The sequence below is a fragment of the Benincasa hispida genome, chromosome 5, assembly GCF_027475165.1.
Source record: "Benincasa hispida cultivar pf3 chromosome 5, pf3_genome.v1.1, whole genome shotgun sequence".
Lineage (NCBI taxonomy): Eukaryota > Viridiplantae > Streptophyta > Magnoliopsida > Cucurbitales > Cucurbitaceae > Benincasa > Benincasa hispida.
This window is the reverse complement of record NC_143482.1, coordinates 8,379,300-8,440,247: the sequence shown is the minus strand read 5'-3', so window position 1 is coordinate 8,440,247 and position 60,948 is coordinate 8,379,300. Positions and strand designations below refer to the sequence as shown.

Here is a 60,948-nt window from a genome sequence, read left to right as displayed (position 1 = left end):
AGTAGCATTTAATGCTTTCTGTAATTCTCTTCAATTTAATTTTTCATGTCATGTTTAAATTCCTTTAATTTGTATACATTAATAGCGCTGTTCTTTAATTTCCGTGAATGATTGGATGAAACATTAGACACCGCAAAGTCTTTTCGACTTGCGTTTTGATGACTTAAAAAGAAGAAAATTGGTATATACTGCGATGATGGGTGCATTGTGTGTTAACAAAAGACAACCTTGTGTTCATTACACCCAAAAGCATTGCGTTGAGGGGTGTGTTGCGCGCATATGTATTCTTTGCCTGTCCTTAGTGAAAAGGCACTATGTTGAGGTAGTGATGCGCTGGTAGAGATACCATGCGCCCGATCCTCTAGAAATGTGTTGAATTAAGGGGTGTGTTGCAGGAGTACATGCGGTGTTGCCTACCCTCAGCAAAAATGTCTTTGCGTTAATAGAAGCGCGGTGTTAATTTTTAGCATGCACCCATTTGAATCAAATTCAAAAAGATAATAGCTCTATTCTTTGATTCATTGTATAGGCAACAATTTTGTATTGCGTTAATTTTTAATTATTTGTATACTTTGTTAATATTCAATACAAATGAGTACATATTCACTCCTTTTTGCCTGTGCCTTTTTCTTTATCATCCTTTGACAATATTTGCGATGTTCTGACCTTTTATTTCTTTGCGTTATTTGTTGTGTTGCCATGATATATAATATGTTTATACTTAGAAACATTTCCCATACTTTGTAAATTCTGACTAACACTTAGTTAATTCTTAGTTTAGCAGTACTTTACCTTTTATCTTTAAAAGTTCTGCTCAAATCTTCTTTTTGAAATTTTTATTCTAAGTGTTTGTCTAGTCTATCCAAACAACGCAATGAGGGCCTTGTTCGTCTTTAAATTTGGGGGTGGAGTAGGTCTGAGCAGATAAGATCAAGAATATGCGATCTTCAAGAAAATGCATTCATTTTCATTTAATATATATATATATATATATATATTTAGCTTATACAAAACTCCAATGTCAGCGCAAGGGAAAACCTAAAAAATGTTCCCAACCTGATAAGAGTTTAGTTGTTAAAGGAGCCTACTCATAGTTGGATATTCGTATGACACCTGTAGGAGCAAGCCAAAATGAAGGTGGGTTTCCAAGAACAATGCAGTATGAAAAGAGAAAATTGCAAAAGAAAAATAAAAGAGTGTAAGAGACAACTCCTCTGAATATCATGAGTTAAAGTTGAAATTGGCACACAACCGTGGTTGGATGTTCGCATGACACCCGTGAGAACAAACCAAAATAAAGGGTGTAACCATGACCAACAGTCTCTAATAAATGACGCAAAGTTTGACCACCACATATAGACATATTAAGTTGTTTTGACAAAGAAGAGATAAACATTCTATTTTAAAAAAACTAGAAAAGCATCTTTGAGCAGAATTTTGTTATATAGAAGAATAAAGTAGGGTTTTGTTAAGAATTAGCAAGGATAGAAGGAAATTGTGTTGTAAGAAATGTGCCTAAGTGTAACATTCGAAGCAACCAATCGATGCAAAAATATAGGATAGGAATTGAGCATCATTGCCTTAGTAGAAGATATGCATGAGGACAAGCCTATATCTAAATTTGAGGGTGTCCGATTTAAAATTTTCGCCCGGTGAAAAGTTCAAGCACAAAAATTAGGCCTCAAGGCAGCCCCGTTGGGCCCGGGGGCCGTTTGGGGCACCAAATGAGCTATATTCCCAAAACAATATGGCGCACGACTTTTTCTCATTGTTCTGAACCCCTGGGTCCAATTTCAAATTTTAGCCCGACGGGAAGTTTGCGCATAAAAATTGGGCCTTGAGGCAGCCCCACAAGGCCCGGGAACCGTTTGGGGCACAAAATGAGCCCCGTTACTAAAACCATCTGGCACATGGCTTTTTCTCATCATTTTGAACCCTTAGGTCCGCTTTCAAATTTTAGCACAATAGAAAGTTCGCGCACAAAAATTGGGTCCCAGGACAACCCCACCATTGAGGGAGCCATTTGAGGCACCAAATGAGCTTCGTTCCAAAAACCGTCTGGCACATGACTTTTTCTCATCGTTCTAAATCGTTGGTTCATTTTCAAATTTTTCTCGGCTGAAGTTTGTCCACAAAAATTTGGCATCAAAGTAGCCCCATCGGGCCCATGAGCCGTTTAGGGTACCAAATGAGCTCAGTTCCCAAAACCATCTGGTGCACGACTTTTTCTCATTGTTTTGACCCCTTGGTCTATTTTCAAATACTTCCCGATAGAAAGTTCATGCACAAAAATTGGGCCCTGGGGAAGCCCCACCGGGCCCAAGAGCCGTTTGGGGCACCAAATGGGCTCTGTTCCCAAAACTGTCTAGCGCACGACTTTTTCTCATCGTTCTGAACCCCTGTGGTGAAGAAGGTCGTCAAAAAGGAGATTATCAAGTGGCTGAATGCGGGCATTATCTATCCCATTGCAGATAGCATGTGGGTCAGCCCCGTGCAATGTGTGCCGAAGAAGGGAGGAATGACGGTAGTCTCAAATGAGAACAATGAATTAATACCGCAAAGGACCATCACTGGATGGCTCATCTGCATGGACTACCACAAATTGAATGCGGCCACAAAGAAAGATCACTTCCCTTTGCCATTCATCGATCAAAGCTGGACAGATTAACAGGGAACGATTTTTATTGCTTCTTGGATGGATATGCCGGGTATAATCAGCTCATGATAGCTCCTGAAGACCAAGACAAGACCACATTCACCTGCCCATACGGGACATTTTCTTTTCGCTGCATGTCGTTTGGCCTCTGCAATGCACCAAGCACGTTTCAGAGGTGCATGATGGCGATCTTTTCAGATTATCTCGAGGACTTAGTAGAAATATTTATGGATGACTTCTCCATTTATGCGGACACTTATGAAGTCTGCCTGGCCAATCTAGAGAAAATTCTGAAAAGATGTGAAGAGACAAACCTGGTGCTCAATTGGGAAAAATGTCACTTCATGGTAAAGGAGGGAATAGTGTTGGGACACAAGGTCTCCTGAGAAGGGTTGGAGGTGGACAAAGCAAAGATTGACGCAATTGAAAAGCTTCCACCTCCCACCAACGTGAAGGCTGTGTGAAGCTTCTTGGGGCATGCCAGCAAGACCACTGAGTGTGTTGTTAGAGGCAGACAAGAAGTTTGAATTTGACAACAATTGCCTCAACGCATTCAAAATTTTAAAAGATGCGTTGATTACCGCACCCATCTTGATTGCGCCGGATTGGACACTCCCATTCGAACTCATGTGCGATGCAAGTGGGTATGCGATGGGAGCTGCATTAGCGCAAAAGAAGAAAACTATTTTGCACCCCATCACATATGCGAGTAAAACTCTGAACTCTGCTCAACTTAATTATACTAGTATTGAAAAAGAGCTCCTGGCTGTGATTTTTGCGTTGGAAAAATTCCGGGCATATCTATTGGGAACAAGGTACTCATTCACACTGATCACTCGACAATCAAATATCTGATGATAAAGAAGGATGCAAAGTCAAGGTTGATCAGATGGGTTCTCCTCCTTCAAGAATTTGATATCGAGATAATTGATCGGAAAGGGACAGAGAAAAGTTGCGGATCACTTGTCCAGATTAGAAAATTCTGAGGTTGACCACAATGAATCTGAAGTGAGTGTCGTGTTCCCGGCTAATGACTTGGGATTTGATCGTGTGTAATGTGCATGCATGATGATGTGCTACAAGCTCATGTTGCCATAAACGTGTAACGCAAAATGTAATCTTATGCTGTGTTATTGCTCATGCACATTTTATGCGATACTACTTCTAGATATATGCTTGTAGTATGCTATGGAGTAATGCATTGTCACAAGTTTCCTTGCACTGAAACCAAGTATAATTCCAACGCAAGTTTCTCAGAGTAATCCGAGGTCGAACATAGGGATTGTTGTCGTTAATGTGTAACATTTGTGATATATGCGACCGGTTTTTACAAGATTGTGTGTTTGTACAGAAAAGTAAATTGCGGTAAAGTAAAAATGTGCAGATAAACTAAAGTTGCGTTAATAAAATAAATTGCGATGAAAATAAACCTAAGCTAATGTGATGCAAGATACAAGATAGATGATATACACGATACTGAGTTCGAGACTGACTGTGAAGTTTATACAAAGGATCGTGGTATGCGATGGCAAGTCTTTATGGATGAATCAGAAGGAGAAAGAATAATTAGTACAAACGTCGTAAGTTTTTTTAATTGCGTTAAAGATGTAACTAAGGTTCCGCTTTCCCTTGGCGTACACCTCTTGGTGATCGGCCGCGTTCCCATATCTCTATGGTGAAACAGGGATGAACGTGGTGAACGCAAGGTGTCTTCCATCTCTAGAAGTTCTTGCTTTAGTTAACGCAATCTTCCAACTGTGTCTCGATAGACAATATGGCATCTTCACTTCTGCTCTCATAGGTGAAGATGTTGTCTAGCATGCCTTGACGAAACTTAATTATTTCCTTAACCCAATTAATATACTTGTTTAATTATTGCTAATTACCCATGGGATTAAGAAAACGTCATGGAGAAAATGAATTATGGGTGAACGGAAATAGACAGAGAAATGATCATGGAAATGATCATAACATTCAATACTAAGATTAAGCGTCTGATACATGGTGTGAATGATAGGGATTAAGAAGATGAGTACAAGTGATGATAAAGAGATAGAAACAAATACAGAAGACTGTCAACGTCTTGACATAGATCTGAACGGAGGTTTTGCTTGCCAGCGTGTGGAATGGATGAATAGAAGAGCTTCCCTCTCAGGCTTGCTCGTTTGGTAGAGGTGACCTTCGTACAGAGCTTTGACGGCGGGGATCGGAAGGATTATTTGCCCGGAGACTCACCTCTCAGCCTTGTCTCTTCATTCTTCCCAAATCTACTCTGATCAGTCGCTCAATCAGTCTCTCTCTCATATCAGTATATACACTTCTCTCTGTATTCAAGCATCCCTTTTCAGTGGAATAGCCGGAGCTATTTATAGGCTAAGCTTTGACTCTCTGACTTGTGGTCCCTACTTTATTGTTAAGGCAGTTCCTGAAATGGTGGAGAGAATATTCCTTCTGTTACGCAATCAATCCCGTCCGAAATGCACAACGGTCAGTGTACACGCATCAGAATTCTCTGCATTTGCGTTGCTCTTCACATCTTCGATCGTTTGCCCGCATGCGGTGTTGTTTTTTATTACCGCATGAGGTTGAAGTTGCATTGATCGCTTAGCTCTTGATCAATTATCGCATGCACCGTCGTTGCGTTGATCATCTATTCATTCCTGAATGATGGGCGCAATGCGACATAGATGCGTTGTTCTTTTTATCTTGAGCCTTGAACGCATGCGGTGACTTGATTTCCTGCAAAACAGACTTGAAATATCCTTTTCTACCATCGCAATGATGTTAGTAGGTGTATTGACAACAATTTATAATTCTCGCATTTCTTAGCCAATTTTTATACAATCGACGCAACTTTCCTTTCTTTTGGCTGCAATATTTAAATAAAACAATATAAATAACTTTTATTTCTACAAGTTATCACACCCCCAAATTTAGATATATTCTTGTCCTCAAGCATATCTTCTACTAAGGCAATATTGTTCTATTCCTATCCTAAATTTTGCATCGATTGGTTGCTCCGAATTGTCCACCTAGGCAACATTACTTAACAGTACAATTTCCTTCTATACTTGATAATTTCTAACAAAGCCCTACTTTATTCTCCTATACCTCAAATTTCTGCTCAAAAATGCTTTTCTAGTTTTAAAAAGAATGTTTACCTCTTCTTGTGAAAACAACTTGATGCGTCTAGATGCGATGGTCAAATTTGCATCATTTATTAGAAACTATTGATCATGGTTATACCCTTCGTTTTGGCTTGTTCCCACGGGTGTCATGCAAACATCCAACTACGGTTGTGTGCCAATCTCAACTTTAACTCTTGAATTTCAGAGGAGTTATCTCTTATTTCTTTTATTTTTTCCTTTTTCTCATCTTTCTCTTTTCATATTGAGTTGTTCTTGGAAACCCACCTTCGTTTTGGCTTGCTCCCATGGGTATCATGCGAACATCCAACTACGAGCAGGCTTCTTTCACAACTTAACTCTTATCAGGTTGGGATTTTTTTGGAGTTTCCCTTGCACTGACATTGGAGTTTATATGAAAACAATTTTTTTTTTTAATGATAGAAACACATTTTTCTTAATGACCGCATCACTTAATCTCCTCTGCTCAGACCTTCTCCACCCCCAAATTTAGAGATGCGCAAGGTCTTCATTGCGTTGTTTGGACAGAATAGACAAACACTTAGACAAAATTTCAAAAAGAAGGTTTGAGCAGAATTTTGAAGGATAAAATTTAAAATAGTGCTATAGCCACGAATTAACTAAGTGTTAGTTAGAAAATACAAAGTGTGGGAAATGTTACTAAGTGTATGCATATTATACATCATGGCAGCACAATGAATAACACAAAATAGAAGATCAAGAATATCGCAAATAATGACAAAGGATGATAAAGAAGAGGCTATTGCGTACTTGAAAGAATTGTTACTTAGTTGTATTAAAAATTAACTAAGTATACAAGGAATTACAATTAACACAACACAAAATTTTTATCATGTACAAAGAATCAAAGAATCAGCTTCTTTACATAGAAAAATAATAAATGAAGTTATCTTTTGTTTTTGATTCAGACGGATGCACGATTAAAAATTAACACCATGCTTCCATTAATGCAAATACATTTTTGCTGATGATGGGCAACAACGCATGTATCATTACAACAAACCATTTAACTCAATGCGTTTCTAGAGGACGGGCGCACGATATTTCTACTAGCGCAACACTACCTCAACATAGTGCGTTTTCACTAAGGATGGGCTAACAATACATATGAGCACAACACACCTCTCAACGCAATGCATTTGGGTATAATGGACGCAAAGTGTATCTGTTATCATGAAATGAACCCATCATCGCATTGCATACAAATTTTTTTTTGTTTCCTTCTTTAATTCGTCAATAACGCAAGTCAAAAAGACATTGCGGTGTTCATCGTTTTATTCAGTCATTCACAGAAATTGTAAGAACAGCGCTACTGATGCATATTAAACATGACATGGAAATACACAAATGAATTAAATTGAAGGTAAATACAGAAAGCATTAAAGGCTAATTCTAATAACCAGTAAATAACGTAATTTTAGAAAGCAGTATATAAAAGCTGTAAGGAAAGAAATTAAACATAGATATAGGGGTGCTAATTGGAAGAGTTTTCAGAATTACCGCAACAGCATCCCCTACAAGCGGTTAATCCTACTTGCTCAAGTCAATGGTCTCCATGTGTCAATCCACATCGCCCCCGTAATAAGGCTTAATTCGTTGACCATTGACTTTAAATGCGTTGTTTCTGTCTTTAGTTGTCAGTCCCACTGCGCCGTTGGGAAATATAGTCTTGATGCGAAATGGCCTAGACCAGTGAAACTTCAACTTCCTTGGAAACAATCGCAAACGTGCGTTAAACAATAATACCTGTTGACCTTCGATGAATGTTCGGTTGTTTATGCGGTCATCATGCCACTTCTTGGTTCTCTCCTTATAGATCTTGGCATTTTCGTAAGCATCTCTTCACCATTCGACCAACTGGTTTAGTTGCAACTTCCGAACTTTCCCTACACTTGTGATCAAAGTTCAACTTTTTGCATGCCCACATCGCCTTGTGTTCCAACTCAAGAGGCAGATGACAAGCTTTTCCAAAGACCAGGGCATATGAGGACATGCCGATTGGAGTTTTAAAGGCAGTTTTATATGCCCACAACACTTCATCGAGCTTGGGTGACCAATCCTTCCTGGACGTACTGACTACCTTCTCCAAGATAGTTTTTATCTCTCGGTTAGAAATCTCTGCCTGCCCATTAGTTTGTGAGTGATAAGTGGTAGCAACTCTATGGTTGACGTTAAATTTAGTCAACAGGTTGGTAATTATGCGGTTGATGAAATGTGAGCCCTCATCGCTGATTAAGGCCCGTGGCGTTCCATATCGAGCAAAGATATTCTTCTTGAGAAATTTTGCCATCGTGGCCGCATCATTCTTAGCACATGTGATGGCCTCAACCCACTTTAATACGTAATCAACCACGACTAGGATGTATTGATGACCTTCTGATGGTGGAAATAGGCCCATAAAGTCGATTCCCCATACATCAAATAATTCAATCTCCAAGATTGACGTCAAAGGCATTTCATTTCTTCTAGACATGTTCCCCATTCTCTGGCATCTGTCACACTACACAACATGGGCATGAGCATCCTTAAATAGTGTTGGCCAGAAATAGCCATTCTGTAGGACCTTTGCGGCGGTCCTCTGCCCCCCAAAATGTCCTCCATAAGGGGACTCATGACAAAGCTCTAGAATGTGCTTGACTTCATGCTCAGGGACGCATCGACATAAAATGTGATCAGGTCCAAGTCGATACAGAAAGGGGTCATCCCAGAAATAAAGCTTGACGTCATGTCTCAGCTTCTTCTGCTGGTAAGTATAATCCTCTAGTACTTGGCCATAAATGATGAAGTTCACAATGTCCACATACCAGGGAACATTAATACCTACCGACATCAGCAGCTCATCAGGGAATCTTTCTTCAATATCTTTTTCTTTCTCCTGAACCTCGCAATTCTCCAATCTTGAAAGATGATCAGCGACTTGGTTTTCGGTGCCCTTCCGGTCCTTAATTTCTAGGTCAAACTCTTGCAGAAGCAACACCCACTGTATTAGTCTCGGTTTCGCATCCTTCTTTGTCATAAGATATTTGATCACAGAATGATCAGTATACACCACAACGTTTGTTCCGATTAAGTACTGTCGGAATTTCTCTAGTGCAAATACCATCGTGAGCATTTCTTTTTCTATGGTTGTATAATTCTCCTACGCACCATTCAACGTTTTGCTAGCATAATAGATAGGATACAATACCTTATCCTTGCGTTGACTCAAAACTGCGCCTACAACATATCCACTAGCGCCGCACATCAACGTAAACGGTTGTGTCCAATCCGGCTCAATCAGAATGGGTGCGGTGATGAGCGCATTCTTCAGTGTGTGGAATGCTTCAATGCACGCATCATCAAAATCATATTCGCGGTCAGCCTCAAGGAGCACACTTAGGGGCCTTGCGATTTGGGAGAAGTTGCGAATAAATCTTCGATAAAACCCCGCATGTCCCAGAAAGCTCCCAAGTGTTTTCACGCTCACTGGTGGGGGTAGCTTGGAAATTGCATCGATTTTCGCCTGATCAACTTCCAATCCTGCCTTCGATATTTTGTGACCTAGCACAATTCCTTCTTCAACCATAAAGTGACATTTCTCCCAGTTCAGAACAAGATTAGTTTCCACACATCCCATCAAGACTTTCTCAAGATTAGATAAACAGGAGTTATAATTATTTTCGAAGACTAAAAAATCATCCATAAATACCTCGACTGACTCTTCCAAGTAATCTGAAAATATCGCCATCATACATCGTTGGAAAGTACCTAGTGCATTGTAGAGCCCAAATGTATGCGACAGAATGCAAACGTGCCAAATGGGCACGTGAAGGTTGTCTTATCTTGATCCTTCAGCGTAATTGCAATTTGGTTGTACCCTGAGTAGCCGTCAAGAAAACAGAAGAATTCATTCCCAGCAAGTCGTTTTAACATCTGATCAATAAACAGGAGTGGGAAGTGGTCCTTTTTAGTGGCCAAATTTAATTTGCGATAATCCATATAGATTTTCCACCCCGTAGTTGTCCTTGTGGAAATTAACTCATTCCTGTTGTTAGTGACGACTGTCATTCCCCCTTTCTTCGGAATGCATTGCACTGGGCTCACCCAGCTGCTATCTGATATAGGGTAAATGACGCCTGCATCCAACCACTTCACTATTTCTTTCTTCACAACCTCCCTCATGGTAGTGTTCAAGCGACGTTGCCTTTCTATCAATCCCGTTCTTCCTTCTTCTAGACGAATCTTGTGCATGCAATATGAGGGACTGATTCCTCGAATGTCTGTTAAGGTCTATCCTAAAGCCTTTGCGTTGTTTTTCAGGATCTGGATAAGTGCATCCTCCTTCTCCTTATTCAGCTAGGCAGATATAATAACCGGTAACATGTTATTACCTCCTAAGTAAGCGTATTTGAGGTGCACAGGTAACAACTTCAATTTTAACACAGGTGGTTCTTCTAAGGATGGCTTACTGCATTGCGATTTTCGTTCAGATAACTTGAGTGTTTCAAAATTTGATTTAACTTGTATTGCGGCGCAATCCTCCTCCCACATTGCGCCGATTCCAAATTCTTCTTCTTTCAACTCTTTCTAGGGGTTCGTGCCAAGGTTCTTCTTGAAATTCCTCAACATATTGACAATTCTCCATATCACTCGGGTATTTCAACGCGTTGAGAACGTTGAACTGCACTTTCTGATCGTCAACCCTGATGGTCAGTTCTCCCTTTTGTACATCGATCAGTGCTCGCCCTGTTGCAAGAAATGGGCAACCTAAGATGATAGGCACCTCTCTGTCAGCTTCATAATCTAATATGATAAAGTCAGTAGGGAAGATGAACTTATCTAGTTGCACGAGTGCATCCTCTATTTTGCCCTTGGGATGCGTTATAGATCTATTGGCCAACTGCAATGTAATTGTGGTTGGTCTTGCATTGCTGATATTTATCTTCTTGAAGATCGACAATGGCTTTAAGTTTATACTCGCCCCTAAATCACACAGCGCATTTCCGACCTTCTTCCCTCCTATTGAGTAAGGCAATGTAAAACTCCCAGGATCTTTCATTTTGGTGGGGATGTTGTTCTGAAATAGTGCACTGTATTCATATGTTAATGCAACTGTTTCATTTTCCCCGATCTTTCTTTTGTTAGCAAGTATATCCTTAAGGAATTTCACATAGCTCGACATCTGTTCCAAAGCTTCTACTAAGGGAATGTTGATGTGTAGTTGTCGAAGGACATCTAGGAACCTCTAAAATTGCTTATTATCATCTTTCTTCTTCAGCCTGGACGGGAAAGGTGGAGGATTCTGCCGTACTTCCTGTTCAACTGGCTACTCATTGAGGTTCTGTGCTTTCTATGTGTTAGTAATTAGAGGTTGCGTTGATTTTGATTCAAGTCTTGCTGAGATTCATCTCTTATAGATGTGCTTACTTCTGAACTGGTGATTCTATCATTAGTGGTTGATTGGTCATCGTTGGTTGCTAAATCTACTGATCTTGTTATTGAATCTGGTACAGGTGGCATAGAGGCTATTGTCTTACCACTTCTCAATGTCACTGCTTGACATTGCTCTTTACCATGTGACCCCGATGCTCCCAAACTGCTGGGCAGCCTACCAATCGTTTCATTCTTAAGTTCAATCGCAAGCTGTTCAACTTGGTTCTCCAGCCCTCTAAGGGAGGAAGCTTGCGATTGTCTAATTGCCTTGCTCTTCTCGATATAATGTTTCAACAACATTTCCAGAGACAAGGTACTACAAGAGGTATCAGAAAAGAACGGTTGTTCATAGGGTTGTATACTTTGAGAATTACCTGAGCTGTGATCCTGATTAATGAAGGCCGAAGGGTTGCCTCGATTCCCCTGGTAACTATTCTCATGATCACTTTGGCTCCCCTAGTTGTGATTCCCATCCCAACTGAAAGTTGGGTGATTTCGTCAACTAGGGTTGTAGGTGTTGCCGAACGGTTCATTGGAGACAGAGTATACGGGTTGTTGATTCCACGGGCAGACTTCCACTAAATGTCCCTCTCCAGATTGAACGAAATTCATTGTGGCCAAGCGTGTCAACGCAATTCATTGTGGAAGTCTGCCCGTGGAATCAACAACCCGTATACTCTATCTCCAACATCCTTCTCCATATTGAACGTAATTCATTGCGGCCACGTGTGTTAACGCATTGATTTGCGCTGATCCTTGAGAGAGATATCTTTGTTGATTAGCCATAGTCTGGAAGAGCGAGGTTATTGTGGTCATTTGGTCTACCAGGGTACTCATTGCATCAGTTAGTACAACGACATCTTCTGCTCTTTCTTGCTCCAAACCTCTTTCCTCAAACTTGGTATCTAACCATTCATCTGAATTTCGTGAAATGCGATCTAAGATGCTCTTTGCTTCCATAGACGACCTGTCCATTAATCCTTCTGCTGCGGAGGCATCAACAACTGCTTGCGTTGTTTGATCCAAGCCATTGTAAAAAGTCTCCATCAGAATGCAATCGAGAATCTCGATATGCGGACAGCTCTTCACTAATTGTCTGAATCGCACTTAGGAAGTGCTCAAAGTTTCATAGCTCTTCTGTTCGAAATTCACCACATCCCTCTGTCTCCTTGCGTTGACGGCTGAAGGGAAGAATCTGTTCATGAACCTTTCAACCAACTGATCCCATGCGTTAATCTCATCTGGCTCTAATGACTAAGCCCACCTCTTTGTTTCATCTCGCAGTGTATGCAGGAAGAGATATAATCGAAGTCCTTCTTAAGTCACACCAGGTATGGAGAATGCACTGCACATGTCTATAAAGCTAGTCAAATGAGCATGCAGTTCTTCTCCTTGTAATCCTCCAAATTGTCCCGCATTTTGGATCATTTGCAGCATAATTGGTCTTATCTCAAGACTTGCATTCTCTTCAACTGTAGGTCTTGAAATTCCTGGCGAGAAGTTATGAAAATCTGGTGCCGCATAGTTTCTCATTCGGATGTTGCGGTCAGCCGCAAGAAAAACTGGATCTTGCCTCAGTCGGTTCACCTCTTGATTCCCTATGGGTGCCTCATTGTTATCTTCCATATTTATTCACGGCTTAAGTCGGCCCTGATATGCTTTTTCGCAAAAAATATACCTAATCTCTGGGTCAGCTTAGAATTTCTGGATCGCTCCAGTACTCATAAATCGTCAGACTGCTCTCCGCGATAAACAACCATTACAAAGAGATCTGTCCTATAAAACATCACAAACGTACTCAACACTAACCTTTACCAATCCCCGACAACGGCACCATAAACTTGATGACTTGGGATTTGATCATGTGTAATGTGCATGCATGATGATGTGCTATGAGCTCATGTTGCCACAAACGTGTAATGCAAAATGTAATCTTATGCTGTGTTATTGCTCATGCACATTTTATGCTTGTAGTATGCAATGGAGTAATGCGTTGTAACAAGTTTCCTTGCGCTAAAACCAAGTATAATTCCAATGCAAGTTTCTCAGAGTAATCCGAGGTCGAACACAGGGATTGTTGTCATTAATGTGTTACATTTGTGATATATGCGACCGGTTTTTACAATTAATAAAGATTGTGTGTTTGTACAGAAAAGTAAATTGCGGTAAAGTAAAAATGTGCAGATAAACTAAAGTTGCGTTAATAAAATAAATTGCGATGAAAATAAACCTAAGCTAATGTGATGCAAGATACAAGATAGATGATATACACGATACTGAGTTCGAGACTGACTGTGAAGTTTATACAAAGGATCGTGGTATGCGATGGCAAGTCTTTATGGATGAATCAGAAGGAGAAAGAATAATTAGTACAAACGTCTCAAGTTTTTTTAATTGCGTTAAAGATGTAACTAAGGTTCCGCTTTCCCTTGGCGTACACCTCTTGGTGATCGGCCGCGTTCCCATATCTCTATGGTGAAACAGGGATGAACGTGGTGAACGCAAGGTTTCTTCCATCTCTAGAAGTTCTTGCTTTAGTTAACGCAATCTTCCAACTGTGTCTCGATAGGCAAAATGGCATCTTCACTTCTGCTCTCATAGGTGAAGATGTTGTCTAGCATGCCTTGACGAAACTTAATTATTTCCTTAACCCAATTAATATACTTGTTTAATTATTGCTAATTACCCATGGGATTAAGAAAACGTCATGGAGAAAATGAATTATGGGTGAACGGAAATAGACAGAGAAATGATCATGGAAATGATCATAACATTCAATACTAAGATTAAGCGTCTGATACATGATGTGAATGATAGGGATTAAGAAGATGAGTACAAGTGATGATAAAGAGATAGAAACAAATACAGAAGACTGTCAACGTCTTGACATAGATCTGAACGGAGGTTTTGCTTGCCAGTGTGTGGAATGGATGAATAGAAGAGCTTCCCTCTCAGGCTTGCTCGTCTGGTAGAGGTGACCTTCGTACAGAGCTTTGACGGCGGGGATCGGAAGGATTATTTGCCCGGAGACTCACCTCTCAGCCTTGTCTCTTCATTCTTCCTAAATCTACTCTGATCAGTCGCTCAATCAGTCTCTCTCTCATATCAGTATATACACTTCTCTCTGTATTCAAGCATCCCTTTTCAATGGAATAGCCGGAGCTATTTATAGGCTAAGCTTTGACTCTCTGACTTGTGGTCCCCACTTTATTGTTAAGGCAGTTCCTGAAATGGTGGAGAGAATATTCCTTCTGTTACGCAATCAACCCCGTCCGAAATGCACAACGGTCAGCTGTACACGCATCAGAATTCTCTGCATTTGCGTTGCTCTTCACATCTTCGATCGTTTGCCCGCATGCGGTGTTGTTTTTTATTACCGCATGCGGTTGAAGTTGCATTGATCGCTTAGCTCTTGATCAATTATCGCATGCACCGTCGTTGCGTTGATCATCTATTCATTCCTGAATGATGGGCGCAATGCGACATAGATGTGTTGTTCTTTTTATCTTGAGCCTTGAACGCATGCGGTGACTTGATTTCCTGCAAAACAGACTTGAAATATCCTTTTCTACCATCGCAATGATGTTAGTGGGTGTATTGACAACAATTTATAATTCTCGCATTTCTTAGCCAATTTCTATACAATCGACGCAAATTTCCTTTCTTTTGGCTGCAATATCTAAATAATACAGTATAAATAACTTGTATTTCTACAAGTTATCATTGGACGAGAAGAACTGCCCTGGTATGCAGACATCGTTAATTATTTGGTTTGTGAAAAATTTCCTTAAGATTACACATATCATCAACAGAAGAAGCTCAAGCATGAATGCAAGCATTATTATTGGGATGAGCTGAATCTATATAAAAGAGGTGCAGACCAAATCGTTCGATTATGCGTACCAAATACTGCTCAACAACACATATTGTCATAGTGCCACGATTCGCCATATGGAGGGCACTTTGGAAGAAAACATACTGCAGCCAAAGTTTTGCAAAGTGGATTCTTCTGGCCGTCATTATTCAAGATGCTGCTGACTACGCAATGAAATGTGATCGGTGTCAATGCACCGGTATCATTTCATGGAAGAACACAATGCCAATGAACACTATCTTGGAGCTGAAATTATTTGAGATCTGGGGGATTGATTTCATGGGACCATTCCCTCCTTTGCATGGCAAGCATTATATCTTATTGGCTGTCGATTACGTTTCCAAGTGGATAGAGGCAATTGCATACACTGCAAGTGATGCGGCGGTAATCTCCCAGTTTCTCAAGAAAAATATTTTCACTCGTTTTGGCACTCCTCGTGCTATCATAAGTGATGAAGGATCACACTTTGTCAACCACAATATAAAGGAGTTGCTGCGTAAGTACAATATTCTCCACAAGGTGGCCACCGCATACCTCCCGTAAAAATGGCCAGGCTAAAGTGTCCAATCGTGAAATTAAATTGATACTTAAGAAGGTAGTTAAACCTATGCGAAAGGATTGGGCAATGAAGCTTGATCATGCGTTGTGGGCATACCAGAGCACATTTAAAACACCAATAGGTATGTCTCCCTATGCGTTGGTATTTGGCAAGGCATGTCATCTACCTTTGGAGCTGGAGTATAAAGCATTGTGGGCGGTCAAGAAACTAAATTTCGATTTAAAGAAAGCAGAAGAAGCACAAAAACTACAACTGGTCGAGCTAGAAGAATGGAAGATCAGCGCATATGAGAATGCGAAGATTTATAAAGAGCGCTCCAAGCATTGGCATGATAAACGCTTATGCGCTAAAAACCTCCAAATCGGGCAGAAGGTCTTACTCTTCAATTCAAGATTGCGGCTCTTCCCAGGAAAATTAAAATCACGCTGGTCCGGTCCCTTCATCATCAAAGAAGTATTTCCACATGGTGCGGTGGAACTAATCACCGAGGATGGCAGTCGAGCATTTAAAGTTAATGGACAATGAATCAAAGCATATTGCGGAGGAGATTTTCAGCCAGAAACAGCCTCCACAAAGTTGAAAAACCCAGACTATCCCTTACTCAACTCTTGAACTATTAACTCTTCATCACGTTACTACTAACTGTATTTTACTTATTTTTCTCTCTAAAAAAAATTATTAAGAAAAAACTACTTGTTTTGTTTTGAAATCATTTGACCCTCTCTTTGTCTGTTTACAATGATTAAGGAACAGAATTGCAGAGATACTACAAGAAGAAGCAAATATTATGATTCCATCACCGTAATCCACAGAAGCAAAGATTGCCACAAGGATGGATGCATCAAATTTTGTATACTCTTCCCTATCTTTATTTCAAATTTTGCGCTATCACATTGCATGTTATTTTTCAAAGTTTTATCACCGCATCCTCCCTAATTACCGCAATCATTTAACAAGTAGATAAATTTAGTAGTTTACCGCATTATGTTTCTTTCCCAAGTATGATTTCAATGATGAAAAATATACTTCTATCCTTTTCGTCTATACTAGAGTCAACTTAAATCTTAAGATAGTCACCTCATGAAATATTTATAGAAGTTAGGAGTTTGCTAGCTTTCTTTCAAACTCTCTTTACAACGCATTCTATGACCATCGCATGACTTATTTTAATTTCCTTTGGCAATGAGGACATTGTCGTATTTTAAATTTGGGGGTAAGGTATTTATGGTATTTATTTTCGACATTGCTCTAAAATTTTTTTTTGAAAATTACGATGTTAAGTAATGTGCTAGGTGGAGCATTTAGAGCAACCAATCGACGCAAAATTTAGGATAGGAATTGAGGAATATTGCCTTAGTAGAAGATATGCTTGAGGACAAGCATATATCTAAATTTGGGGGTGTGATAACTTGTAGAAATACAAGTTATTTATACTGCTTTATTTAGATATTGTGGTCAAAAGAAAGGAATGCTATGTCAACTGTATGGGAATTAGCTAAGAAATGCAAGAATTATAAATTGTCACCAATACACCCACTGACACCATTGCGATGGTAGAAAAGGATGTTTTCATTCTGTTTTGCAGGAAATCAAGTCACCGCATGCGTTCATGACTCAAGATAATCTGAACAACGCACCTAAGTTGCATTGCGCCAATCATTCAGAAATGAATAGACGATCAACGCAATGATGGCGCATGCGACAATCAATTAAGAGCTAAGTGATCAACGCAACTTCAACCGCATGCGGTAATAAAAAATAACACCGCATGCGGGCAAACGATCGAAGATGCAAAAGAGCAATGAAATTGTGGAGGATCCAGACACGTGTACAGCTGACCGTTGTGCATTTTTGACGAGAATGGTCACGTAACAGAAGAAATATTCACTCCACCATTTTCGGAATTGCCATAACAATAAAATGGGGTCCACAAGTCAGAAAGTCAAAGCTGAGCCTATAAGTAGCCTCTGAAATTCTATTGGAAAATATACTTTGATGGAAGACGAGACATACGTAGTGGAATTAGGATCTAATTACACTCTAATTGCTTCTAATTGAAAGGAAATAAGCATGCAAATGGAGGGAAAAAACAGTAAATAAAAGTGGATAGGAAACAACCTTTATAGCTTCTGAACACCGCTTTTCCTCACTGAATCTCGACTCGAACTCTTTTGGACCACCACTAGAGTTGACCTACTATCCTCTGGACTCAGAACCGGGTTGTGGGACCTAGTGGATGAAGGAAATCGAGAGAGAGAAAAGAGATGGAAAATAAGAATGAATTTGGGTTTGAGTTTTTATTTCACTGAAAGAAAAGAGAATTTCCCATCCCAAACTTAGAAAACTTTTTTGGCAAAATGAATTTTTTTTTTTTCAACTAAATTGAAAAGCCCAATTTATAGAAAAAAGTCATGCAACAATTTTATGAATCAAATCCATAAAAACCCAACACCTATAATCCACTATCTTAGTGAGCTTAATGTCTCCATTATAAGCCAACACCTAGCCCACTATTTTGTTAGTGGAATTATCCAACAAAAGTTTGGATTTTCCCACTAACTTTAGTCAAAGGGCAAAATAGTCATTTGGTCAAAGTCAAACTTTGAGCAAAAAGTCAACATTTTGACTTTTTATGATTTTTCCGTGTTCACTAATTTTAACCTCCCGAGCATGAATCCACATTCATTTTCTAGAAATTCAAATCACATTTGAATATAAGGTCGGTCAAAGTTTGACTTTTCAAAGTCAAAAGTCAACTTTTTAACTTTTTACATCTTTGATCATTTCCATTATTTTCGAGCTTCCAAATGTGAATGTATTCATATTCTTGATATTTAAATCACATTTAAATATTAAAGATGTATCTCTAAACTAAAAACCTAACCACTATATCACATATACTTATCGGTTTCTCTCTTTTCACCTAATTCGAACAATTCAAATTATTCTATCACATTGTTCTAAGTTTATTCCATATGAGCTAGTAAGGGAACCTAATGGACCTATAGATCATGTGCTCCAACGATCCGAGATTAGCTGGCTAAACTCTTTAGACGGAGCTAATCAACATTCGTTAACTAACGGGTTATTCCACTAGAGTCTCATAGTTGCACTCCCCTCACTATAGATATATTTGTGTCCATTTGACATAACCATGATTAGTAAGCTAATCCTTCACAGGTTGTTCGTAATCTTGGCTGGGTCATAAAAACCGTTTTGCCCCCGAGACTACATCTTATTCCTTAAGTTTCACTGATCCTCTTATGAACAATTGGTTTAAGGTCCAACCTATAAACCGAATCCCTTTCTGGCCAAGGAGAGGGTGGGGCCCATTGTTCAAGACCTAGACTCAGTACTAAAGGGAATAACCTATCTACTATCCCTATAACGGGTAGGAGTGAATTCCGTCTTGCACCCTATGTTCCCAGCTATCCACCCGATCTTACCCCTGAAATGGGAGGCTTATTAGGCCAACGATATTGAGCTACCCTCACCTATGTAGATCTAAGGATAATTCCGAGTGAATAGGAATTCATAGTTAGATCAGGATTAAGATTAAGTTACCTAGGTCATTCATTAACGAAATAGTCAGTTTTATACATAAAACGGCATTTAGAACGTAAAAAGTGATTATTTCATGGTTCAGTCTTATGTAAATACTTTACATAGGATGCCCCCACTCACATATCTCTATATGAACAATTCAGGATCATATCGTTTGTACTAACTACAAAGTGGGTCGTATCCATAGTGTCCCCAGAATAAGGCGCCCAACCTTAGTCATATACTATAGACCATTTTGGCTATATATTTGACCTTGATCCACCTTTATGTCACTACATAAAGTTTAAACTACATTAAATAGCCCCAGGACCTCAGTCTATTAGATTCAAGATTACAATTTCAATAACAACTTTATCGAAAAACAAAACAAAATATGTTTATTAATTTACAAACTACGAGTTTTAGGACATAAAATCCAACAAACTCCAACTTGGACTAAAACTCCTAGTGAAGTATCGCAATGTTGAATTTAAGTGAGAAACATATGAGTACAATAAACATATGAATACAATAAACTAGGGCATATACCCAAAAGTTCTCCCACTTGTCCTAGTTTACAAACTTCGTAGACCTAGACTCTGTAGGTGACCTTCAAACACTTTAGCCGTGAGGGCCTTTGTAAAAGGATCAGCAATGTTTTGCTCAGAAGATATCTGGGTCACTACAACGTCTCCACGATGTACAATCTCCTGGATCAGATGGTATTTGCACTCAATATGCTTGCCGTGCTTGTGGCTTCTTGGTTCTCTTGAATTTGCTGCACCACTATTATCACAATATAAGGTGATAGGCAGATGCATATTTGGAACGACTTCCAAATCTGTCAAGAATTTCCTCAACTATACTGCTTCACAAGCAACTACGTATTCAGCTTCCATTGTGGAGTTCACAATACAGTTTTGCTTCACATTTCTCCACACTACCGCTCCTCCATTAAGAGTGAACACTGATCCAGATGTAGACTTTCTAGCATCTTTATCGATTTGAAAATCAGAGTCAGTGTATGTAGTAAGGATCAAATCCTTAGTACCTTACATGAGCATGTAGTTCCTCGTTCTCCTAAGATACTTGAGGATATTTTTAACAGCAGTCCAATGATCATATCCAGGATTGGACTGATACCTACTGACTATCCCTACCGCGTAGCATATGTCAGGTTTAGTACATAACATTGCATACATCAGGCTCTCTACTGCGGAAGTATAGGGAATGCGTCTCATATCCTCAACCTCTTGTGGTGTCTTAGGACATTGATCATTTGACAAATGAATTCCATATCTGTAAGGTAATAGACCTCTTTTGGAATTCTGCATCTTATACCTAGACAAAATTTTGTCTATATAAGTTGCTTGAGTCATGGCTAGTGTTCTATTCTTGCAGTTCCGAATAATCTGAATCCTGAGAACATACTGCGCATTTCTGAAATCTTTCATTTGGAACTGCATTGCTATCCATTTCTTGATGTCAATTAGGTAACCTACTTCATTCCCAATGAGTAGAATATCGTCAACATATAAAACTAAGAACGCTATCGTAGAATTGACGATCTTCTTGTAAACACAAGGCTCGTCAACATTCTGTTCAAAGCCATAAGATTTGATCGCAGTATCAAATCTTATATTCCAAGATCTAGAAGCTTGTTTCAACCCATAAATAGATTTTTGAAGCTTACAAACCTTTTGTTCTTGACCTTGTGCAATAAACCCCTCTGGTTGAGCCATATAGATACTCTTCGCAAGATCGCCGTTTAGAAAGGCTGTCTTGACATCCATCTGCCAAATTTCATAGTCATAAAAGGTGGCAATGGATAAGAGTATTATAATCGACTTAAGCATGGCAATGGGAGAGAAAGTTTCTTCATAGTCACTCCCTCTCTCTGGGTATAACCCTTTGCCACAAGTCGAGCCTTAAAAGTCTGCACTTTACCGGCTTGGTCTCGTTTTCTCTTGTAGATCCACTTACAACCAATTGGTTTTACATCATTTGGTTTATCTACAAGTTCCCAGACAGAATTGAAGTACATAGACTTCATTTCGAGGTCCATGGCTTTGACCCACTAATCACAGTCCACATCTTTTATTGTCTGTTTATAGGTCGATGGATCCTCTATGCCGTCATCAGGTATAACAACTTGTGTTTCTGTTAAACCCAAGTAACGGTTAAACTAATGAACAACCCTCCCACTACGTCGAGGCATTCTCAACTCTTGAGAAGGATGTGACTGACAAGATGTACTAGTTTTATCTAATACTTTAGTAGATGAACTAGCTCTATCTGTAGCGTTTTTGGAAATTTCATTCAATACTAGTCTACTGCAAGGTTGATGACTTCTTATGTGGTCTTCCTCTAAGAATGTGGCATTTGTCGATACAAATACCTTATTCTCTTGAGGATCGTAATAAAGATCACGTTTTGTTTCTTTTGGATAACCTACAAATAGACATAGTTTTGAACGACGTTCCAATTTTTTAAGATTTTGCACTAACATGTGTGTCGGGCATCCCCAAATCCTAAAGTGACGTAAACTGCCTTTACACCCTTTCCATAGCTCATAAGGTGTTTCTAAAACACTTTTAGAGGGAATGTTATTCAAAATATAGACAGCAGTTGCTAATACATGTCCCCAAAAGGAATTAGATAACCAAGCAAAGCTCATCATTGAGCGAACCATGTCCAACAAGGTTCTGTTTCTTCTTTCAGATACACCGTTCTGCTAAAGCATATTAGGTGCAGAGAGTTGTGACTTGATTCCTTGTTCTATCATATAGTTATGGAATCTTAAGTCCATGTACTTCTCACCTCGATCTGATCGTAGTGTCTTAATTATTTTACCTAACTGGTTCTCAACCTCAGCCTTATATTCCTTGAACTTTTCAAAAGAATCAGACTTGTAATGCATTAGGTAAATATGACCATACCTTGAATAATCATCAATAAAATTGATGAAATATTCATACCCACCTCGTGCTTTGACATTCATCGGTCCATAGAGGTCCGAATGTACGAGCTCTAAGGTTATTGTGGCTCTGAGACCTTTACTAGTAAAAGATCTCTTAGTCATTTTTCCTTTAAGACAAGACTCACATGGAGGTAAAGAATTGTCTTCTAACTGATTTAGGAGTCCATTCTTAACCAATCTCTCAATCCTATTGAGATTTATGTGACCAAGTCTTAAGTGCCATATATAGGCATTAGAAGAAACTTTTTGTCTTTTATTCTGAGTTTCGACTGTTCTTAACATCAGTATTTAAGAAAAAATTTTCTTTAGTTGGTCTTAACTTATATAAGTTGTTTTCAAGTATAGCAGAACAAATTTGAATACCTTTTCTGAAAATGAACGCTTCATTAACTTCAAAAGATATTTTATACATTTGTTCCATAATACAACCGATAGATATTAAATTCCTCTTCATAAGAGGTGCATACAAAACATCTTTAAGTATGATATATTTATCGTTAAAAAACAACTTCAAGTCTCCCACTGCTTCAGCCGAGACAACCTCTCCTGTTCCAACCTTGAGGGTGATCTCGCCTTCTTCAAGCTTTTTCCAGGAACTAGTTTCCTGAAAAGAGAAGCAAATATGATTAGTGGCTCCTGAATCCAATATCCAGGTTGAGGTATCATCCTCCACTAAACATGTCTCAGCAACTAGTAAATCATATTTACCTTGTGTTTCTTTCGAGGCAGGGGCCCAAGGACATTTCTCAGTAAACACAAATCTCAAGTCATCTATTACTAGTGTTGAATTCATATTGTTTTTCCATGTTGAGTAATTATCGCCGTTTAGTTTCTTAGAAGCTAAGAGTTGATCTAAAGAGCTAGTCATGTTGAAAAGAAAAAAAAAATCCTTTTTAGTAAAAACATTAATCTGTTAAATCCAATCAAGTTTAGCAAAAAAATCTAATAATGTACCCTTCATTATTATATTTTGCAACGATATTTCAATGGTTTAGAATAACCTCCACCGAGGGGTGATCGACTATTCCTCCGTTGAACCAAGACTATCTTGACTAGATACTATCACCAGAATAACTCTTATTCCTATAGTAACTCAGTTATCTCTTGGTCAAGAATTTACTAACACTTAGTAATTCTCGTAAGTGTGACCCTCCATTTTCAGACCTCAAAGATCGGAATCATTATGCTCTCGAAGTTGGAAAGACAAGAATGAAAACGGACCTGAGAGACCCTATCAATTTCTAGAGTTCGCGGAGTTCCGAATCCTATAATACAACCCTCTGATTGGTAAGGTCGCTCCAGGGCAGACATGCAGGCGCATTATAGGAATCTCACGGTGCGACCTAATGGAAGAGACCGTAGGATGTGTTGACACACTTCCTTCTCCCACTTACTATGAACAACTTCCCCTATTCACCTTGGTATTGACTCATGCAAACACTCTCCGAATGGAGTCCACTCCCAGGGCGGCCCAAAGCCAAGCATGAATCTCACGGTGTGAACTCTTAGGGACGCTAGAGCTAAAAGTACATTACTTCTCTCCAGCTGAAGTGTTCTAGACGGTTAGGGTATAAAATACTTAGCGATACATTTCGGCTAACTAAACATATCCTAAGTCTAGGTGATTCATCCGAGTATAACTTTTATACTGGATTTTTAACCTACGATGTCTAGGTGATAAACAAATTTTATTACCTCACACCGCTCACGCATGCTCATAAAACCGGTTTAACCTAACTCAGACGCCGGCTCGATCTCCAGGTAGTAGGTGTTCCGTGAACCGTCAACTTAAAAACCTTCAACCTTAGTCATCTTATCTGACTTTTTGCCAAGATCTTGTCGGGTGAGTTTTCTTGTAACTTCGGTTTTACAAGATATCGACCTATTTTCTATGAAAATTGGGATTGCTCGATGGTTAACCCTAAATGAGCATGCATCTTATCTTTGTTATAGATTTTAGAAGTCTAGGTTATTTTATAACAATTATAAAATAAATTATAACAATTATAACCCTAGAGCATTCATCTATAACATGCTTCCTTCAATCAAACATGCTTTAATATAACACTTATATTAAAACTAAGCATGCATAGTATATATTTTATAACACTTATAAGATATAACAAATGCATGTCACATGCTTTTCCTATGGTGGGGTTTTAAAATTATATGGCATACTATATGCACACATAATCAAACAACATTATACATCACATGCATAATAGGTAAACAACACTAAAGTGGATCTATTTTGGCATTAAAACCAAACAAATAACAAATTTATTACAAAATTCAGCAATCAACTTCCCGGAATCGGCTTCAAACACTTTGAACCATCTTCAACCGACCAAAAAACTCTCGAATTGGCCCAAAAAACTCCCGAAACAAAGTTGAACCGGTCAAACCGGCTCAACCAGGTCAAACGGATCGGTCCAGATCGTCTGGATCGACTAGTTAACACTTGCTAGTGCGGTCAATGGAGGCGTGGGTCGGGTCGCGTCGATGGAACATGCGGGTCGCGAGCGGAGCGGGTGTCGAGCTAGGTCGGATTGCGGAATGGGTCGGAAAATTTTTTCGACAGCTGGCGCGCGTGGGGGTTCCCCGAACCGGTTTAGACCCAGGCTGGCAGGTCGGGTCTGGGTAAGGTAGGTGTACGAAGCTAGGCGCGCGTACGAGACAGCTTCGAACCGGGTTGGATGGCTGCTCGGGTCGGGTATAGGAGTCATTCTCGAGTCTGGAAGCAGAATTCGGGTCTATGATGCAATTTTTCTCCAATTTGCTGTTGTTCTCTCTCCCAGAATCAAGAAATTACAGCCTAATTTCAACTCTAATGACTCCAAAAAATTTACAGACCCTTTTTTGCACATTAGTGCTCATAAACATGTGAGGAATTACAAATTTTCACAAGAAATTTAGAGAAAAAAATGCCAAAATCATAATAAATCCAGTTTAGTCCACATTTCATTCAACACTTGAATAGATAAGAAAAAAAAACATCCACCAAAAGAAATTGAGCGTAATTCTAGCATGCTCTGATACCACATGATGGAACACGAGACATACGCAGTGGAATTAGGATCTAATTACACTCTAATTGCTTCTAATTTAAAGGAAATAAGCATGCAAATGGAGGAAAAAACAGTAAATAAAAGTGGATAGAAAACAACCTTTGTAGCTTCCGAACACCACTTTTCCTCGTTGAATCTCGACTCGAACTCTTTTGGACCACCACTAGAGTTGACCTACTATCCTCTGAACTCAGAACCGGGTTGTGGAACCTAGTGGATGAAGGAAATCGAGAGAGAGAAAAGAGATGGAAAATAAGAATGAATTTGGGTTTGGGTTTTTATTTCATTGAAAGAAAAGAGAATTTTCCATCCCAAACTTAGAAATTTTTTTTGGCAAAATGACAAAAAATTTTCAACTAAATTGAAAAGCCCAATTTATAGAAAAAAGTCATGCAACAATTGCATGAATCAAATCCATAAAAACCCAACACCTATAATCCACTATCTTAGTGGGCTTAATGTCTCCATTATAAGCCAACACCTAGCCCACTATTTTGTTAGTGGAATTATCCAACAAAAGTTTAGATTTTCCCACTAACTTTAGTCAAATGGCAAAATAGTCATTGACTTTGACCAAAAGTCAACATTTTGACTTTTTATGATTTTTTCGTGTTGACTAATTTTAACCTCTCGAGCATGAATCCGCATTCATTTTCTCGAAATTCAAATCACATTTGAATATAAGGTCGGTCAACGTTTGACTTTTCAAAGTCAAAAGTCAACTCTTTGACTTTTTACATCTTTGACCATTTCCATTATTTTCGAGTTTCCAAATGTGAACGTATTCATATTCTTGATATTTAAATCACATTTAAATATTAAAGATGTATCTCTAAACTGAAAACCCGACCACTATATCACATATACTTGTTGGTTTCTCTCTCTTCACCTAATTCGAACAATTCAAATTATTCTATCATACTGTTCTAAGTTTATTCCATATGAGTTAGTAGGGGAACCTAACGGACCTATAGATCATGGGCTCCAACGATCCGAGATTAGTTGGCTAAACTCTTTAGACAGAGCTAATCAACATTCGTTAACTAACGGGTTATTCCACTAGAGTTCCGTAGTTGCACTCCCCTCACTATAGATATATTTGTGTCTATTTCATGGTTCAGTCTTATGTAAACTCTTTACATAGGATGCCCCCACTCATATATCTCTATATGAACGATTTAGGATCACATCGTTTGTACTAACTACAAAGTGGGCCGCATCCATAGTGTCCCCAGAATAAGGCACCCAACCTTATTCATATACTATAGACCATTTTGGCTATATATTTGAACTTGATCCACCTTTATGTCACTACATAAAGTTCAAACTACATTAAATAGCCCCAGGACCTTAGTTTATTGGATTCAAGATTACAATTTCAATAACAACTTTATCGAAAAACAAAACAGAATATGTTTATTAATTTACAAACTACGAGTTTTAGGACATAAAATCCAACATACTTGATAGGGGCATATTTTGATATTTGTATACTGAGAGAGAGATTGGTCTGAAGAGCCTAATCGGAGAAGATCCGAGAAGATTTAAGAGATAAGGCCGAGAGTTGAGTCTCAGGGAAAATCTTTTATATCCCCGCCATTGAAGCTGTACCAAGGTCACTTCTACCGGACGAGCAAGCCTAAGAGGAAAGCTCTTCCCTTCATCCACTCCACACGCCAGCAAGAAAATCCACAATCCAGATCTGTGTCAAGACGTTAGCACTTTTCTGTATTTGTTTCTATCTCTTGATCATCAATTGTATTCATCTTCTTAGTCTATCATTCACACCATGTATCAGGCGCTAAATATTAGTATTGAATGTCATGATCATTTTCATCTCCATCTTTCTGTCTATTTTCGTTCCTCCATTAATCACTTTCTCCATGATGTTTCCTTAATTCCTTGGTAATTGGCATGAATCTAACAAGTAAATTAATCTGTGCTAAAGAAATGAATATGTTTAGCTAAAGCATGCTAGACGGCATCTTCACCTGTGAGAGCAGAAGTGAAGATGCCATTCCTTCTGTTGAGAGAAGGTTGGAAGAATGCGTTAACTAAAGCGAGAAATACTTCCAGAGATGGAAGAAACCTTGCGTTCATACGTTCATCCCTGTTTCACCACAGAGATGTGGGAACAAGGCCGATCATCGAGAGGTGTACGCCAAGGGAAAGCAGAACCGTAGTTATGTCTTTAACGCAATTAATAACTTGCGATGTTTATACTAGTTATCTTTTCTATTTCTGTTTCATACATAAAGACTTGCCACCCATAACACAACCCTTTGTATAATCTTCACAGTCAGTCTCAAACTCCGTATCATGTATCATTATCCTGTATCTTGTATCATAATAGCTTAGGTTTACTTTTATCGCACTTTATTTTATTATCACAACTTTACTTTACCGCAACTTTAAATATCTGTATAAACACAACTTTTATTAATTGAAAAACCCTCGGTTGTATATATCACGAACATAACGCACTAACTAAGCAATCCCTGTGTTCGACCTTGGATCACTTCGAGAAACTTGCGTTGGAATTATACTTGGTTTCAACGCAAGAAAACTTGTGACAACGCATAGCATACTACAAGCATTCTATTAATAACGCATACATTTAACAGTAGTATCGCATAAAGTGTGCATGAGCAACAACACAGCATAAGATTACATTTTGCGTTACAAGTTTATGGCAACATGAGCTTGTAGCACATCATCGTGCATGCACATTACATTCATCAAATTCTGCATGTCAGCACTTATCCGTAGTTGGATGTCCGCATGACACACATGGGGGCAAACCAAAATGAAAGTAAGTCACCAGAATCAACGCATAAATCAATGACCGCAACTCCACTACCAAATCGGTATGAGTTTAGTCTGAGGAAGAGTGCATTGCTCGTAGTTGGATGTCCGCATGGCACACGTGGGCGCAAGCCAAAACGAAGAAAAGGCACTCGGATCAGCGCAAGGTCAGGAAAAAAATAGTAATGAAGAAATTTTTTGTGCAAGGATAAATCATTTGACACCCCGGTGAAAAATTTTCTTTTTGAAATAAATCATGCAATGTTCCAGAATTTAGTAAAGTCCTTTTGAATGTGAAGCTTGTAATTCCTAAGTCGTCGAAATATTTTAGGAAGAGACTTGAATAAGACTTAAGGAAATTCTGGCATATAGGATTTGAACGAAGTATCCTTGAGAAATCTAGGGAAAGAAAACTTTGCGGTTAACTTGCTAAAAGAATCTTTAGCTTATGCTTGAGGACAAGCATTGTTTAAATTTGGGGGTGTGATAACGGGCAGAAATGCACGTTATCATGGTACTAAATTCTTAAACAATGTTAGATTGCATTGATGAAATATGTTAAATTGCGTCCATTAAGCATAAATTCTATAATATTGCGGTCGCATGCATCCTAGACTTAGGGGCATCGCATTTACATTGGGAAATGACTTGTTGTGCATGGTTGTAACATGATCGCAAAGTTTGACGCATTCCCGAGTAATGCTAGCTAAAGATCTTCTCAACCCGTTCATCGCATACTCATTGCATCTATCAACGCAAATCTCTTTCTCAAATCCGCCGCCTTTATTTACTTCTTTTTCATCAATGCAACAACACACCCACACTTATTTATTTACTTGGTTACCACAAAGTTTTCATAAACATTATCAATGCAACTATTTTCACAAGTCCCTATGTTCGACCCTGGACTTACCAGGAAACTGAGAGGAATTTACACTTGAATTCCACTGGGAAAACTTGAGTGCACAACGCAATCCATCAACGCATATCATCCATATTTCCACTTAATAAAATAACTCATCACTCTTCTTTGTTTTGAACCTCTTTCCTCATACCCGTTATTTAACCACTCATTTGTATTTCGTGAGATGCGATCCAAGATGACCTTTTCTTCCATATACGTCTTGTTCATTAATCCTCCTGCCGCGGAGGCATCAGCAACTGCTTGCATTAATCGATCCAAGCCATTATAAAAAGTTTCCATCAGAATGCAATCAGGAATCCCGATGTGCGGACAGTTCTTCACTAATTGCCTGAATTGCACCCAAGTAGTGCTTAAAGTTTCATAACCCTTCTACTCGAAATTCAACACATCCCTTCGTCTCTTTGCGTTGATGGCTAGAGGGAAAAATTTATTCATAAACCTCTCGATCAACTGATCCCATGCATTGATTTCATTTGGCTCTAATGACTAAGCCCACCTCTTTGCCTCATCCTGCAATGTATACGGGAAGAGATACAATCTAACTTCTTCTGAAGTCACACCAGGTATGGAGAATGCGTTGCATATTTCTACGAAACAGGTCAAATGAGCATGCAGGTCTTTTCCTTGTAAACCTCCGAATTGTCCCACATTTTGAATCATTTGAAGCATAATCGGTCTTATCTCAAACCTTGCATTCTCCTCAACCGTGGGACTTGAAATTTCGAGCGAGAAGTTATAAAAATTCAGCGCCGCATAGTTCCTCATAGGGATGTTGCGATTAGCAGCAAGAAATACAGGGTCTTGCGCTGGCCAATTTTCCCCTTGATTCTCTTCGGGTGCCTCATTATTATTAGCCATGTTTCTTCTCCGCCTAATTCGATTCCGATGTGCTCTTGCCCAAAAAATACACCTGATCTCTAGGTCAGCTTAGAATTTCTGGATCATTTCCAGTACTCATAAACCATCAGACTGCTCTTCGTGATAAACAATCAGTATAAAGAGATCCGTCCTGCAAAATATCACAAAAATACTTGACACTAACCGTTACCAATCCTCGGAAACGGCGCCATAAACTTGATGACATTAAAATTTAATTCCTTTGTTATACATGCACTGTGATGATGAAAGAATGTGTTACTACGTCTAAGTATATGCATTGTTAATGATATGTTCGTAGTATGCGATGTAGTAGTGCTTGTCACAAGTTTCCTTGCGCTGAAACCAAGTATAATTCCAACGCAAGTTTCTCAGAATAATCCAAGGTTGAACATAGGGATTGTTTTTGTTAATGCGTTACTTTTGTGATACATGCGACTGTAACGACAAATTTTGAATCTATGAACTACAAGTCCATGCCATAAACTTGATGACATAGATTTTATGCGATGATATGCGATACTACTTCTAGATATGTGTTATTAATGAATGTTCTTGTAGTATGTTGTGCATTGTCACAAGTTTCCTTGCGTTAAAACCAAGTATAATTTCACCGCAAGTTTCTCGGTGTGATCCGAGGTCGAACATAGGGATTGTTTTAGGTTAATTGCATTATATTTTTGATAAATACGACCAGGGGTTTTTCAAATTAATAAAGGTTGTTTGTACAAGTATTTAAAAATGTGATAAATTAAAGGTAAGCGATAAATGCGATAATCAAGTAAATTGCGGTAAAAGTAATTTGCGATAAAATAAACCTAAACTATGATGATACAAGATACAGGTTTCATGATACAAGATACTGAGGGTGAGACTGACTGTGAAGATTATACAAAGATCGTGTTATGCGATGGCAAGTCTTATGTGTGAAACAGAAAGAGAAAAGATAATTAGTACAAACTTCGTAAGTTCCTTAATTGCGTTAAAGGCATAAGTACGGTTCCGCTTTTCCCTTGGCGTACACCTCTCAGTGATCGGCCACGTTCCAACATCTCTGTGGTGAATCAGGGACAAACGTAATGAACGCAAGGTTGCTTCCATCTCTGGTATAACTTCTTGCTTTAGTTAACGCATTCTTCTAACCTTCCCTTGAAAGATCAGAATGGCATCTTCACTTTTGCTCTCACAGGTGAAGATGCCGTCTAGTATGCTTTACTAAACATCTTTATTTCTTTAGCATAGATTAAGTGACTTGTTTAATTCATATTAATCATCAAAGGATTAAGAAAACATCATGGAGAAAATGATTAATGGAAGAACGGAGATAGATAGAGACGTGGAAATGGAAAGGATCAAGACATTCAATAACACTATTTAATGTCTGATACATGATTTGTGAATGAAAAGATTAAGAAGATGAAATAAAGTTGATGAATAGAGTTAGAAACAAATACAAATAAGCGCCAACGTCTTGGCGTCGATCTGGATGGAGATTTTCTTGCCGATGTGGATGGATCGTGTGGAAGGATGAGCTTCCCTCTCAGACTTATTCAACCGGTAGAAGGGATCTAAGTACAGAGCTTCTCGGCGGGGATTTGGCAGGATCGTATTGAGACTCATCTCTCGACCTTGTCTCTTCTCTTCCCGGATTTCCTCCGATCAGCACTCAGATCCACTCTCTCAATAGCCTCGTAACAATTACCCCGTATCAAGTATATCTTCTCTGAAATCTATGGGGTATTTATAAGTGAAAAGCTTTGACTCTTGCCTTGTGACCCCACTTATTGTTATGGAAATTCCGAAGATGGAGGAATAAATATTCCTTCTGTTATGCAATCAGACCGTCAAATATGCACAATGGTTAGTTGTACATGTGTCAAGATCCTCTGCGTTTGCGTCGCTCAGCTGCATCTTTCGATCGGGTGCTCGCATGCGGTGTTGTTTTATTACCGCATGTGGTTGAAGTTCAGCTCTGGATCGACTGTCGCATTGTGCCGTCATTGCGTTGATCGTCTCTTCATTGTGGTTTGACAGGTGTAATGTGACGGAGATGCGTTATTCAGTTTCTCGTTGAACCTTGATCGCAAGCGGTGACTTGGTTTCCTGCAAAATAGAATAAAAATATCCTCTTCTACCATCTTGATGATGTTAGTGGGTGTAATTGCGATAATTCAATTATTGTATTTCACAGCTAATTTTCATACAATTGATGCATATTCCTTCTCTTTTGGCCGTAATATCTAGATAAGGCAGCATAAATAACTTGTATTTCTACAAGTTATCAGCGATCGGTTTAACAATGAATAAAGAATTAGGTTTATACAGGAATGTAAATTGCGATGAAATAAAATTGCGTTGATAAAATAAAATCCTAAACTAATATGATACAAGATACAAGATACATGATACATGATACTGAGTTCGAGAACTGACTGTAAAGTTGTACAAAGAATCTATGTATGTGATGGCAAGTCTTTATGAATGTAGCAGAAAGAGAAAGAGTAAATGGTTAAAACAACGCAAGTTTGTTAATTGTGTTAAAGATGCAACTAAGGTTCCACTTTCCTTTGGCGTACACCTCTCGGTGATCGGCCGTATTCCCATATCTCTATGGTGAAACAGGGATGAACGTGATGAATGCAAGGTTGTTTCCATCTTTAGAAATACTTCTTGCTTTAGTTAATGCATTCTTCCAACCTTCTCTCGATAGGCGGAATAACATCTTCATTTCTGCTCTCACAGGTGAAGATGCCGTCGAGCATGCTTTAGCTAAACTTAATTATTTCTTTAACACAATTAACTCACTCGCTTAATTCTTTCTATTTACCTAGGGAATTAGGAAAACATCATGGAGAAAATAGATTATGGATGAATGGAAATAGACAGAGAGATGACAATGGTAATTATCATAACATTTCATACTAAGATTAAGCGTCTGGTACATGGTGTGAATGAAAGATTAAGGGAGATGAATACAAATGATTAAATAGAGATTAGAAACAAATACAGAAAGAGTGTCAACGTCTTGACACAGATTTCGAACGGAGGTTTTGCTTGCTGGCGTGTGGAAGTAATGGAAAGGAGAGGCTCTCTCAGGCTTGCTCTTCTGGTAGAAATGACCTTCGAACAGAGCTTCAACGGCGGGGATTTGAAGGATTCCTTGCTCGGAGACTCACCTCTTGGCCTTGTCTCGTGATTATCCCGGATCTATTTTGGACAATCACTTCAGACCAGTCTCTCTCTCAGAATCGATATATGCACATCTTTATGTATTCATGTAATCTCAATGAATTTGTAGAAGCTATTTATAGGTGAAGCTTGGCTCATTGACTTCGTGGTCCCCACTTTATGGTTATGGTAGTTCCTGAAATGGTGGAGTGAATATTCCTTCTGTTACGTAATCAACTAGTCAGAAATGCATAACTAAAAGCTGTACATTTGTCAGAATCCTCCGCAAATGCGTTGTCCTTTACATCTTCGATCGATCGCCGCATGCGGTGTTGTTTTTTATTACCACATGCGGTTGAATTTGTGTTGATCGCTAAGCTCTTGATCGATTGTCGCATGCGCCATCATTGCATTGATCATCTCTTCATTCCTAAATGATGGGCGCAATGCGATGTTGATGCATTGTTTATTTTATCTTTGAGCCATGAACGCATGCGGTGACTGATTTCTTGCAAAACAGAAATTGAAACACTCTATTCTACCATCGCAATGGTGTTAGTGGGTGTATTGATGACATTTTTTAATTCTCGCATTTCTTATCCAATTTCTATACTATCGACGCAACTTTTCTTTCTTTTTACTGCAATATCTAAATAAAAAAGTATAAATAACTTGTATTTCTACAAGTTATCGTTTGTACAAATTTTTTACAAACTACAGGACACAAGACTTTAGGGCATCAACCCCAACAATAGTCCTACTATGACTGAATCTTCCCTTCCAAAGAGAGGTTGTGGCCACTATGTTCAAGATCCAGAATCAGCCCTTAAGGGAGCAATCTATCTACTTACCCCCTGCTTCGGGGAAGGAGTGAATTCCATCTTGTGTAACTGAGTTCCCAGCTCCCAAATCAGACAAATCCCCAAAAAGGTAGGCATGTTGAGTTAGAAATTTGGCCACTCTCACCCATACTAATCAAAGGACCGTCCTCAAAGGCAGGAGTTCCCAAAACACTCAGTATTAAGGTCATGTCACCTATGGTCGTTTAGGTGAGATGTAAGTCTCAAGTATCAACGACATTATATAAAGAGACTAGTCATCTCCTGGTCCGGTCTTATACAAACTCTTTGTATAGGACACCCCCGCTCACATGTCTCCACATGAATGGTCAGGATCAACCATCTATAGTACTTCACAATACTTGTAAACCTCTAAAAAGTGGTCCGTATCCGTATTGTCACCAGGATCAGGTATTCCTCCTCAATTCTTATACTACAGACCTTTTTAGGTTATCACTTAAGGCATGATCCACTTGTATATCTCATATACATGCTTAAGTTTACATACGATAACCATGGAGCTTTGTTTATTAAATACGAGTAAAGACAAAATAAAATCACTCTTATTTTATTCATAACAATGTGTACTGTGTTTACAAACTACGAGACTTTAGGAGAATTAGGACACCAATCCCAACAATCTCCCACTTGTCCTAATGCCTCGGGAGACTAATGTAAAATACATGAAAAATACAAGTACAATATACAATAAACTAGGGCATACTCTAGACCTTAGTATCATCTCCCACTTGCCCTAGACAAGATGCCGCATGTCCTGTAGACCCAGACTCTTCAGATGACCCTCGAACAGTTTAGTCCTAAGAGCCTTTGTAAATGGATCAACAACGTTGTGCTCCAACATGATCTTCGTGACTATCACATCACCGCGATGCACAATCTCACTGATCAAGTGATATTTTCGTTCTATATGCTTGCCTCTACGATGACTCTGAGGTTCCTTTGAATTTTCCACAGCCCCGCTGTCTCACAATAAAGAGTGATCGACAAATACATATTTGGAACAACTTCCAAATCTGTAAGGAATTTCCTCAGCCAAACAGCCTCTTTAGCTGCTTCACAAGTGGCTATGTATTCGCCTTCCATAGTGGAGTCAGCGATGTATGATGCATTATTTTATTAAGTGAAGATACGGATGATATGTGTTGATGGATAGCGTTGTGCACTCAAGTTTCCCCAGTAGAATCCAAGTGTAAATTTCTCTGAGTTTCATGGTAAGTCCAGGGTCGAACACAGGGACTTGTGAAAATAGTTGCGATGGAGATTTTTATGAAAATTTGTGGTAACCAGTGGAATAAAAAGTGTTGGGTGGTTGTTGTATTGATGAAAATAATAATAAATGCAGCAGAGTTTGAAAAGAGTTGGTAAACAGGAAATACGATGAATATGCGGTAAACGGGTTGAGAAGGATTTCGGCTAACACTCCCTAGGTTGTGTTCATGCTTTGCGATCATGCAACATGCATACAATAGTAAACCACTTCTCGGCGTGAATGCCACGGCTTCTAAGGCTAGAACGTATGCGATAAATATGCGATAAGTTTACAGGGTTTACACATAAACCTCTATCTCTATTTATGCGATGACAACATGACATTCACACAAATATGCGACCACATAATATCATTCCTATTCCTAGGATGCATGCGATGCAAGTTGACAATAGAGCTTATCTCTAAGTCGCTATCTCTTGTTTATGCAATCTAATCTTGCTCTTTCAAGACCAGATTCTAACGTAACTCTCTCGAAACATTAGGTTCTTTCTTTAGATTCTCTCTCGAGTAACTCTAAAGGGGTAATTTGCACAACATAAAACAAGACAATCGCAAGCAATGAACTTCCTAGATCATGTTAGCTTAGTTCCTCTTAACCCATTCGACTAGTTTAGCTACTCATGCGTATTAAGAGAGTGAGCAGATGTAAAAATAAAATTTCCATTGAATAGATATAAGATGAAGTACAAAATAACAATGCAAGTATAGTAAAGAGCCTAGAGCAATTTCTTGCCACCAGGCGTTACACTATTCTACTCGTGCTCTAAAGATATTCTCGCTTTCGCAAGAGTTAACCTGCCCTCTGCTCTTACGCCCCAAGGTTCTCTCTCGAGCTACCTTGGACGATCTCCGGCGTCACCACTCTTCTCTAGCTCCGCCGTAAAATGGAAAAGAGAACTATGAACAGAGGTGTGAACTTGTAAGTGATGAAGTAATCGACTGCTTAACCCCTTCTCTGAAGAATGCACTTGGTATTTATAGGGAATCAAAGGTGAAAGGCGGCTTCTCTCTCTTGGTTGTACATATGGGACAACTTTAATTTCTGACTGATGCGTCGGATAATTGTCATCGATAAAGCTAGATGTACTTTGTGACTGTTATCGGCTGTCAACTTAATTTGGATTCGACTGCCGTCAGCTTTCTATCCCATCGATCGTAATTGTCCTTTCGTTTGGATGCGTCCACCATGTTGCGATGATTCTTCTTGGGTGGATATTTGCGAGCACGATCAACGCAAAGTCTTGCGGTGAAGTTGTGCTCGACCAATGTATTCCTATGATTGTATTCTTTGCATTGCATTAACGCATTATTCTGCACAAAAATATAAACATTGACTGCTCTAATGCATTGGACGCATGCGACCACAGTATTATAGAATTTATGCTTAATGGACGCAATTTAACATATTCTATCAATGCAATCCAACATTGTTTAAAAACTTAGCACTATGATAACGTGCATTTCTGCCCGTTATCAATGCATCCTTGCTTGATGCTTCATCACACTACAACCCCTCCATTTAGAGTAAACACTGACCCCGATGTCGATTTACGAAAATCTCTATCAGATTGAAAATTAGAGTCTGTGTATCCTGTAAGGATCAAATCCTTATCTCCATACATGAGCATGTACTCCCTCATTCTCCAAATATACTTAAGGATCGTTTTGACTGTCGTCCAGTGATCTAATCCTGGATTGGACTTATAACGCCTGAAAATCCCTACTGCATAGCAAATGTCAGGTCTGGTACATAACATTGCATACATTAAGCTTCCAATAGCCGAAGCATAGGGAATCCATCTCATCTCCTCAACCTTTTGAGGTGTCTTAGGAAACTGATCCTTAGACAAAACAATTCAATGCCTGAAGGGTAACAAACCCCTACTAGAATCCTGCATCATGTACTTGATCAATATTTGAATGATGTACGATGCCTGAGACAAGGCTAACCTCTTGTTCTTACGATTCTGAATGATCTGGATCCCTAGAACATACTGCGCTTCTCCCAAATCTTTCATTTTGAATAGGTCAGCTAGCCACTTCTTTATGTCAATAAAAAAGCCTACATCATTCCCAATGAGTAGAATATCATCCACATACAGTACCAGGAAAGCTACTGAATTGTTGATGATCTTCTTGTAAAAAAAGGCTCATCAATGTTCTGATCAAAGCCAAACGATTTCACTAAACTATCAAATCTAATGTTCCACGATCTAGACGCTTGTTTCAGCCCATAAATGGACCTATTAAGCTTACAAACTCTTTGCTCTTGATCTGGAACTATGAACCCATCTGGTTGAGCCATGTAGATGGTCTCTTCAAGATTACCATTTAGAAAGGCAGTCTTGACATCCATTTGCCATATCTCATATAGGTTTAACCCCATGTGGTTGATCTACAAGTTCCCAGACAGAGTTGGAAGTATATAGACTGCACTTCAACGTCCATGGCTTTTATCCACTGCTCTCTGTCAACATCTTCCATTGCCTTTTTAAAGGTTAATGGATCCTCTAATCCATAATCATGTATGATGTTTTGAGTTTCTGTTAAACCCATATAACGTTTAGATTGTTGAATAACCCTCCCACTACGTCGAGGCATACTCAAATCTTGAGATGGACGTGATGGGACAACAACAGTTGTTGATGGATCAGCTTGATCAACAACTCTTGTTGATATTTCTATAGCATCTTTGGTCATTTCTTGAATGTTAGTTTACTGCGAGGTAGATGATTTTATATATGATCTTCTTCCAAGAATGTAGTGTTTTTCGATACAAATACTTTGTCTTCTTGGGGATCATAGAACAATCTTCCTTTTGTTTCTTTGGGGTATCCTACAAAGAGGCATAACTTCAAATGATTTCTAGTTTCTTAGGATTTTGTACCAACACATGTGTTGGACAACCCCAAATACGAAAATGACGCAAACTAGTTTTGTGTCCTTTCCATAACTCATATGGTGTTTCTGAAACACTTTTTAAAGGAAAAACGTTTAGAATATATACTGCAGTCTGTACTGCATACCCCCAAAAATATTGAGGTAACTGACCATAAATCATCATTGACCGAACCATATCTAGCAAGGTTCGATTTCTCCTTTCTGCAATATCGTTTTGTTGTGGTGTTCCAGGTGCTATGAGTTGAGATTGAATTCCATGATCTACTAGATAATTCTGGAATTGTAAATCCATATACTCACCACCTCGATCAGATCGAAGTATTTTAATTCTTTTACTTAACAAATTTTCTGTCTCGATCTTAAATTCTTTGAACTTTTCAAGAGTTTCAGACTTGTGATTGATTAAGTAAATGTAGCCATATCTCGAGTAATCATCAACAAAATTGACAAAATAATGATAGCCACCTCGTGCTTTTACATTCATCAAACCACATATGTCTGAATATATTAGTTCGATAGGCTCTTTGGCATGAAGACCTTTGTCAGAAAAAGATCTTTTAGTCATTTTCCCTCAAGACATGATTCACATGGAGGTAAAAAAACTATCTTCTAACTAACTTAGATGACCATTTTTTTACTAAACTCTCAATTTTGTTGAGATTAATGTGACAATGTCTGATGTGCCAAAGATAGAGACATTAGGAGAAATTTTCCGTTTTTATTTTGAGTCTCAGCCATTTTAAACATCTCTATATTTTGAATGACCTCTGCTTTAGTTGGGTTTAATATGTACAAGTTATTTTCGAGTCTTACAGAAAAAATATGAACACCTCTTGAAAAAACAAACATTTCATTAAATTCAAAAGATATTCTGTACATATTTTCTAGCAGACAAGAAATGGAGATTAAGTTTCTTTTCATCTTAGGTACATAATACACATTCCTAAGTAAGATAAAAGACTCTCCAAAAAATAGCTTGATATCTCCCACTGCATGAGCTGAAATGACTTCACCCGTTCCCACCTTGAAAGTCATTTCCTGTTCAGAAAGTTCTCTCCAAAAACTAGTTTCCTGTAGAAAAGTGCAAACATGATTATCGGTGCCTGAATCTAATATCCAAGTTAGGTGAGTACTCTCCACTAGACATGTTTCAACTACTAGTAAATCTGATTTACCTTGTTTAGCCTTTTCCGCTTTCTTTTCAGCTTGGGCAGTTATGCTTCTAGTGCCTATCCTCTCCGCAATGGAAACACTTTCCTTTGGGAGTCTTGTTTTTATTTTTTTTTCTTAGCAGTGGTTTTCTTATTCCCTTTACCCTTCTTCTTCATTTTTATAGATTTATCTTTTGAAGAAGAAGAAACAGACTTTTTGTTATCAGTGGGTCTTATTCGAGACGACGACCCTTTAAAAAACTTCTTAGATTTAGAAATAACATTTACTTCTTTTTCCTAAAGTTTCATCATAGACTGATATGTCTGTAATTCGTTCAACAACATAGTCAAATTATAAATAATTTTGTTCATAACAACATTGGTTCTGAATGGCAGATAACTCTCTAGGAGAGATTCCAATATCATACTTACTTGACTTATCTCATCTATCATCGCTCCATGAGCCTCAGCAACATTAAAATGGACCATCATATTGAAAACATGTTCTCTAACGTTGGACCCATCTTTCATGCGAGTATTGTAGATATACATAATGGCTTCATGTCGAACAAAGGATGACGGTTGCCCAAACATCTCTTGAAGCGGCACCATTATCTCATGGGCAATGGGCATTACCTCATGTTTCTTATTAAGTACATCTGATATACTTGCTAAGATGTAGGCCCGAGCTTTTTCATTAGCCCTAACTGATAACGGGTAGAAATGCATGCTATTACAGTTCTAAGTTATTAAATAATGAAGGTTTGCGTTGATAAAATATGTTAGATTACGTCCAAAAAGCATTAAGTTCATAACATTGCAGTTGCATGCGTTCATCACATAGAAACAGTTAATTTTTGTATTTTTATGCAGAATATGCATTGATGCAAGGCGAAAAGCGCGATCACAAAAATCAACGGCCGAGTGCAGCATGACCAGTGAAAGGCGAAAAGGCGAAATGCATGTCGCATAGAGCCGGCGCAACTTGGTGGGCACATCTGGGTGAAAAGCATAATTAATCACGATGGGATAGAAAGCTGATGACGGTCGAATCCAAATTATGTTGACAAGCCGCTAATGATAATAAGTACACTCAGCTTTTCAGTGACAAATATTCGGCGCATCAGTCAGAGAATTAAAGGCATCCCATCTGTGCAATCATAAGAGAGAAGCCGCCTTTCACCCCGAAGCTCTATAAATACCGAAGGCATCCTTCAGAAAACGAGTTCAGCTAGTTCAGCAAGTTCGGATATTTAGATAATTTTCTCCATAAGTAGAATAGCCTTGTCCATAGTCTTCCTTTTTATTTTAAGGCGGAGCGAGAGAAGGGAAGAGACGTTGGAAGATCGCTCAGGGCAACTCGAGAGAGAACCCAGAGGCATAGAAAGCAAAGAATAGGCCGACTCTCACGAGAGCGAGACTATCTTTTGAACAAGAGTAGAAAAGACAGTTAAAAGCCTGGGAAGCAAGAGATTGCTACCAAGCTTTTTATTCTCTTCTTGCATGTTATTTTATACTTCAACTTTATATTTATACAATTGAATTTCTTTATCTACATCTGTTCACTTTCTTAGCACACATGAGTAGCTAAACTTATCGAATGGGTTGAGAAGAACTAAGCTAACATGACCTAGGATCTTCATCGCATGCGATTATCTTGTTTTATGCTGTGCCCAACACCCCTTTAGAGCTACTCGAGAGAGAGTCTAAAGAAAGAAACTAAAGACTCAAGAGGGCTAAGTTAGAATCTAGACTCGAGAGAGCAAGATTAGATCTGTATAAACAAGAGATAGGGACTTAGAGATAAGCTCTATTTTCCAACCTATATCGCATGCACCCTAGAGATAAATATGATATTATGTAGTCGCCTTATTTGTGTGTGTGTCATTTTGTCATCGCATGGATAAGAATAGAGGCTTATGTGTAGGTCCTATAGACTTATCGCATATATCGCATGCGTTCTAGCATTAAAAGCCATAGCATTCGCATCAAGAGATGGTTTACTATTGTATGTGTGTTGCATGGTCACATAGCATGAACGCATCCTAGGAAGTGTTAGCCGAACCTTTCTCAACCCGTTCACCGCATACTCATCGCATCTTCCGCTTTATCAGCTCTTTTCGAAACTTCGCCACATTTGTTTATTTTTATTACCACAAACAACAAACCAACCAACTATTTGAGTTACCGGTTATCGCAAAGTCTTCCTGAAAATTACCACCGCATACCATTTTCCCAAGTCCTTGAGTTCGACCCTGGACTTACCAGGAAACTCAGTGGGGTTTATACTTGGATTCCATTGAGAAAACTTGTTGCTCAACGCAATTCCATCACTGCATTTCATTCCATATTTTCACCGCATAAAATAACGCATCAAGTTTTTTGCGCCGTTGCCGGGGACTTCGGCAAATTAGTGTGCTAACGGTAATTTTTCTGATTTCTTTGCAGACTCTCAATCTATGGAAAATTACGACCTGGAAATTGAGAAAACATTTCAACGCAGACTAAGAGACAACCGCCAACAAAAAGAGAGAACACCAAGAATGGCGGAACAACTGGAAGAAAGGGTCGCAAACACGAACAATATTATGGCCAACCCTATCCTTCTGGCGAATGACAACAATAGACCCATTCGGGACTATGCATCGCCCAACCTCTACGACTTCTTGTAGGATCTAAAGGCAACACTAGGGGGGGGGTGAATAGGGTTGACTACCAATTTTTTTTTCTTTTTTTTAAAAAATAATTTTATCTTCAAACAATGCTCAATAAAGTTAACCCACTATTTAATTAAAGAAAATTTATGTAAGATAAAACTTAAATCATGCAAGCTATGATAACTTCAAATTTAAAGACAATTTAATAAAGGATACATTTAAATGACACACTAAAAATTAAATCATGCAATTTGAGAAGATTAAAAAAAAATAACTAAGACAAGAAGCAAAAAATTGAAAACAAGAAATAAAATAGACAGAGGAAGAGAAAACACCGGGAATTATAGTGGTTCGGTAAATTGCCTATTCCACTCTCCAAGACTCCTTGGGTATTTCACTAAGTGATCCTCTTGCAGGTGAGAACCAAACCGACACATGACCCTTTTTTTCTTAGGCTAAAGATGTAACATCTCGCACCTTTTATTTATTAATAATGTAATTTTTCCCTTTTCAGTAATTGTCCTTAGTAGAAGGGCACGTTTGGAATTTTTGAATTTAAAGTATAAGTGCGAGGATTTAAGTGTTGGCGTGGAAATTATTCAAATTCTTTTCAATTGTAAAATTCAATTTGGAAATTTATGGCAAGAATTTATTTTCTTGGAAAAGGAAATAAATTTAAATGGTATAAGGTGGAATAAGGAAAAGATTTAATTATAATTGTACTATTTTTCTTTTATTATTATTATTTTTTAAAAAAATAAAAAATAAAAAGAAGAACCCTCTCCCTCACGCCTCACTCTCACGCGAACCCCCCCTCGTTTTTCTTCTCCTTCACCGCAAGCGCCAGTCAGACGCCCCGTTAGTCGCTCCACTCCAACCCCCGGTCAGATGTGCCGCCAGTCGCCCAAATCCTACCGGTCAGATGCGCCGGCAGTCGCCTAGCTCTAGCTACGCCTCCCTACCGTCTTCACGCCGACTACCGCCCTCTGTTCATCGTCCGCCACTGCCGTGGTCTTGCTCTCGCTGGATTCTCAAGATTTGTGTAAGATTGGGTCCCTTTAGGTGAGTTTCCATGGTTTTTCTTGAACATATTTGTTACCTATTAAGTTTTGGCTTCATGTTGTTAATATTCATCACATGTCGGTGTCATTCGTCATTTGTTCAGCAGATTCGAGTTCAGTATTAGGTGGTTTTGGATTGTATTGATTTGGATGGTTTCAAGTGATTTGGATTTCAAACCACATCTTGGGTAACAATATTTTGGTTTAAATTTGGTAAGTTTGGAGGTTTCAAAACCATTTTTGTTTTAGTTGATGTTGCTGTAAAATTTGGACTTAGAACCTTAATAATGGTTTCTGTTTAGGCTGCCTTTGTTTGCAAAGTTTGGGAGCAAGTTCAGCTTAAACTCCAGCTTTGGGACTTTGATCCAAGATTATTCCATTCTAAGGAGAAGATAATCTTATTGGTTATTTTGGGCTTAAGTCTGAGGTAAGTAATCTTACCACTGGAACTGCCCACGGGCCAGGCTTTAGTTGTATGCTAGCATGATGAGTGTATGCTATGGTAAATGTTAGCATGTTGATTGATAGTACGACCTGAATCAAAGTATGTTATGGCACGAGTTCTGATTTCTTTAAATATACACCTAGGCACTTGATTGTTAGTATGAGGTGGTATGTGTTTCCATATGTTGATATCTGATCTGCTGATGTTGAGGCATACTTGTATGATGTGGATCTATGATGTTAAGGTATACATGAATGTTGTAGAATATGTTGTTAAGGATTATGTGGTAGAGCCATGGTATCGAGGATTACATGTATGTCATAGATTCGTACGGTGTTGATTTTTTGAATGTTGAGGCTGTGTGAATGTCCTCACTGATTAGTTAGATGCTCACCAGTTTGTTTTCCTTCAGGATTCACCATTTTTGTGTTTCCTTCGGGATTCACTAGTTTTGTGTTTCCTTTGGGATTCACTAGTTTTGTGTTTCCTTTGGGATTCACCAGTTTTGTGTTTCCTTCGGGATCCACCAGTTTTGTGTTTCCTTCGGGATCCACCAGTTTTGTGTTTCCTTCGGGATCCACCAGTTTTTGTCTCCTTCGGGATTCACCAGTTTGTGTCTCCTTCGGGATTCACCATTTTGTGTCTCCTTCGGGATTCACCAGTTTGTGTCTCCTTCGGGATTCACTAGTTTGTGTTTCTTATGGGATTCACTAGAGGTAGTGGGCATACTTAACTACAGTAGGATAGGATTCAGTCTCTTACCTGTTTCAAGTGTGTATATGTGCCATAGGTGGGTATCTAGAGAACATAGATGCCTAGCCTGACCCTAGTGGTGGGGTTACTTACTGAGTATTTCATACTCATTCTTTCTTATGTTGATGTTTCAGGTAAGAGTAAAGATGCATCGGTGATGGCGTAGCAGAATTCATGATCGTGCCACTGGGACTAGTTTTTACGCTTCCGCATCATGAAATTTAGAGTCCTTATTTTTTTCCCTCAATGTTTAGTTTTACTATTTGAAACTTATTATTAAGGATTGTTTTTTTTTTTAACTTTTAATAGTCTTTACGAATTATGGGTACCCTACTATTGTTTTAATAATTGCATTTAACAAATGGCTTTTGAACTTCTCTTGTTTATTTAGCATTTATTTCAACATAACTGAGCGTCGTTTCAAATCCTATTCATGCATTTATTTTAGTAACGGCCTTACCTAAGTCCTAGGGGGTCAGGTCGTTACAAAAGAGAAAACCAAGATCCTTTTTACTGGTTCAGAATCAAACCAATTTCTTTTTCTCACAACCCAAGGTGTACCAACACCTTAATACAATTACCAAAAATTAAAATAAAACCTCACAATATTACCTCTTGAAGGCTAAATACACAAGTTGAGCACTCAGAAAAAACTCACAAAAATAACTCTAGGCCAATTTAGGAGCAAGGAGGACAAGAATTTGAGAGTAGACAGAATTAAGAGCTTAAGACTTGATAGCTTTTGGTGTGTCAATGAAGAATAAAATCAAGTCGAATTTATAGGCGAAGGGGATAAATTTTGGCCATTGGATATGATTGCAAAAGAAAGGTGGAGATTGAATAAAAATATAAAAGGAAAGGATTTGAAAAGGAATTTTGAAAGATTGGAATTATTGAGATTTGGAGAATAAAAAGGATTTAAAGGATGAAAATTTAGGAAGGAAATCAAATTTGAAAAGGCTGAAATTTTGTGAGAATTTGGAGAAAATTGGATCAGGAAATTAAACAAAAATAAGAAAATAAAAATGAAAATAAAAAAAGCCGGATGATATGGGCACCACGCGCACAGGGGAGGAGATTGAGCGTCACGCGCCGCATTCTATGAAGAAACCACAGGCACGTGTGGCGCACGCGTGCGTTTATGTGTGAAGTTGGGTGGCCGCCACTTGTCATTATCTCGTTCGTCCACGGTCGCCACGTCACTGCCACATCATGTGCCACATCAGCAAAAAGTGACCGGTTAGAGCGTCACGTCATCCACCATGTCAGCTGCCACATCATCGATATTGACCGTTTGTGTGCCATGTTAGCTGCCACGTCGGATGACATGTCAGCAAGGTGTCACGTGTCACTGCCACGTTGGATTTCCTCTCCAATCTTCTTTTGCTTATAACTTTCTCGTTTGAACTTCGATTTGAGCGATTCAAATTGCTTTGGAATCGTCTTTCCGAGTTCTACAAGATAGTGACTCTAAAACACTGAAAATGTTTGTACAAAAAATCTGAGTTTGTTATCATCAAAATACTTGGTTTGATTGAAGCCCTAAAGCTAACAATCTCCCCCTTTTTGATGATGACAAACCACCATAATACCAAAAATAATTCTCCCCCTTTTGTTATCAACAAAAAGATATACAAGTGATTTTTATTCCCCTTAATCATACAAATAATGCTCCCTCTAAATAAATTATAACACATAAATTCATAGAAATATAAATAATGCTCCCCCTATCAAACGTAATTAGGCAATTCTAATATACCAAGTGCAAGTCTATTTTTACAAAAGGCTTCTTCATTTAATGCCTTTGTAAGAATATCAGCTACCTAGTTCTCAGTATTAACATAATTAATGACAAAATTCTTATTTTGCACATGCTCTCGAAGAAAATGATGTCTAATATCTATATGCTTTGTTCTAGAATGTTGAATGGGATTTTTAGTTAAATTAATTGAACTAGTATTATCACAAAAGATTGGTACTTGTTCAAAATTTAAACCAAAATCACACAACGTTTGTTTCATCCATAAAACTTGAGAAAAACAACTAGCAACAACAATATATTCGGCCTCAGTGGTAGATAATGCAACAGAATTTTGCTTTTTACTAAACCAAGATACTAAAGAACTACCTAGAAAATGACATGTTCCACTAGTACTTTTTCTATCAGTTAGACTACCAGCAAAAGCAGCATCAGAATACGCAATCAAATCTAAAGATTCATTTTTAGGAAATCAACGGTACCAAGCAAATATTTAAAAAATTTTTTACAGCATGCAAGTGCGATTCTTTAGGACATGATTGAAATCTAGCACACATGCATACATTAAACATAATATCAGGCGTACTCGCAGTTAAGTAAGGCAAGGATCCGATCATATCTCTATAAGCTTTAATATCTACGTTTTTACCTTTTTCATCCTTATCAAGCTTTGTAGTGGTACTCATCGGGGTCTTTGCTACTTTTGCATTATCGAACTTAAACCTTTTGAGTAGATCCCTTGTGTACTTCTCTTGATTTATGAAGATTCCATCCTCAAGTTGTTTAATTTGAAGCCCAAGGAAGAATTTAAGTTCTCCCATCATGCTCATTTCAAACTCACTATGCATACACTTAGAAAATTCTTCACAAAGAGAAGAGTTAGTAGCACCAAATATAATATCATCAACATAGATTTGCACTGATAAAATATCATTATCTTTAATTTTGATAAAAAGAGTAGTATCAATAAGTCCCATTTTAAAACCATTTTCTAGCAAAAACTTACTCAAACGGTCATACCAAGCTCTAGGAGCTTGTTTAAGACCATAAAGTGCTTTATTTAATTTTAAAACATGATTTGGATTATCAAAGCTTTCAAAAATAGGAGGTTGTTCAACATACACTTCCTCCATTATGACACCATTTAAGAAAGCACTTTTTACATCCATTTGAAATAAAGTAAAATTCTTATGAGATGCAAATGCAAGCAACATGCGAATAGATTCTAATCTAGCAACATGAGCAAATGTTCCCTCATAATCTATTCCTTCTTCTTGACTATAGCCTTGAGCAACTAGTCTAGCTTTATTTCTAACAATATTACCATATTCATCCATTTTATTTCTAAATATCCATTTAGTACCTATAACAGGATGATCACTAGGACGCGGGACTAGTTCCCACACATTATTTCTTTCAAATTGATTTAATTCTTCTTGCATAGCAATTAACCAGAACTCATCAGATTCAACATCTTTAAAAGACTTTGGTTCAATTTGAGACACGAAAGCAACATTATTTAAGGAATTTAAAGAAGAGCGAGTTCTTACCCCTTGAGATACATCACCTATTATTAACTCCTGAGGATGGTGAGTGGAGAATCTCCAATCCTGAGGGAGGGATTTTTCTGGTTCTTTCTGAGATTCATTTGATACTGTTTCCCTATCTTTAATACTAAGATCTTCAACAGGTATTTCTAATTCATCATTAACAGAAACTTTATTAGTGGCAACATGTGTTTCATCAAAAACAACATTCATTGACTCTTCAAGTACATGAGTTCTTTTATTAAAAACTCTATATGCTTTACTACATGTAGAATATCCTAAGAATATGCCAATGTCCGTTTTTGACTCAAACTTTCCAAGTTTCCCTTTGTCTTTCAAAATAAAACATTTGCAACCAAAGACTTTGAAATAGCTAATATTTGGAGTTTTATTATTAAAAAGCTCATAAGGATTTTTTATCTAAAACAGGTCTTATTAAAACACGATTCATTACATAAGATGCAGTATTAACAGCTTCAGCCCAAAAAGATTTTGGTAAATCATATTCATTAAGCATGGAGGTAGATAATTCTTGTAAAGATAGATTTTTCCTTTCTACAACACTATTTTGTTGAGGTGTTTTTGGAGAGGAAAAATCATGAGAAATTCCATTTTCTTCATAAAAATTTTCAAAAGAAGCATTTTCAGATCACTTCTAATTTTCGAAATCATAAAGCCTTTTTCATTTTGAATTCTTTTTGAAAAGCTAATAAAAGATTTTAAAGCTTCATCCTTATGAGATAAAAATAAAACCCAAGTAAATCTCGAAAAATCATCAACTATAACAAACGCATAATGTTTTCCATTTAGACTTGCAACTCTAGTAGGTCCAAAAAGGTCCATATGTAACAGTTGCAAAGGTCTAGAAGTAGAAACCATTTTCTTTGGTTTGAAAGAAGACATAGTTTGTTTACCCATTTGACAAGCATCACAAACTTTATCTTTTTCAAAGTTTAATTTTGGAAGACCTCTAACAAGGGATTTCTAGAAATATTTGAAATTAAATGCATGCTAGCATGACCTAACCTTCTATGCCATAACCACGAATCTTCATGCAATGTAGATAAACATTTATTTTCTACTATAAGACAATCTAATAGATTAATAGTATAAACATTTTTATCTCTATTTCCTACAAACAGAACTTTTCCATCACGTGAATTTTCTATTGTACAATTTTTATCACTAAAAATTACTCTATATCCTTTATCACATAATTGACTAATACTTAATAAATCATGCTTTAAACCATCAACCAACAAAACATTTTCAATAAGAAAATTCGAACCGTTACTAATATTACCTTGGCCAACAATCTTACCCTTTTTATTGTCACCGAAGGTAACGTATCCTCCATCTTTCTTTTCTAGGTATGTGAATTTTGTGTGGTCTCCAGTCATATGTTTTGAACATCCACTGTCCAAGTCCCACTTATTCTTTATGGATCTCAAACATAACTGAGAGAATTAATTCTCAAGATGTAACCTTAGGAACCCAAATGTTTTTGAGTCCTTGGGGGTTAGCTAACAAAAATTTAGGAATCCATCTCTTTTCATTCATAATATTGATTTTTCTTAAATTGCATGCATAAGCTTTATGACCATGTTTTCCACATGCATGACAAATAATAGAACCTTCTTTGACAAAGTAGTTTGTAAATTTCTTTTGTTTTTGGTGAGGTTTATAACCTAAGCCACTTTTATCAAATATGCATTGTTGCTTACCCATCATGATATCTAAATTCTTTTTCCCATTTGTAAACTTTAAAAGAGTAGCTGAAATATCTTCATTTTTATTTTCTAATAATTTGTACTCTTCTTTAAAAGCATGCAAATTTGATTTAGATAAATCTAGATCTTTTCCTAATGTCTCATTTTTCTCTTTTAGATTATCTATCTCAATTAATAAATTATTATTTTCAAGAGCTAATTTAGCATTTTTCTTCCTAAGAGACATATATTTGCAACCCAGTTTTTCAAATTCAATTTAACTTCATTATATGCATCAATGAGCTCATCAAAAGTAAGTTTTTCAGGACTTAGCTCATCATCATCGTCATCGTCGTCTCCAAAAGCCATAACGCACAGATTTGCTACTTCTTCCTCGCTTTTAGATTCGCTTTCATCGCTTTCGTCCCAAGTTGCTTTCATGGCCTTCCTGCTCTTCTTTGAAATGACTGTTCTTTGAGGACAGTCCTACTTCACGTGTCTGACTTTTTGCATTCATAACAGATGATTGTATCTCTGTTGCTCTTTTCTCCTTTGCCTTCTTGATTGTTGACTTTCTTTGAGAAGTTCCTTTTCCTAAAATGCTTTTTGAACTTCTTGGTCAAGTAAGTGAACTCCTCATCATTTAGTTCAGCTTCAGTTTCAGAGTGCTCTTGAACTTGAGTGGACTTTAATGCGAGGCTCTTCTTCTTTTTGACATCTTCTTCCATATTGGCCTTCATGATTATCTCATGTGTCATGAGAGTTCCAACGAGCTCCTCCAGTGGAAGTTTTGAGAGGTCTTTTGCTTCTTGGATCGCCATCACCTTAGCTTCCCAACTCTTAGGCAATGATCGAAGAATTTTTTTCACATTTTCAGAGGTGGTATAAGATTTTCCTAATCCCTTCAAAGCATTAACAATATTCGTGAACCTAGTAAACATTTCAAATATAGTTTCATTTGCATCCATTTTAAACAATTCATAATTATGAACTAACATGCTAATCTTTGACTCTTTAACTTGATTAGTTCCTTCATGAGTTACTTCAAGCATATCCCAAATTTCTTTAGCAGAATTACATGCAGAGACTTGATTAAACTCATTAGAACATAAAGCACAAAACAGACAGTTCGTGGCTTTAGCATTAATAGAAAACTTCTTTTTATCTTCATCATTAAACTCTTTTTCTTCCTTAGGAATATCTTTATTATCAACTATCTTAGTAGGAATTAAAGGACCATTAGAAATAATTTCCATAGATTATAGTCAATAGAAATCAAATAAATTCTCATCCTAGTTTTCCACCATGCATAATTATTTCCATCAAACAAAGGTGGCCTAGTGGTAGATTGACCTTCACCATACCCATTTATTCTAGTAGTTGTTATAAGCTCAAACAATTAAGTTTTTCAAAAAAAGAAAAGAATATAATAATTTTTTTTAAAAGTTTTTTGTAAAGAGAAATACTTTTCCAAAATTTGGATTTTAATCAAAAAGATTTCAAAGATTAAGAAGTAGAGAAAAAAATAAGGTTTTAATAACCAATTTTCAAGAAAAAAATTTCTAATGAAAACGGCTTTTAAAACTCAATTTTCCAAATTTTTTGCAAAAATTAGAAAAAATTCCAGATTTAATAAGATTAGAAAAACAGAATGTAAAATCAAGAAAAAAAATTACAAAACCTTTTTGAAATAAGAAAACCGAGCTACCCGCTCTGATACCAATTGTAGGACTTAGTTACCCGCTCTGATACCAATTGGAGAAAATTGGATCAGGAAATTAAAGGAAAATAAGAAAATAAAAATGAAAATAAAAAATAGCCAGATGATATGGGCACCACGCGCATAGGGGAGGAGATTCAATGTCACGCGCCGTATTCTGTGAAGAAACCACAGGCATGTGCGGCGCAAGCGCGCTTCCATGTGTGAAACTGGGTGACCGCCACTTGTCATTATCTCATTCGTCCACGGTCGCCACGTCACTGCCACATCATGTGCCACGTAATCGCCACGTTAGTAAAAAGTGATCAGTTGGAGTGTCACGTCATTCGCCATATCAGCTACCACATCATCAATATTGACCGTTTGTTTGCCACGTCAGCCCCCACGTCGGATGCCACATCAGCAAGGTGCCACGTGTCACCACCACGTTAGATTTCCTCTCCAATATTCTTTTGCTTATAACTTTCTCGTTTGGACTCCAATTTGAGTGATTCAAATTGCGTTGGAATCGTCTTTCCGAGCTCTACAAGATAGTGATTCTGAAACAATGAAAATATTAGTACAAAAAATTTGAGTTTGTTATCATCAAAATACTTGGTTTGATTGAAGCCCTAAAGCTAACATTTCTCTCCAGGAATCATGAGGCTAGCGTTAGACGGATCTAGGTTTGAATTGAAGCCGATAATGTTGCAGATGATTCAGGCTGCTGGGCAGTTTGGAGGGAGGCATGGCGAAGACTCGCACGTTCACCTCCAGAGCTTCATAGAAATCTGCAACACTTTTGTGTTCCCGAATATCTTTGCCGAAGAAGTTCGACTAACTCTGTTTCCATTTTCTTTGTGTGATCAGGCAATAAAATGGGTATATTCTCTCAAACCGGGGGAGATAACCTTGTGGGAACAAGTGGTCGAAAAGTTTATGAAGAAGTATTTTCCACCAACTGAGAATGCCAGGAGAGGGAAATTAATAACAAATTTTGAACAAGAAAATTACGAATCACTCAGCGATGCTTGGGCGAGGTTTAAGCGGCTGGTGAGAGACTGTCCACATAATGGCTTACTAGACTGCGTGCAGATGGAGATTTTTTACCAAGGACTGAATCCCTCTTCACAGACCACTGCCAATGCGGCAGCCGCTGGTGGTCTGCTAGACAAAACATATGAGAAGGCTAAGAATATCCTCGATCGCATCTCTAAAAATCACGAGGACTGAAGAGAGAGCGATCGGAGATTGAGCATAAAAGATAATGATGCAAACAACGGGGCCATCGCATCCCTTCAAAATCAAATAACTGCGATGATGAGTTTGATACAAGGCATCGCAATTAACAGCACAGGAGTGAAGAAAAGGCAGGTCAACGCAATTGCTCAAACGACAGCAAGTTGTGTCATTTGCGGAGACGCTCATTCGATGGAGGAATGTCCAACTAACCCGCAGTCAGTATGCTTCATAAAGAATAATCCTTATTCTGATACATATAACCTCGGGTGGAAAAACCACCCAAATTTTGCGTGGAAAAATCAACAACAAAACTTCCAACTAGTGGCGTAAAAAGGAGGGCCACTCGGATTCTTTCTGCAAAACAACGGTCCAACGCATAGTCAAGCTAGCAGCTCGCAAACACCACAATCTTCATCCTTAGAGATTGAAGCAGTACATTGAGAAAAAATGAATTAGTACTTCAGAATCAAGCAACGTCCATTCGAAATCTCGAACTTCAGCTAGGAAAATTGCGGGCAAGCTAAAAAATAGACCGCAAGGAGCGTTACCGAGCTCAACTGAGCTTCCTCACAATGCTGGGGGTATCGGGAAGAAAAATACTTAGCAGTCTTCTTGCTAAGCGACAACATGACTGAGGAGGTAGGGGAGAAGCCCATCGCGACCAACTTGAATACGGTGACCACCGGGGACCCATTGACTTATAATTTGGAAAAGCCCAAGAAAATGAACCCCAAAGTTGCGTCCACCCTCAAGCCTTCAGAATATGAGACAGAAGAAGTCCAGCTGCCACCAGCTCCGCAAAGATTAAAATAGAAACAAAATGATGAAGACAAGATCACAACAGTGGCAACAACATAAAATGCTATGATCCCACCAAAAATGTGCGACCCAGGAATCTTCATGATACCATGCTCCTTTGGAGGGGTTTATAGTGGCCAAGCAATATGTGATCTTGAGGCAAGTATAAACATAATGCCACTATTAATCTTCAAACGATTGAGTATTGGCACACTCACGCCCATGACAGAGACTCTCCTGCTTGCGGACAGATCCCGAATACATCCTCAAGGAGAGCTAAAAAATGCCGCAATCTCAATTGATAAATTCATCTTGCCGGTAGACTTCCTAATTTTGGATTATAAAGCAGATGAAGATGCACCCATCATATTGGGACGACCATTCCTTTCGATCGGTCGCGCTCAAATTGATGTGCGCAAGGGGGACATTGTAATGAACATTCATGGGGAAAAGCTCTAGATTAAGGCAATCAAGATCCCAGAGGACAAAGAAAAGAGGGAAAAGGCACCGTGGATGTGAAAAGACCAGCTTGGAATAAGCAATCCCTAAGTTACTATATAACTCAACCTCATCAGGGACGCAACTCTTTTGAATATCCTTTTTCCTGCATCAATACTTCATGAACTTTCATCATACTTGTTATTATCTATTATCGCAATTACTTTGTGTTATTTGCACTTTTCTTATTCTAAAAAAAAATTGCGATCCTGTTGAACGATGACGGTAAAACATTTTGTTTTGTTTAAAATCATTTAACCCTCTCAATGTTTTCTTGCAATAATCGAGGTGAACGATTGCAGAGGCGCCACACGAAGACACAACTACTTCATTCTGTCACCGCAATCCAAAAGAAGAAGATCGCTGCAAAGCAGGATGCGTCAACAAACAATGCGGCGATAGCGTAAATTTGGGGGTTGTATTCTTCCTTAACTTTATTCCAAATTTTGCACTATCACATTGCATTTTAATTTTGCAAGTTTTATCAATGCATCCTCTTTGATTACCGCAATCATTTAACATCGATAAATTTAGTAAGTCACCACATGTTGTCTCTTTGTCAATTATGATTTCAATGATGAAACACATGCTTCTATTTTTTTCATATATCCTAGAGTCAACTTAATCTTAGAAAAGTCACCTCATGAAATATTTCTAGAAGTTAGAGGTCTGCTAGCTTTCTTTCAAACTCTCTTTACGTAGCTTCCTAAGAACAACACATGAATTCTTTCAATCTTTTGGCAATGAGGACATTGCTGCATTTTAAATTTGGGGGTGAGGTATTTATTTTTTAACCTTGCTATTTTTAGTTCTTAAGAAAAATTGAGAATAACAATTCCACTATCAACGCAATGGGGAAACCCATGTTCATAAGAGTTAAGTTGTGAAGGGTACTTACTCATAGTTGGATGTCCGCATGACACACGTGGGGGCAAGCCAAAACGAAAGTAGGTCACCAGGATCAATGCATAAATAAATGACCGCAACTCCGCTGCCGAATAGGTATGAGTTTAGTCTAAGAAAGAGCGCTTTTCTCGTAGTTGGATGTTCGCATGACACACATGGGGGTAGGCCAAAACGAAGGCGAGGTACTTGGATCAGCGTAAGGTCATAAAAAAAGTAATAATAATGTAAAAAATATGCAAGGATAAAAAAAATCATTTGACACCCCAGTTAAAAAGTTTTTTTGAAATAAATCATGCAATGTCCCGGAATTTAGTAAAGTCCTTTTGAAGGTTAAACTTACAGTCCCTAGGTTTTAGAAATATTTTAAGAAGAGACTTGAATAAAAATGAAGGAAATTTTGGTGTATAATATTTGAATGAAGTATCCTTGAGAAATCTAGGAAAAGATATTGCGGTCGACTTGCTAAAGGAAATCTTTAGCTTATGCTTGAGGACAAGCATTGTTTAAATTTGGGGTGTGATAACGGGTAGAAATGAATGTTATTACAATGCTAAGTTATTAAACAATGAAGATTTGTGTTGATAAAATATGATAGATTGCGTCCAAAAAACATTAAGTTGATAACATTGCGGTCGCATGCATTCATCGCATAGAAACAGTTAATTTTTGTATTTTTATGCAGAATATGCGTTGACGCAAGGCGAAAAGTTCGATCACAAGAAATCAACAATCGAGCGCAGCATTACCACAAGGTTTTGCGATGATTTGTGCTCACAAACATCTGCTCAAGAAGGATTGCCACATAGAGCCGGTGCAACTTGGTGGGCGCATCTAGGTGAAAGGCATAATTAATCATGATGGGACAGAAAGTTAATGACGGTTGAATCCAAATTAAGTTGACAAGCCGCTAATAACAAGTACACTCAGCTTTTCGGTGACAAATATTCGGCGCATCAGTCAGAGAATTAAAGCCATCCCATCTGTGCAATCATATGAGAGAAGCCGCCTTTCTCCCTGAAGCTCTATAAATACCGAAGACATCCTTCAGAAAACAAGTTCAGCTAGTTCAGCAAGTTCGGATACTTAGATAATTTTCTCCATAATTAGAATAGCCTTGTCCATAGTTTTCCTTTTTATTTTAAGGCGGAGTGAGAGAAGGGAAGAGACGTCGGAAGATCGCTCAGGGCAACTCGAGAGAGATCCCGGAGGCATAGAAAGCAAAGAGCAGGCCAACTCTCGCGAGTGCGACCCTATCTTTTGAACAAGAGTAGAAAAGACAGTGTAAAAGTCTTGGAAGCAAGAGATTGCTACCAGGCTCTTTATTCTCTTCTTGCATTGTTATTTTGTACTTCAACTTTATATTTATACAATGGAATTTCTTTATCTACATCTGTTCACTCTTTTAGCACACATGAGTAGTTAAACTTATCGAATGGGTTAAGAAGAACTAAGCTAACATGACCTAAGATCTTCATCGCATGCGATTATCTTGTTTTATGCTGTGCCCAACACCCCTTTAGAGCTACTCGAGAGAGAGTCTAAAGAAAGAAGACTCGAGAGAGCTAGGTTAGAATCTAAACTCGAGAGAGCAAGATTAGATCTACATAAACAAGAGATAAGGACTTAGAGATAAGCCCTATTTTCCAACCTGCATCGCATGCACCCTAGAGATAGGTATGATATTATGTGGTCGCCTTATTTGTGTGTGTGTCATTTTTTCATCGCATGGATAATAATAGAGGCTTATGAGTAGGTCCTATAAACTTATCACATATATTGCATGCGTTCTAGCATTAGAAGTTGTAACATTCGCATCGAGAGATGGTTTACTATTGTATGTGTGTTGCATGGTCGCATAGTATGAACGCATCCTAGGAAGTGTTAGCCAAACCTTTCTCAACCTGTTCACCGCATACTTATTGCATCTTCTGCTTTATCAACTCTTTTCGAAACTCCGCCACATTTGTTTATTTTTATTACTGCAAACAACAAACCAACCAACTATTTGAGTTACCGGTTACCGTAAAGTCTTCCATAAAATTACCACCGCATACCATTTTCCCAAGTCCCTGAGTTCGACCCTGGACTTACCAAGAAACTTAGTGGGGTTTATACTTGGATTCCACAGAGAAAATTTGTTGCTCAACCCAATTCCATCACCGCATTTCATAGATGTCCCGAACATTTCGCTTCGTTGTTGTACTAGGAACCGGAGGAAATTCCTCCATCAACACAAACCTCAAATCATCCATAACTAGTATTGTATTGATGTTGGATTTCCAGTTTGAATATCCTTCACTGTTAAACTTATCGGAAGCTAGCAGTTGTATGATTGAATTCGACATTGCTGAAATAATTTAAACAAATTCTATTAAACTTTATGCATCTAAATCCAATTTTAGCAAAATAATAAAGTATCCAATAAATCTTTATTTATTTGCAACGATACTTTAGTGATTTAGAACAGTTGCTACCGAGGGGCAGTGAACAATTCCTTCATTGAAGGAAGACAATTCTTGACAAAATACTATATCAGAATAACTCTTTACTCCTATAGTTCTTTTGGCTATCATTTTCGGTCAAGATATTTACTAACAATTAGTAATTCTTGTAAGTGTGACCTGCCATTTTTAGATCTTATAGAACGGTATGAATATACCCCCGTGATGGAAGACAATACCCAAGATGGAATTATAAGACCCTATTCATTACTGAAGCTTAGGTTGTTCTAAATCCTATGTTACAACCCTCCATGGGGATCGCCATGGTTAACGATTAGCTCGTACCGATATGATAGCCGGCGCAACATAGGAATCTCATGGTTCAAACTAATGGAGGAGATCGTAGGACAATGTTGACACATTTCCTTCACCCACTTACTATGAACTACTTCCCCCATTCACCTTGTTATTGACCCATGCAAACACTTTTCTAATGGAGTAGTCACGGTAAAAGCGACACGAAGCCGAACATGAATCTCATGGTGTGAACTCTTGAGAAGTGAGAGCTAATAACTATATATCGAATATATTGTTAATCTCCCATTGAAGTGTTCTAAATGTTTAGGTATTTATTTACTTAGGTTAATTTTTAAAAAACCTAAATCCATATCATTTTTACCCAAGTATAACATTTATATTCGAATATTGTTGGATTTTATGTCCTAAAACTCGTAGTTTGTAAATTAATAAATATATTATGTTTTGTTTTTCGATAAATTTGTTATTGAAATTGTAATCTTGAATCCAATAAACTAAGGTCCTGAGGCTATTTAATGTAGTTTGAACTTTATGTAGTGACATAAAGGTGGATCAAGTTCAAATATATAGCCAAAATGGTCTATAGTATATGAATAATGTTGGGCGCCTTATTCTGGGGACACTATGGATGCGACCCACTTTGTAGTTAGTACAAACGATGTGATCCTAAATCGTTCATATAGAGATATGTGAGTGGAGGCATCCTATGTAAAGAGTTTACATAAGACTAAACCATGAAATAATCACTTTTTACGTTCTAAATACCGTTTTATGTATAAAACTGACTATTTCGTTAATTGATGACCTAGGTAACTTAATCTTAATCCTGAGCTAACTATGAACTCCTGTTCACTCAGAATTATCCTTATATCTTCATAGGTGAGGGTAGCTCAATATCACTGGCCTAATAAGCCTCCCATTTCAGGGGTAAGATCAGGTGGATAGCTGGGAACATAGGGTGCAAGACGGAATTCACTCCTACCTGTTATAGGGACAGTAGATAGGTTGTTCCCTTTAGTATTGAATCCAGGTCTTAAAAAAGGGGCCCCACCCTCTCCTTGGCCCGAGAGGGATTCGGTTTATAGGTTGGACCTTAAACCAATTGTTCATTAGAGGATTAGTGGAACTTAAGGAACAAGATGAAGTCTTGGGGGTAAAACGGTTTTTATGACCCAGCCGAGATTACGAACAATCTGTGAAGGATTAACTTACTAATCATGGTTATATCAAATGGACACAAATATATCTATAGTGAGGGGAGTGCAACTACGGGACTTTAGTGGAATGACCCGTTAGTTAACGAATGTTGATTAGCTCCGTCTAAAAAGTTTAGCCAGCTAATCTTGGATCGTTGGAGTCCATGATCTATAGGTCCATTAGGTTCCCCTACTAGCTCATATGGAATAAACTTAGAACAGTATGATAGAATAATTCAAATTGTTCGAATTAGGTAGAGAGAGAGAAACCGACAAGTATATGTGATATAGTGGTCAGGTTTTTCAGCTTAGAAATACAGCTTTAATATTTAAATGTAATTTAAATATCAAGAATATGAATATGTTCATATTTGGAAGCTCGGAAATAATGGAAATGGTCAAAGTTGTAAAAAGTCAAAGAGTTGTTTTTTGACTTTGAAAAGTCAAACTTTGATTGACCTTATATTCAAATGTGATTTGAATTTCGAAAAAATGAATGCGGATTCATGCTCGGGAGGTCAAAATTAGTCAACACGGATAAAATCATAAAAAGTCAAAATATTGATTTTTGGTCAAAGTTTGACTTTGACCAAATGACTATTTTGCCCTTTGACTATAGTTAGTGGAAAAATCCAAACTTTTGTTGGATAATTCCACTAAAAAATAGTGGGCTAGGTGTTGGCTTATAGTGGAGACATTAAGCCCACTAAGTGAGCGGATTCTAGGTGTTGTTTTTTTGTGAAGTTTTTTCATGCAATTGTTGCATGCCTTTTTTCTATAAATTGGGCTTTTCAATTTAGTTAAAAGACTTTTGCCATTTTGAAAATTAGTTTTTTGATATTTGGGCTGGAAAATTACAACTTTGTGAAAAACAAAGGAAACACCCAAACCTACTCAAAAATTCCATTCCTTATTTTCATCACTTTTCTCTCTCTCGGTTCTCTTCATCCACCGGGTCCCACAACTCGGTTCTGAGTCCAGAAGATAGTAGGTCAACTCTAGTGGTGGTCCAAAAGAGTTCGGGTTGAGATTCAATGAGGAGAAGCGGCTTTCGGGAGCTTCAAAGGTAGCATCTCTACACTTTTAATTCACTGTTTTTCCTTCAATTGCATGCTATTTTCCTTTACTTTAAAAGCAATTAGAGTGTAATTAGGTCCCAATTCCGCTACGTATGTCTTATATTCCATCAAATATAACCCTACGATGTCTAGGCGTTTAAACCGGTTTTAAACCTCATAATGCTCATGCAAACTTATAAAATCAGTTAACAACGCTCAAATCTTTCGGTCATAATCTCCAGGTAGGAGGTGTTACGTAAACTGTCAACTTAAGTACCCCCAGCTTTAGACAAGTTTATGAATCGATTTGAGTTTGTATTCAAATTTTGTAAGGTAACAATTTGTTTTAACGGTTAAAACTAGTTGTTAACCTAAGTGAGCATGTTGTGTATCTTTGTTATGGATTTTATAGTCTAATTACTTTTTATAGCAACTTACAAAAATTAGACATGCTAAACATCCACAATAGTCATCAAAGGCGTTTAATATAACAGTTATATTAAAAGAAACCCTATACATGCATACTATATATTATAACAATTTATAACATACTTTCAATGCATGTAACATGCTTCCTATGGTGTGATTTTAAATCTATATGGCATACTGTATGCATATACAAGATTTATTTAATTATAACATACATCACATGCATAAACAATTAGACACATACTGATACGATTTTATTGAACCGGATGTGAACCACCTGAATCGGGTCAATCAAACCAATTTTGAAAATGAACCGGATCAAGTTTGAAGAAGACCGGTCAAACTAGTCAATCTTCTTAAACCTGTTCATGAATCTCGCTTGGATTGAAATCTGACTACAACTTGATCTCTCGCTGCAAGTTGAAATTTTGTTCAAAACTTGATCTCTTGCTAGCTCATTGAAATCTCGCTAAAACCATCAGAATCTCGCTCCTAGCTTGAAATCTCGTTTGAACTCGATTCAAAATCTCGCTCAAACATGATTCAAAATCTCGTTTGAACTTGATATCTCGCTCGAAATTCCAATAGAATCTCGCTCGAGCTAGAAATATCGTTCAAACTTGATTCAAAATCTTGCTCAAGCTAGAAATCTCGCTCAAACTTGGTTAAAAAGCTTGCTCAAAATTCCAATAGTAGCTGAAGAATTGGAAATCTGCAGCTTTACCTTCTTCACTTCTTTCTTCAACTACATCCTAATTTCAACTTCTAATGACTCCATATGAATTACAGACTCTTAAACACATATTAAGGCCTGTCAAACAAGAGCCAATTACAAGAGAAACAACATAATTGAAAGAATTAAATGCCAAAACACTGGAAAAACCATATCAGCATATTATTTCATGCAGTTCACAAATAAACACCCCCCAAACTCAAATTAACAATAGTTAAGCGTTTAAATCATGCTTGATACCAATTGAAGGAATGATATATCATACAATGGAAGATTAAATAATCAATAAGCACTTAAACTACATTTAATTTGAGTTTTAAGCATGTTGTTCATATGATATTCATACGAGGGTTTGAAACAAATATTACCTTTGAAGGTTTCTCCACGAATTCAGCTACAAAAACACCAAGATAGAGCTTGAAGCACCAAGAGGACTACCACCGAGATCTTCTCCATTATGCTCAAGCTGGAACATGTGGTGGAA

General features: G+C 37.9%; 1 pseudogene; it reads right to left on the bottom strand.

The window, feature by feature from the left end:
• Positions 1-10,318: 10,318 nt before the first annotated feature.
• On the bottom strand, positions 10,319-29,847 carry LOC150035890 (uncharacterized; annotated as a pseudogene).
• Positions 29,848-60,948: the final 31,101 nt, after the last annotated feature.